The sequence below is a fragment of the Salvelinus fontinalis genome, chromosome 9 (genome assembly GCF_029448725.1).
Source record: "Salvelinus fontinalis isolate EN_2023a chromosome 9, ASM2944872v1, whole genome shotgun sequence".
NCBI classification, from domain to species: Eukaryota; Metazoa; Chordata; class Actinopteri; order Salmoniformes; family Salmonidae; genus Salvelinus; species Salvelinus fontinalis.
The window spans coordinates 31,159,529-31,231,617 of record NC_074673.1 but is presented as its reverse complement, the minus strand read 5'-3'; the positions used below and the strand labels follow the sequence as shown (position 1 = coordinate 31,231,617).

The following is a 72,089-nucleotide window of genomic DNA, read 5'->3' as shown; positions in this document are numbered from 1 at the left end:
CTTCACTGTGTACCGAGGCGCTGTCCATTAAGCGGTGCTGAATTACGGGTGAGGCCTTATTGTGTAGACTGTTCTTCTTTCCTTGGTCGAGTTTGTTTGTCTTGATGTGTTCTTGTTGATTGTAAGCCTAATTAATGACTATGCAGTATGCCTTTATTTCAATGCATGTGTAGGATTTATCTGGTATGGTTTGCATTCGCAGTCAGCTGTTTTATGCTCTGGTTGCCCTACATGCACTGTTCCACAAGTAGGCTAAATAAGTCAATGTAGCCTATGTATGAGGTTGAGCAGTACATTGTACACACCATTCTACAGACCTATAAACCTAATAAACCTAATATTGGGGTGATAATGTCTGGGGGACATTTTGTTTGTTGGTTCTGTTCTCCAAATAGCAGTTTAGAGTTTTAAAATACACAAAATTAGCTTCTACTGGTGGGGGTATTTCTACACACCCCGCTTTACCATACCCTAGGTTTAGCTGAACTGACGACCCCCCATCGGGGGAAAGAAATGTAGCACCCCCACCCCCTAACTACGGTCATGCACCATAAGACATCATCTCTGTCCAAGTAACTTATTGAACTGTACCGTTATATATTCTTTTTTTTTCATCCATGTCACGAACCGGCTCAAAGCCCGTAACAAAAGGGAGACACGTGGAGATAAGAAGTAACAAAATATATATTTATTAAATAAAGAAACTATGTATAATATACAATGGTGTGTGTGTTCAGTAATCAGTAGTGTAAGTGAATGTTTTGCATGGATGAATGTGATAATGCAAGGTGTTGAAAGATGCTAAAACAAACAACCAAAAAGCACAACCAAACGCAACAAAATCTATCAAAGTGTCTGTATGGAGAGAGTCTCCTTGATGAATGGGGAAGTGGTGATTTTATCCTGGGAGAGTGGGCCCAGGTGTTCCCCATGTAGCTGACGACCCTCCCAACTCCACCCACCGGCATCCTAATAGGGAAACAAGAGCAAGGAGAGAGAGAAAACGGTAGACAGAATGGGAGGGTCGTCACATTCCCCCCCATAAAACCGGGGACCAACAAGGACCCCGGAACAACATACCGCCCTCTGCGTCCCAAACTGACACAGCACTTGCGTCCCAAATTTATGAGGGGTACGTGTTCCCTCTTCCAAATTTGCCCCAGCCAATCTCCTCTCCAGACCTCAGCAACCTTTGTGCACGGGAAGCAACCTTTAAGAGGAAAGAAGACTCCCCAGACCTCAGCAACCTTAATACATAGGAAGCAACATTTAAGAGAAAAGACACCCCAGACCTCAGCAACATTAGTGCATAGGAAGCAACTTTTAAGAGGAAAGAAGGCTCCCCAGACCAGGACGGAATAGACAGGAAAGACAGAACCTGACCATACAAACATTCAGGAAGAGGGCGCACGAGACCACATCAGCTACAACCTCCAACGAAAAGAACAAAGTCCTTAATTTTTTTTAAACTCCCAAACGATTCATAGCCACTTCCCAACGTAACAGACTACTCATTTCACTCTACCTTTTTTTTTTGTACGAGGCCAAGGACCCACACAGTCAATGATCGAATACTCAAAAGGTTGGCTGAGTACAGGAGTAGGAAACCGTGGTACCGTCTTAATAGCTTGATTAGGTTTACCAGTTAATTGACAGGTGTGACAAGTTTTGATGAAATCAGAGACATCCCTCTTTAATCTAGGCCAAAAGAAATGTCGTAATATGCGATGGTATGTTTTCCTCACACCCATATGTCCAGCAACACCATTGTGAGAAGTTGTCAAAACCAACTCACGAAGCTTTACTGGTACCACAACCTGACTAATCGCCTCCCCCAGAAAACGACTACCATGAGACACCCACTTTCTCATCAGGACATCCTCTTTGAGAAAATAGCAATGGGTGACATCTCCCAACTGTTCCACAGGCACAATTTGGTCACGCAACTCTTCCAATGTGGGGTCAGTCCGCTGCGCACTGACTAGATCTGAGTGGGTAACAGACAACGAAATAACAGGGAAAGCAGTGGCATACTTCTTTGTGGTATTCTCATCAGTCGGCACAGTGACCAGTTCGCCACGACTCATAGAACTCATCACTGCACACGCACGGAACATCCCTGGGGAGCTCTGTACACTCATCTGGAATCTCAACAACTGACGGCTTTATGGGAACAACTCGAGATGGAAACACGACAGGCCATACACGATCACCAGCCAAGTTATTCCCAAGAACAACGTCAACACCCTCAATAGGCAACGAAGGACGCACCCCCACAACAACCTCACCTTTTACCAGCCCACAATCCAACATCATTTTATGTAATGGAACTGAAAGAGTGTTCAAACCTATCCCCCTAATTAGAACACTCTTCCCCGAATCAGTCTCAGCTGAAAAGGGTAACACAGACTCCAACACAAACGATTCGGAGGCACCTGTGTCTCTCAAGATCTTCACTGGCACCAATTCCTTACTCCCTAATATAGACACAAAACCTTCCGTAATGAAAGGTAAATAGCCTGAGTGAATATGGACTTTCACCTGCCCCTGAGACCATGTGTCATGAGTGAACTGATGTGAAACAGGCGCAGCTAACGCCGTAGGCTTAGATTTAACGTAATCACGCGTACTGAATTTGTCCTTTTCCCTGAGAACCGGACATTCGTTTTTCCAATGACCTGAATCATGACAGTAATGACACTCTTGCCCAAAGTCAGCTCTTCCACGGGATTCAGGCTCAACCCTAGTTGAATTGAACTCTGCCCGTGAACCAAAGTATCTCGGTGAGCGAAGCCCAAATCTATCCGAACGCCCCCACTCATTCCGAATACGGGGCTCTGCAAAGACTCTTTTGTGAGTTAACATATACTCATCCGCCAAAACCGCTGCTTCAACGACATTCTTTACTTTTCGTTCGTTAATATACGTGGCAATACGATCAGGAATTGTGTCCTTAAATTGCTCTAACATAATCAGATCACACAGCCCTTGGAAAGTCACAACTGCAGAGGCAGAACACCAGCGATTAAACTGTACAGATAATTGTCGCGCAAACTCCACATGAGTCTGTTGATCATCCCTTTTTAAAGTTCTAAATCGTTGGCGGTAAGCCTCAGGGACCAATTCATAAATCTGCAACACAGCCATTTTAACCTTATCATAACAGGTACTGTCGTGTACACTAAGAGCTGAATATGCTTCCTGCGCTTTACCAGTCAGCACACACTGCAACATTAAGGTGCGGTCAGAATCAGGCCAACTCCTAGCGTCAGCAACACGCTCAAACAACAAAAAGAATGTCTCAGGGTCCTTTTCATTAAACTGAGGCAATAACCGTAAGTTCCCAACAATATCAAATGTGTCCGGGGCACGACCAAAAGAGGAACGACCCCTAGGTAACTCTTGGTCACCTTCCCAGAACAAACTCTCCCCTGAAATCTTTCCTTCCCTAATCAACTCTATCCGTTCTTGTTGCAACTTGATTTTAGCCATCTCCATATCTTGTTTAAATGCTAATTCCTTTTCATACTTTACACGATCATGATTTAGCTTCTCACGATCATGCTCTAGCTTGTCACGATCATGCTGCAGCTGTAACAGAAGCAGTTCTTTCTGCTGTTCAAAAAGAAGACTACTAGGACTAACCGATGGAATGGCCATTGTAACGTTACGGGGAGATGACTCCTCAGCAGAGGCTGGCCCAGTGGTAACTTCAAGAACACCACTCTCCATCAGATTGGCCTTCAATATCAACCTAATAGAATTCTTTAAACGTTTATCACTAATTTCAACCTTGTAGTATTCGGCGATTTTCAACAGCTGTTCTTTAGTACCTAATTCTAACAATTCCTCTGATGGAAAGCGAATGAACTCATCTACAAAAGACGCCATAGTTACAAAAAAAAATTCTCACTCTTCCCCTCTGCTGAGCACACCAGACCACAACTCAAGAAATGACAATCACCCTGAGCACCACAGAAGAGAGAGGAGATAAGGAGCTTCCCCAAAACCTACTATAACTCAACCCTAGTCTTCGTGCGGATTTGCGGTGGGTATTTACGCACTGTAGCCCGCTGGCAAGGTAATAAACCCCCCAGCACGCTGGTAGATTCCACCAAGCCACGGATGTGCCCCCGAGACAACTGCTCAGTCCACAGACACCACACAAAAATAACAAACATTAACCATGCCCAACATATTTCAAAAATGAAACAGGTCGCTAAGCCTATCAGGGGTAAAAAGGCTATAGCTCCGGGTAGCAAGTTCCACTACCCAACCCAAATCTCCCACTGAGGTACACAGCCGATTACTCACCTCCTCAGACCGATGTCCCAACAGAAAGTAGAACAAGAGTTTCCAGGCTGGGCAGGGCCTGGAAACTAACCATTATACTCTCTCTCCAACGCAGCACACAAACCAAACAACAAAGGCAACCAATACTAGGCCTATCAAACTCAAACCAAATATGTAAACCAAACACGTACCTCCACGTTCTCCCAAACCAATACGTTCAATTATCCCGGACGAGCCCCCACTTGTCACGAACCGGCTCAAAGCCCGTAACAAAAGGGAGACACGTGGAGATAAGAAGTAACAAAATATATATTTATTAAATAAAGAAACTATGTATAATATACAATGGTGTGTGTGTTCAGTAATCAGTAGTGTAAGTGAATGTTTTGCATGGATGAATGTGATAATGCAAGGTGTTGAAAGATGCTAAAACAAACAACCAAAAAGCACAACCAAACGCAACAAAATCTATCAAAGTGTCTGTATGGAGAGAGTCTCCTTGATGAATGGGGAAGTGGTGATTTTATCCTGGGAGAGTGGGCCCAGGTGTTCCCCATGTAGCTGACGACCCTCCCAACTCCACCCACCGGCATCCTAATAGGGAAACAAGAGCAAGGAGAGAGAGAAAACGGTAGACAGAATGGGAGGGTCGTCACATCCACCACAGGACCAAGTTATCTTTGAATTACATGTTTTGTTTTTACATATACAGTACATTTTACACACATTTTACATACATGGTACTTTAATACACAGCATTCACAGACATGTTTTTTTTAAATACAGATTACATTTTGGATAGATAGTACTCAGACATCATCAGTATACATTATACACTGAGTGTACAAAACATTATGAACTTTCCAATACATAGACTGAGGAGGTGAATCCAAGTGAAAGCTATGATCCCTTATTGATGTCACTTGTTAAATCCACTTCAGTCAATGTAGATAAAGAGGAGGAGATAGGTTAAAGAAGGATTTTTAATCCTGGAGACAATTGAGACATGGATTGTGTATGTGTGACAATCAGAGGGTGAATGGGCAAGACAAAAGATTTAAGTGCCTTTGAACGGAGTATGGTAGTAGGTGCCAGACGCACCAGTTTGTGTCCAGAACTGCAACACTGCTGAGTTTTTCACACTCAACAGTTTCCGTGTGTATCAAGAATAGTCCACTATCCAAAGGACATCCAGCCAACTTGACACAACCGTGGGAACAATTGGAATCAACATGGGCCAGCATCCCTGTGGAATGCTTTCGACACCTTGTAGAGTCCATGCCCTGATAGCAAGGGGATAGCAAGATAAATAAATACAAAGAAATGAAGCTATAGGTAGGTATGTACATGTCGGCAGTGGTAAAGGGGGCACCAGGATAGATAATAATTTGAGTAAAAAACTAGGTAGCTGCAACATATAAGATGAGTGTATACAGTACCTTCAGAAAGTATTCACACACCTTGACTTTTTCCACATTATGTTGTGTTACAGCCTGCATTTAAAATGGATTAAATTGAGATTGTGTGTCACAATACCCCATAAGGTCAAAGTGTTTTTTAGAAATTAATAAAAAATGAAAAGCTGGCTTGACAAAAAATGTGGCACAGAAATCTACTTCATGTCCTGATTACAAAACGTTATGTTTGGGGAAAATCCAAAACGACACATCACTGAGTACCACTCTTCATATTTTCAAGAATGGTGGTGGCTGCATCATTACATTTACATTTTTACATTGAAGTAATTTACCAGACGCTCTTATCCAGAGCGACTTACAGTAGTGAGTGCATACATTTTCATACTGTTATGTGTATGCTTGTCATCAGCAGACTTGGGAGGTTTTTTAGGATACAAAGAAACATAATAGAGCTAAACACAGGCAAAATCCTAGAGGAAAACCTGGCTCCGTCTGCTTTCCAATAGACACTGGGAGACACATTCACCTTTCAGCAGGACAATAACCTAAAACACGGCCAAATATACACTGAAGTTCCTTACCAAAACAACATTGAATGTTTGTGAGTGGCCTAGTTACAGTTTTGACTTAAATTGTCTTGAAAATATATGGCAAGACTTGAAAATAGCTGCCAACTTGACAGAGCTTGAATATTATATTTTTAATCATGTGCAAATATTGTATTTCATTTTCAAAACAAAAAAAATGTCTAAAAACATGTTTTTACTTTGTCATTATGGGGTATTGTGTGTAGAAAAATATTTTGATTTTAAATTCAGGCTGTAACAAAACAAAATGTGGAATACATCAAGGTGTATGAATATTTTCTGAAGGCACTGTACATGTGTGAAAGTGTGTGTGTGTGTTTGTGTGAGTGTGTCAATGCCAAATAGAGTCAATGCAGGTCATCTAGGTAGCCATTTGATGAACTAGTATGCAGTCTCATGGCTTGGAGATGGAAGCTGTCTTGGAGCCTGTTGGTCCAAGACCCGATGCTCCGGTACCGCTTCCCGACTGTAGCAGAGAACAACACTTTTCAACACCGTATTTGTAACGGAAGATTTAACAGAACCCTGAGCTCAACTCACAGCAGTAGAGCCAAGGCAACTTGGCGCGACTGTGGTAAAAGGTAAATGTCTCTATCCCAGTTCGTGTCATCTCTGTGTGGATAGACATGCCGGTGCAACTCAGGAAGACTCACAGTGAAATATTAATGACGGATAATAAATTAATGTGGAGGTTGAGCAGGCTGAGAACAGTGAAGCAAGGCCCTTAGAGCTCTGCTGATCCTGCCAGTTATCCAAAGGAATTCCTAAAGACTACTCCCTTATGACAGGTAGGCTCACTGTATTTACTATAATTACCTCGAATATACTGGGCCATAGATCACCTTCACAATGTGCACCTATTAGTAAACATTACTGTGCACTAGTTTACTAGTCCTGCAGAGGGATTTAGTGGTAGGAATGCTAAACGTTTGTCAAGATGACTGGCAGCAGGTAATGTACACCCTAACAACGCTAATTTAGCGTAAACATCTGAAACCGGTTCATAAACAGCGTTTATGTGCTTTTACGCTCCACTACATCCCTGGCTGCATGGACATATAGGGTGGATAGGGTGGGGCTGCATGGATGTTGAGGACAGAACACTGTCCCCAGTCATTTATTCATAGCTCTGTGGTTTTCACTCTGTTTTCTGATACATTTTTCATTAAGAAACAGTAAATGACCAACAACGTGTGGTTTATTGTTTGATAAATACTGCATGGACTACTATGTGTATTTAACCATACTCTGTCTCTGTAACTACAAAATGTTTACTGAAACATTGTTCTGTTCTCATACTGTTGCGGCATATTTTCCGAGCACATCTCACCCATGAGGGTTTGAACTGTCTGGCATGTCTAAGGGACACATTTCATTTTAACTTTAGTCCTCAGAATTAGGCAATGAAGGGCCCTGCCTCAGTGTTTCCATTGTGGTAGACAGTTGCTGAGTATAAAATATTTCCATAGACTAACCAGTGGTAGAATAGGTTCCCTCACTCTAGCCAGTCCTGGTAGCTCCTTCAGTGATGAAAGACAGACCCTTCTCTCTCCCAGGTCAGAGCCCTAGCTGCCTAAACAGCTGGCTTCCATCACCGAAGGAAACATTTGTGTGTGTATGTGTGTGTTTGTGTGTGTCCATTCTGACCAGGATGCCAACGCATCTGTCTCATCGTCACAGGCAACTCAATATCCGTGGCATTGGGAGAGACTGTGTATCTATGTCATAGGTCTCTCCTCAGGTGTATGGCACACACACACACACACACACACACACACACACACACACACACACACACACACACACACACACACACACACACACACACACACACACACACACACACACACACACACACACACACACACACACACACACACACACACACACAACTCTTCTGTCATTCAGAGATATTTTTATTAATTCATGGGTCATTAATTCTGCTATAAGACAGACAGAAACAGACGTCTTTCACTGATAAATCACAGAAGAACCCACTAAATGCATTAACATCAGCCCAGCCACTGCATCATAATGGGCCGTAACAGTAAGACCAGTCATTTATTTCTGGGTACATTTCTTCAGCATTGGACCTGTTACAGTATCTATTCAGATGTTGAATGCATATTGTAAAGGGTATGTGGGTAAATGGAAAAGCATTGACTGTGTAGACAGTCTTATATTGACGGGGGTCGGTACGTGGTTAGGGAGATGTCTGTACGTCAGGGGTCGGCAACAGACGCAAGCCAAAACCGTCCCGCAAGGAATTCTGAAATTCTGCCCCCCAAAAATGTTAATATAGTAAATATTATCCCCAAGTATTCCCACAAATAAAAAATAATTGACATATGTGATCGTGTGACAATGTAATCTAGGTATGAAATTATTGTTATTTTCAAATATAATCTCTTTTTGGACTTAGTTGTACAAATTATTGTAATTAGCCCCCCCCCCCCCCGACCATTCACTCCGACAAAAATCGCCACGCAGCTGAATCTAGTTGCCTACCCATGTTGTACATGCATGCTTGTGGTTCATTTGCTGATTTCAGACTATGTTGTTAATTTACTTAGCCAAATCCTCTCATTTAGGGGATTATGCTCCCACCCCTGTGGAGTGGAAAGGAGAGAGAATCGATGGGAGGAGAGAGAGTGGAGGGGAGTGGAGTAAAGAGAAGAGACTGGAAGAGAGGGGAGAAAGGTTGAGGGTGTGTAAAGGGTGCAGGGCCATTTTGAGTCAGAGGTGGAAGTAGGGCTGGTCTGGATGGGGGTCTTGAGCAGGTTTAGGGTGGCGAGATCTGAGAGTTGGGGGGGGGGGTGGACAGGGGGTGCAGCGATGGGGGATGGTATTGTATGAGAGGGGCTGAGTGAGTTCTGATGGGGGATCCTGAATCCCAATGGGTATTAACAGAACCCCTCCACTAACCCCCAATCCATAACATACCACAACCACTCTACTGCCTGATAAACTCAACCCCTTCCCCCTCTCACCCCAGAAACATCTGAGTTTAAAGCTCTTCAGTCCTTTGAGGTGAGACCACTTGAGGTCCTCTCAGTTGAGTTTAGACTCTGCCTCCTTGAAACACAGAAACTCTCTTTGAGCTCTGTATATCCACGGACCTACTGGATACTGTCTGAATAATAAAGGACATATCTGTTAAACTAGACTAACGTAATTGTGTGTGTTTCTGAACTGTAACTGAGCTGAAAGGAAAGGCAGAGGAGACCAATATTCAGAGGTTTACAAGGTTGTAAAGATGAAATCAGACACTGTGACCGAGGAAAGGAGAGTGAGAAGGAGAGAGAGGAGAGAGAGTGAGAGTTTGTGTCAGGTTCAGGAGATTTGATAGCACAAGAGAGAGGAGTGAAGAAAGGAGGAGAGGAAAGGAGAGAGAGGAAAGGAGAGGGGTAATGGAAGAGGATAGAGATAGGAAGAGAAGTGGGGGGTGATAGGGGGTGATAAGTGGAGCGAGGTGGAAAGAAGAGAGGAGGAAAGAGGAGTTAAGACATGAGGAGGAAAGGTGGAGAAAGGGACTGAAATAAGTACAGATCGTTGGAGAAGTGGAGGAGAACAGTTGAAGGGGTGACGAGAGGAGGAGAGCCAGCAGTGGAGGACTCTTGAGTTGTCCTGAATCCATTCCCTGAAAGGAATGGATGGGTACTCACCACTCTCTGTCTAGGAGTCTGAGCACAGGAGGTTGGTTCCACTCTTCTAACAAACTGATAACCTTCCATGAGATTGAATTATAATTCAATCCCAGTTGTCAACAGATGGGAAAGAAGACAAAGTGTGTTTTATCAATCTCAAGTGGGCCATTCACCAGTCATCCATCTCAACAATAGTTCTGTCTGGGCTCAGCGTAGCAGATAGGGTTACATCCTCAGAATAATGAACTAGTGTCGCAACGCTGCCAGTCCCCAGTTTCAGATAAAAGCTCCTGTCTGTTCCACCTCTTAATCCAGCCTGTTTAGGAAGTACTATGTGTGACACTCGTTCTGTGTGTGTGTGGGGGTGTGTGTGTGTGTGTGTGTGTGTGTGTGTGTGTGTGTGTGTGTGTGTGGGCATGTGTGTGTGTGGCTACATTACCATAACCATGAGTCCATCCGTTTCAGTAGAGGGATTAGTTCTGCTGTTCTCTGTGTGTCTGAAGGGTCTTTATACACTCTGCTACGGCCTATTAGTGGTCCCTGCCATCAGCTGTAAGCCTAGACCAGATACATAGACCTAGAATAACTAGAACACACATCCCCATTCAAAGTTAGGTTTTGTGATGGGTAGAGCACTGATGACCAGATGTGCCATTTGAAATGTTGAATTACTTAAATTCTGAATTCGGTAAACAACATAATTCAGTGTCTTGCTCAGTGTTAAAAACATTCAACAATGACACATTTTATTCTGCTCATTCTGATATTGGGTGGGAAATTATGTGGATTTCAGGGTTATGTCGGTTCTATCAGTCCTGAGTCTATGATCAGAGCATCCTCACTATAACTCATTATCATTCACTATGGTAGGGAGACAGCTTGCTAACTGTCAGACGTTTGTTAAGGAGTGACGTCCCACTTTACCCGCTTTAAGAGGAAAGACAACCGTCCTCTTGTTTAGTCTATGATTGATGACTCTCTGATTATGGCTTTGTGTGTTGATTGATGGTGTTTATTGACATTTTCCAGTTTTCACCTTACTTGTTTGTGAAAACTGGGCGATATCTGTTGATTGTGGAAATATCAAAACAGTATGTGATAGTAAATTGAAAACTGTACGCTTTTATCTTTTAATTGCAAAAATATCTAATTGGTTGTATCTGGTAGTTTGTGTATGAAATAGGTATGTATATCTCATGTAACTGTTTAAACAGTGTACATGGACCAAACAGTGGTTCTGTCCTGTCCTGAATTCAAAGCAGCATGTGATCATCTTAGTGAGCTCCTATAACAACAACAGTTTTCCAGTTCGCTTCTTGGAACTTCCTTGTGTGACTGTATGAGTGTGGGATTACTATATATATCAGACAGAGAGAGATATGGAGAGCATGGTTTATGTCTCTATGTGATCGGGCGCCAAGTGTCTGTGTACTATACCCTTGTGGGAACTTCCCCAGAAATCCATGTCCTACGTACTCTACTGTCTAGGATGTTTTGTATTGTGATAGAGCCAGTCACTTACGCAGCATGGCGTGTGTCTGTCTGTAGGATGAACCATGTTGAATCCCTTTCATCATGTTGTTTAGACCTTGGATGTTTGAGAATCTGATGTATATCAAGGGCACAGTTGAGGAGTGGGACATTGTGCATTGATGACCTCAGAAACCGGGAGAGGACAATCCTTCAACACTGCACAGTTTTCTCAGAAATACACAGTGTGTACGTTGTGCCGTAACACCGTGAGCTGACCGCTTTGGGCACCGATAAGATTGGGTAACTCTGTCGCCACTGAGTCTTACTTAAAGATAGGTTGTTAGACATCCATGTCCCCTTGAATGGCTGAGGTTCCGCTACACAGTGCAGCTTCTGTATTTGCAAGAGCAACTGAGAAATGTACCAAGAAGTGATGTAATAACAGTAGACTTTCTGGTACTTCAAAGCAGTCAACAATACACATAATCATTTCCTAGTAGGCTTACTTAAAGGACTTTAACCCTCAAACTACTGACTGCATTTTGATCATAGCTCAAAGGTGGTTTATTCAAATCATAAACATTTTTCATTACTTTGTTAATCAACTTGCTCTTAACAATTCTTTGTTTCTGTATCAATATGGACTTTTTAAGTTTGGGTTCATTTTGACAGCAGCCCAAAACAACTACTTCCAAACAGTGTCGATTTTAGTATGTACAGTACCTGTCAAAAGTTTGGATACACTTACTCATTCAAGGGTTTTATTTTATTTATACTTTTTTCTACATTGTAGAATAACAGTGAAGACATCAAAACTATGAAATAACACTTATGGAATCATATAGTCACCCCAAAAATATTTTCTATTTTAGATTCTTTAAAGTAGCCAACCTTTGCCTTGATGACAGCTTTGCACACTCTTGGCATTCATTCCAGCTTCACCTGGAATGCTTTTCCTACAGTCTTGAAGGAGTTCCCATATATGCTGAGCACTTGTTGGCTGCTTTTCCTTCACTCTGCGCTCCAACTCATCCCAAACCATCTCAATTGGGTTGAGGTCGGGTGATTGTGAAGGCCAGGTCATCTGATGCAGCACTCCATCACTCTTCTTCTTTGTCAAATAGCCCTTACACAGCCTGGAGGTGTATTGGGTCATTGTCCTGTTGAACAACAAATGTCAGTACCACGAAGAGCAAACCAGATGGAATTGCGTCACCACCAAAGCACCAGCACACCATCACACCTCATTCTCCATGCTTCACGGTGGGAACCACACATGCGGAGATCATCTGTTCACCTACTCTGCATCTCACAAAGACACGGCGGTTGGAACCAAAAATCTCCAATTTGGACTCATCAGACCAAAGGACAGATTTCCACCGGTCTAATGTCCATTGCTTGTGTTTCTTGGCCCAAGCAAATCTCTTATTATTATTGATGTAAAGGTTTCTTTGCAGCAATTTGACCATGAAGGCCTGATTCATGCAGTCTCCTCTGAACAGTTGTTGAGATGTGTCTGTTACTTGAACTCTGTGAAGCATTTATTTGGCCTGCAATTTCTGGGACTGGTAACTCAAATGAACTTGTCCTCTGCAGCAAAGGTAACTCTGGGTCTTCCTTTCCCGTCCACGACAGTCCATCATTACTTTAAGACATGAAGGTCAGTCAAGACGGAACATTTCAAGAGCTTGTAAGTTTCTTCAAGTGCAGTAGCAAAAACCATCAAGTGCTTGGAAAAAAGCTGTCCTTGAAACAGTTTTGAAATGTTTGTCAAAAGAGAGATCAGGGTCCAGAGTATTGCCGAGGTCCTTCACAGTGTTATTTGAGACAACTGTACAACCATCAAGATGAATTGTCTGATCCTACAGAAGATCTCTTAGTTTCTTGGGACCTAGAACTAGCATCTATGTTTTGTCCAAATTTAAAAATAAAACATTTGCCACCATCCACTTCCTTATGTCTGAAACACAGGCTTCCAGGGAGGGCAATTTTGGGGCTTCACCATGTTTCATTGAAATGTACAGCTGATCTCTCTTTTGACAAAAATATCAAGACTGTTTCATGGACAGCTTTTTACCATCTACGTAAAATTACAAAAATCTGAAACGTTCTGTCCAAAAATGATGCAGAAAAATGTATCCTTGCTTTTGTCACTTCTAGATTAGACTACTGCAATGCTCTACTTTTTTAGTGCTATACCCGGCTGCTAGAATAGCGGTGAAAGTTGACATTATGTTTCCGAATGACGTTACCAAGAGGTAGAATATATAGTGAAAACAATAGTGGTCCTAAAACGGAACCTTGAGGAACACAGACATGTACAGTTGATTTGTCAGAGGACAAACCATCCACAGAGATAAACTGATAACTTTCCAACAGATAAGATCTAAACCAGGCCAGAACTTGTCCGTGTAGACCAATTTGGGTTTCCAATCTCTCCAAAAGCATGTGGTGATCGATGGTATCAAAAGCAGCACTAAGGACTAGGAGCACGAGGATAGATGCAGAGCCTTGGTCTGACGCCATTAAAAGGTAATTTACCACAGTTTCAGTGCTATGATGGGGTCTAAAACCAGACTGAAGCATTTTATATACATTGTTAGTCTTCAGGAAGGCAGTGAGTTGCTGCTCAACAGATTTTTCCCAATTTTTTGAGAGGAATGCGAGATTCGATATAGGCCGATAGTTTTTTGTATTTTCTGGGTCAAGGTTTGGCTTTTTCAAGAGAGGCTTTATTACTGCCACTCTTAGTGAGTTTGGTCCACATCCGGTGGATAGGGAGGCATTTATTATGTTCAATATAGGAGGGCCAAGCACAGGAAGCAGCTCTATCAGTGGTTTAGTTGGAATAGGGTCCAGTATGCAGCTTGAAGGTTTAGAGGCCATGACTATTTTCATCAACGTGTCAAGAGATATAGTATACAAAAACTTGAGTGTCTCCCTTGAGGCTAGGTCCTGGCAGAGTTGTGCAGACTCAGGACAACTGAGCTTAGGAGAAATAAGCAGATTTAAGAACTAGTGTATCTTTAATTTGCTGTCCAACCTGTATTTTTTAGTCAAGTTTATGATTAGTTATTGATTAGATTAGGTGCCTCTCCAAGATTTCTCCCGACATTTTGTTTGCAGTTTGGCTACTATTCACATTGTTCAACCACGATTTGTGCCGCTAAATATGCACAATTTCGAACAAACCATATATCTGAAACATGTTATAAATGATCAATGTTTGACAAAAGCCAGATATGGCCTGAGCTTTACTGTAATGGTAGTGTTTTCACAGGGCAGTAATCTAAAACTTAGTCCGTTCTCAGAGCTACTAGTCTGTAGCCCACTTCAACTACGGTAGCAAGTTGTTATTACAATACCATTAGCTATCCCTCTCTCTTTCTTTCCTGCTGTCTCTCTCTCCCACACTCCTCCCTCTCTCTATCTTTATTTGTTCTTTCTCAGTCTCTACCCCCTCTCCTCCTCTCTCTCTCTCTCTAACCCCCTCTCCTCCTCTCTGTCTAACCCCCACTCCTCAATCTCTATCTCTCTCCCTCTCTCTGTTTCAAGGACAGTGAAGTCCTTGGGCCTGTTTTGCGAGGCTGACCAGTAAATTGTGTGTTTGGCTGAGAAGCAGTAACAGTGGGGTGTACAGCCAGCCAGGCCTGTAGAGGCTGTATGAGACTATTATTATGGAGCATTTAGATTGTTGAGTGACTTGGATCGAACCTGTCTAATACCCATTAGACCAATTACCTAATGTCCTGGCAGTGGTACTGATAGAGTCCTGCTGTCAAAGATACAGTATATCAGGATAAGGTAAACTGGACATTGGGAGAAGGACAATAGAGGAGGTCAAGGGTAGAGGAATAGGGAATTTTGAGGTAGAACAGTAGAGCTCAGTGTAGAAAAAAAACAGTCACAACCTCTCTGTTACAGGATTCACTTACAGTACAACATTCACTTACCGCACTTATCTCTACTACTCTCTCTGCCTTCCTTCTCTCACTCACTCACTCTCTATCTCTCTCTCTCTCTTTCTCTCTCTCCCTCCTCCTCACTTTTTCACTCTCACAGCTCTCTCACACGTCCCTGTGCTCTTTCTCTTACCCGTCTCCACTCCCTCCACCCCCTTCTCTCTGGCTGTGCTGGCTCCCTCAGCTGTTCTCAGTTGCTCTGTGTGCAGTGGGTAGTGTGGACAGGGCTAGGCTGAGCTGGGCTATGTTGAGGACATAGAGTGTCTCAGTGAAGACTGTTTCCCAAGCTAACTGGATTAGGAGCTGGAACATACTGGACCTGTTTGTCTTTACTAACTAAAGACAGAGTTTTAATTGAGGGCATGCTGGAAGAGAGAAAATAGAGAAACAAATAGAGAGTCAACACTAGAGAATTGCTGGAGCAGAGACCCACGTAGACTGGTCTCTAGCCCAGCTCCCCTCACTCTCCCCGGGATCGGTATGGTGGGACTCCCCTTGCCTCTGACCTCCAACATTGAGGTGATATGAGTCTGCTGTGTGGGTCCGGTTCAGCTCGGTTCAGTTCCACTTAGTTCGGTTTGTCTCGGTTCCGTTTGGCTTGCGTAGACTGGCTGTTTATAGCACTGACCCATACCCCTACTCCATTTTCAGGTTCTGTGTCTCTGGAAACCCTGACCCATAACCCCTGAACGTAGGACAGGTTCTGGTCCAGTTTTGCTAAATTAATGGACTGAACAGACTTCTGTTTGACAGTATTTCAATACTTTTTTATTTTCTGGAAACTCTACCCCTGATCTGGGACTGATCCTGGTTCTGCTGACATCTATTCTGTGTTCCGGAGGACTAGTTCTTCAGCGACCTGTCTGGCCTCTCTCTCCCCAGGATCATGGCCTCTTTCTGGGGCATGGTGGTGTTGCTGTGTGGGATGGTGGTTATTTCTGGAGCACAGAAGACGAAGAGCAATATGCCCCGTCTAAAACTCTCTTATAAAGGTGAGTCTTATTCATTTACCTTGACACTTACTGTACCATATTTCTTCCCTCTTTATACTATTACTCTAATGCTATCTTAAAAGAAGAATCATCTATGCTTACTCTGTTCTTACCAGCTGCTCTATATTCATACTTGTCTGTATGCATATCTAGCAGGGATAGAGGTTTCTGCTGGTGCCTGTGTCTGTTTGTGTTGAGAAAGAACTGATTCACTTAACTACTAAAGATTGACTGTGATATGGCATTTCTGCGAAAGTGTGTGTCAACATAAAGTGCAACCCATATTTCCATGATGTTGTTTGGTTGCTTTTAAAAGGTTTTATGTATTTGGCTTTATACAGCACATTTTCAGCATTAATTAAATGTTTTACTGAGAATGGAAGATATGTGTCTGCCATATGCATGGGATTGAAAAGAAATCACATTGATAGCCTATGTACTCTGCATCTGAGATATGTTTGATGTACATAGGTACACACTTTCTTCCTCAGAATTCCATGTACCATATGGCTGATCAAAGACATGAACGTAGTAGGATCTGTTACAAAATATAATTACTGAGTCCTTCAGATCAGAGTAGATATGTATCAGAGTGAATATGTAAGAATCTGTTAGATCACGCTAGATCGAATCTGTTAGATATTTACTGAACATACACTGTGACCAGCTCTGTGAGATACATAGATCTGTTCTGATATCCATCTCTAGAAAACTATACACTGGAATGGATTTTATACTATTTCCACTGTGTTGTCATGGGTCAGGTGGAAACGAAAGTTCTCTAATTTCATAGAAAGTTCTAGAAAGCTCTAGAATTATATATTTTTTATTTAACCTTTATTTTATCAGAGAGTCATACTGAGACCAAGGTCTCTTTTACAGATAATACATGACTTATATAAATTACAGAAAGTACTAAACGCAAGCAGAAAGAAAAACACAATCATAAAAAAACGAACACATTCATCGGTAATAAGGTCCTCAATCAGGTTTCTGAATTGCCCTAGAGGCGCTGATCTTCAACAGGGGTGCGTACTTAGTGTACTCCCTGTTTACCCACGACCGAGTGACCAAGCACGACTCCAACACCATCATTACGTTTCCTGACGACACAACAGTGGTAGGCCTGATCACCGACAACGATGAAACAGTCTATAGGGAGGAGGTCAGAGACCTGGTAGTGTGGTGCCAGGACAACAACCTCACATTTAATATGAGCAAGACCAAGGAGATGATTGTGGACTATAGGAAAAGGAGGGCCGAATATGCCCCCATTAACATCGACGGGGCTGTAGTGGAGCAGGTTGAGAGTTTCAAGTTCCTTGGTGTCCACATCACGAACAAGCTATCATGGTCCAAACACACCAAGACAGTTGTGAAGAGGGCACGACAACACCTTATCCCCCTCAGGAGACTGAAAAGATTTGGCATAGGTCCGCAGATCTTCAAAAAATTGTAATTGCAGTGTGCTATGATAAACTGCATCTAACGGCTTTAATGAAGCGGCAGCTGAGTTCGTATAGATGATGTCGCAATAGTCTAGGACCGATAGGAACGTCAACTGAATAATCTGCATTCTACTATTTAGCGAGAGGCAGGACCTATTTCTATAGAAGAAACCCATTTTTATTCTCAGCTTGTTAACTAACTCATTAATATACTTTTTAAAAGACAGCTTTTCATCTATCCAGATGCACAGATATTTGTAAGCAGGGACACGATTTACATGAACACCATCCAAAGTACATATGCTTAAATCATCAGACTTATTTTTATGCTCTCTAGAGAACAACATATACTTAGTTCTACCCAAATTCAGTACTAATTCCAGGTCAATAAAGTTTTGCTGTATTACAATGAAGGCAGACTGTAGTTCAGATAGAGCCTAGTCAACAGTGGGGGCAATAGCATACACAACAGTATCATTGTCATACAAGAGGAGGTTTTTTACAGACAAGTCGATATTGTTAATCGACCCCTGCGGGTTCTAGTAATTCTAGTAATATCCAGGAAACCTGATTTAACACCATTTATAACTAGGGATGCAGTAGAGATATTGCTATGACCTGTTCTAAAACCAGACTGATGTACATTTAGAATACATTTCAAAGACAAAAAAGATCTTAGCAGAGATTTAATCAAGGACTCTAATATTTTAGCTAGGCAAGATAGTTTAGAAATAGGCCAATAATTATTTAGGTCACAAGGGTTACCACCTTTGTAAAAGGGGAATACATGGGCCGCCTTCCAAACCTTGAGGATAGTACCTGTTAAGGCTGTCCTCGCTGACAGAAGGTGTGGACCAAAACGCAGAGTGGTTAGTGTTCATTCTTTTAATGAAAGTCAACAAAACAATACAAAATACAAAAACAACCAACGTGACAAAACCAAAACCGTCCTGTGTGGCAACAAAACCTCCATAGGAACAAACACCCACAAAACACCAGTGAAACCCTGGCTGCCTTAGTATGACTCTCAATCAGGGACAAACGATACACACCTGTCTCTGATTGAGAATCATACCAGGCCAAACACAAAAATCCCAACATAGAAAAACAAACCTAGACCAACCCACCCAACTCACGCCCTGACCAACTAAAACAAATACATAACAAAGGAAAACAGGTCAGGAACGTGACAGAACCCCCCCCCCCTTAAGGTGCGAACTCCGGGCGCACCAGCACAAAGTCTAGGGGAGGGTCTGGGTGGGCGTCTGTCCACGGTGGCGGCTCTGGCGCTGGGCGAGGTCCCCAACCCACCATAGTCACTCCCCGCTTCCGTATCCCCCTCCGAATGACCACCCTCCAACTAAACCCACCTAAATGAAGGGGCAGCACCGGGATAAGGGGCGGCAGCTCCGGGCCGAGGGACTCTGGCAGGTCCCGGCCGAGGGACTCTGGCAGGTCCCGGCCGAGGGACTGCAGCTCCGGGCCGAGGGACTCTGGCAGGTCCCGGCCGAGGGACTCTGGCAGGTCCCGGCCGAGGGACTCTGGCAGGTCCCGGCCGAGGGACTCTGGCAGGTCCCGGCCGAGGGACTCTGGCAGGTCCCGGCCGAGGGACTCTGGCAGGTCCCGGCCGAGGGACTGCAGCTCCGGGCCGAGGGTCTCTGGCAGGTCCCGGCCGAGGGACTCTGGCAGGTCCCGGCCGAGGGACTCTGGCAGGTCCCGGCCGAGGGACTCTGGCAGGTCCCGGCCGAGGGACTCTGGCAGGTCCCGGCCGAGGGACTCTGGCAGGTCCCGGCCGAGGGACTCTGGCAGGTCCCGGCCGAGGGACTGCAGCTCCGGGCCGAGAGACTCTGGCAGGTCCTGGCCGAGGGACTCTGGCAGGTCCTGGCCGAGGGACTCTGGCAGGTCCTGGCCGAGGGACTCTGGCAGGTCCTGGCCGAGGGACTCTGGCAGGTCCTGGCCGAGGGACTCTGGCAGGTCCTGGCCGAGGGACTCTGGCAGGTCCTGGCCGAGGGACTCTGGCAGGTCCTGGCCGAGGGACTCTGGCAGGTCCTGGCCGAGGGACTCTGGCTGGTCCTGGCCGAGGGACTCTGGCTGGTCCTGGCTGGACGGCTCTGGCTGGTCCTGGCTGGACGACTCTGGCTGGTCCTGGCTGGACGACTCTGGCTGGTCCTGGCTGGACGACTCTGGCTGGTCCTGGCTGGACGACTCTGGCTGGTCCTGGCTGGACGACTCTAGCTGGTCCTGGCTGGACGGCTCTGGCTGGTCCTGGCTGGACGGCTCTGGCTGGTCCTGGCTGGACGGCTCTGGCTGGTCCTGGCTGGACGGCTCTGGCTGGTCCTCGCTGGACGGCTCTGGCTGGTCCTGGCTGGACGGCTCTGAAGGCTCGGGACAGACGGGCAGCGCTGGGCAGGCAGACAGTTCAGACCATGCTGGGCAGACGGGCAGTTCAGGCGCCGCTGGGCAGACGGGCAGTTCAGGCACCGCTGGGCAGACGGCAGACTCTGGCCGGCTGAGACGCACTATAGGCCTGATGCGTGGTGCCGGAACTGGAGGTACCGGGCTGAGGGCACGTACCTCAGGGCGAGTGCGGGGAGGAGGAACAGGGCTCTGGCGATGCACTGGAAGCCTGGTGCGTGGTGTAGGCACTGGTGGTACTGGGCTGGGGCGGGAAGGTGGCGCCGGATATACCGGACCGTGAAGGAGGACACGCGCTCTTGAGCACCGAGCCTCTCCAACCTTACCAGGTTGAATGGTCCCCGTAGCCCTGCCAGTGCGGCGAGGTGGAATAGCCCGCACTGGGCTTTGCAGGCGAACCGGGGACACCACCTGTAAGGCTGGTGCCATGTACGCCGGCCCGAGGAGACGTACTGGAGGCCAGATACGTTGGGCCGGCTTCATGACATCCGGCTCGATGCCCAACCTAGCCCTCCCAGTGCGGCAAGGTGGAATAGCCCGCACTGGGCTAAGCACGCGTACTGGGGACACCGTGCGCTTTACCGCATAACACGGTGTCTGACCAGTACGACGCCCTCTCACTCCACGGTAAGCCCGGGGAGTTGGCTCAGGTATCCAACCCGGCTTCGCCACACTCCCCTTTAGCCCCCCCCCCCAAGAAATGTTTGGGTGAGCCTCTCGGGCTTCCGTGCTAGCCGCGTACCCTCATACCTTCAGTTCCTCTCTCCGGTTGCCTCTGCTCTCCTCACTGCCTCCAGCTGTTCCCATGGGAGGCGATCCTTTCCAGCCAGGATCTCCTCCCATGTGTAGCAACCCTTGCCGTTCAAGACGTCTTCCCATGTCCATTCCTCTGTGTGTCTCTGCTGCTGTCGCTGCCCTTCTCCACTCCGCTTGGTCCTCTTGTGGTGGGTGTTTCTGTTAAGGCTGTCCTCGCTGACAGAAGGTGTGGACCAAAACGCAGAGTGGTTAGTGTTCATTCTTTTAATGAAAGTCAACAAAACAATACAAAATACAAAAACAACCAACGTGACAAAACCAAAACCGTCCTGTGTGGCAACAAAACCTCCACAGGAACAAACACCCACAAAACACCAGTGAAACCCTGGCTGCCTTAGTATGACTCTCAGTCAGGGACAAACGATACACACCTGTCTCTGATTGAGAATCATACCAGGCCAAACACAAAAATCCCAACATAGAAAAACAAACCTAGACCAACCCACCCAACTCACGCCCTGACCAACTAAAACAAATACATAACAAAGGAAAACAGGTCAGGAACGTGACAGTACCAGATATAATGGTCAGGATAAAAATATGGGTTAATGATTCAGCAAGCAGGTGAGCAGAGAGCTGCAGCAAAAATGGATCAAGCATATCAGCCCCAGTGGATTTCTTACATCAATCTTAATCAAGGCATCTAGCACCACAGATAGTAAATTGTTCAAATTAAAACAAAGATTCACTAGAAGTTGATGGGTTAACCTTTCACGAGCCTCTACCCCGGGTCCGGGAGCACCCCCCCTCCACACTGATTAGCATCGCTAGCATAGCGTCACAATTAAATAGTAGCATCTAAATATCATTCAATCACAAGTCCAAGAAACCTAATGAAAGATACAGATCTTGTGAATAAAGCCACCATTTCAGATTTTTAAAATGTTTTACAGGGAAGACACAATATGTAAATCTATTAGCTAAACACGTTAGCAAAAGACACCATTTTTCTTTGTCCACCATTTTTTCTCAACACCAGTAGCTATCACCAATTTGGCTAAACTAAGATATTGATAGCCACTAACCAAGAAAAAACCTCATCAGATGACAGTCTGATAACATATTAATGGTATAGGATAGGGTTTGTTAGAAAAATGTGCATATTTCAGGTATAAATCATAGTTTGTCATTGCAGCCACCATCACAAATCTCACCAAAGCGACTAGAATTACTACAGAGAGCAACTTATATTACCAATTTACTCATCATAAAACATTTCTTAAAAATACACAGCACATAGCAATGGAAAGACACAGATCTTGTGAATTCAGACAACATTTCAGATTTTCTAAGTGTTTTACGGCGAAAACACAATAAATCGTTATATTAGCATACCACATATGCAAACGTTACCCGAGCACTGATTCAAGCCAAAGAGAGCGATATCGTTATCATTGCCAAACTATATTAATTTTTTCACTAACCTTCTCAGAATTCTTCAGATGACACTCCTGTAACATCATATTACAACATACATATAGAGTTTGTTCGAAAATGTGCATATTTAGCCACCAAAATCATGGTTAGACAATGACAAAAGTAGCCCAGCTGGTCAGAAAATGTCGTGCACCATATTAGACAGTGATCTAGTCTTATACATAAATACTCATAAACTTGACTAAAAAATATAGGGTGGACAGCGATTGATAGACAATTTAATTCTTAATACAATCGCGGAATTAAATTTTTTAAATTATCCTTACTTTTCAATACAGGTTGCGCCAAGCAAAGCTATACCTAACAAAATGGCGGAACGTGCGTATAACATTTTTCTACAGAACAACGATTTATCATATTAAATATTTCTTACTATGAGGCGATCTTCCATCAGAATCTTGGGCAATGAATCCTTTCTTGGGTCTAATCTTCTTTTGGTCGAAAGATGTCCTCTTGTCTGTCGAAATGCCCACTAACGTTCGACCCGGACCCCGAAACGTGCCCGGCTCTTCAAAGAGCATCACATAGAAATGCCTCAAAATCGCACTAAACGGATATAAATTGCTATAAAACGGTTCAAATTAACTACCTTATGATGCTGTTAACACCTATAACGAGTAAAAATATGACCGGAGAAATATTACTGGCTAAACTAACGCTTGGAAGGAGGCGAGTCGGATGTCCTTAGCGCGCCACGCGCAGGCAGCCAAAGGAAGTTACTTCCGGTATTTAGTGTTTTATTCAGCCCCTGATTGCGCAATCGACTCCATTCAAAGCGTCATCACGCACTGACACCCAGGGGAAGACGTAAGCAGTGTCTGTTTCTCCATAGCATTTACAGTGAGCTTTAAACTGACTCCAGATCAGTGGCCAAAATGTTTGAAATCTGACTCCCTATCATGAAAAGTGCTGTAGAAGGAGTTCTGTTTCACTCAGAGACAAAATTCCAACGGCTATAGAAACTAGAGAGTGTTTTCTATCCAATAATAATAATACAATGCATATTGTACGAGCAAGAATTGAGTACTAGGCACTTTAATCTGTAGAGCAAATTATGCTAATGCGAAACAGCACCCCCTATAGTTGCAAGAAGTTAACCATTGAGTCAGCTAGAGGCTGGCGCAGAGAAGAGCTGACCAGGGTCAACTACACCACCGTTTCTCTCAAGTAAAAAGCCTGCAGAGATAACATGATGATTGAAAGCATCACTTATCCCATTCTACTCAGTTATGATGCCAGTCAGACAGAACTTGCTTGGGAAGAAGAGCAATTTGTACTCTTCAGTGCATTTACTGTTTCCAAAACTCAGAAGGATCACCAGCGGAGTAAGGGATAGAGCTTAAAAAGTAGCTTGATTTAGCTTTCCTAATCAAGATAGTACATCTGTTTCTCGTCTGAAAGATTGCTAGTCCACTACAGAGTCAGTTTTCCTTGCTTTGGCCTAGGCCTGATTTCTCATCTGAATGAGCTCAGATAACTCAGAAGAAAACCAAGGATTCAATCTGTCATTGGAATCACAAAGTATCTTTGACTCAGCAATATGTATGAGTGTACAATATTTTCTGCTGTCTACTGTTTTCAGTTTGTTAATGAAGAGACATACCAGAGTGACTTGCCAGTGATTAAGTGAAGTATCGTTAATCTGTCTATCCTTCTCTCCCTCTCATATTCCTGGTTGCCGTTTTTCCGCTCTGTCGTTCCCTGCATGGTAATTACGTTGAGGATGAATGGTGTGAGTCTGTCTCAACAGATGGCTCTCTCAAACAGAGACATTTCTTTCTCAGCACCACCACAATCATAATTATACACGCGCATACGAACACACTCACACAGACACACACATACACATGCACTCTCTCTTTCACACACACACACACACACACACACACACACACACTCTCACACACGTTGGCCATCAGTAGATAATGATACCTGTGTGTGTGTATCAGTCATCTCTATATCACGCCCTCTGTGATTTCTCTATTAGACCACAGCACTACACATACACAACACAGCCGAACTACTGTACTTGGATGGAACAACACACATACAGCAGACCTGCACAAAGATCAGGGTAGAGAGAGTCTCTGTTAATGATATTCATTCTGAGTTTTCAATTATGAATATAGGCTTACATACAGCTGTGGATATAAGGTAAATTAATGTTTGACATTGCTAAACATTTGTGGAGTGAGATGTGAGGTGTGTGTGTCTGTGGCTTCTGTGTGTGGGGTTGGTTGTTGCCAAGGTCTGTTCTCTGTGACCGACAGGTCCGGCAAGTGTAGGGACCCTGATCCCTACAGGTGGCACTCAGCACACGTACACACACGCATACACATAACCCCCCCCCCCCCACACACACACACACAAGCAAACAAACACACACACACACAAACATTACCACAGCAGGGCAGACACATGGGGGGGGGGATCCACTGTTAACCCCCAACTACCTCCCTCACATCCTAACCCCAACTGCAGAGGGCCGTAGGACAGGGCGACAGGGAAGGGGATGGGGAGCGTGGTGGGATGTTAACAATAGCCTGCTTACCAAAGCATTATCCCTCCAGGTCCAACTGTAACAACAACATGACTATAGGACTACAGCACGAAAGGGTAACAGAGGAACAGGATAGAGAAAGATGTGATTCTGCTCATCTGAGGTGTGGTTTTGATGGGTTCTGTACACTGCCAGGGACATAGGAACTTGAATTTAGCTGTACAGTATGTCATGCATGTGTCCTAGCCAGGAGAAGTGTGGGGGGGGGGGGGGGGGGGGGGGTATTGTTAAGTGTCCGGGAACTAGAGGAAGAGAAAACGAAAGAGTTTGAAGGAGAAGAAATGAGAGGGAAGGAGAGTGAAAGAAAGGGTACTTTAGTTTAATGGCCGGTGAGGGAACTTCCAGGAGCTCTGTCTCTGTCAGACCTGTCCACTCTTTTGATACCCGCATCCAAGAGCCCCCCCCCCCCCCCCCCCCCCCACACACACACACATACACACACACACACACACACACACACAAGTACACTCACGTAACATAACCACTCACGCACACACATATTCACAACACATATACTCTCATACAGCAGGCACCAGCCAAGGTCTAACCCCACAAAAACAAAAGCCGATGTTTAAAACAATAAACCACTGAACAACACCAGCCAAGGTCTAACCCCACAAAAACAAAAGCCACTGAATTGCAAAAAGAAAAAAAATCTCTCCCTCTTTCTCTCTATCCATCTCTCTACTCTCCTGAGGTCATGCAAATCCTATTGTTGTCATGTTATCCTCTGGGTTTGCCTGGGTGTGAATAGACTTTTAATTAGGGCATGGAATGAGGAAGGTTCTTTTAAAATGTTTAGTCCATAAGTATGTAGAGAATCTAGAGACCAGGGTTTGGTTTCTCTCTGTGTGTGTGAGACAGAGAGGTTCTCCATAGGTCAGTATCACACAAACACTGGAGTGGGGGTGGAACTGTATTACATGGGCATGCTTCTCTACACATCCCAACCATGCAGACAAGAATTTGTTGTGATTGTGTGAAATCTCCAGTTGTGTTAATGGGAACTTCTCTCATCACCTTCATAGTTTTTTATTTTATTATTATTTTTATTTACATATTCAGACAATTATGTAGTTATTTATCTAAGCTTTACCCATCAGCATCCCACAGAGACAGATGACATGCTGAAATATGTCTGTGTGTGGTGTTGTGGAGAGTGACTAATGTGATATTGACTATACTCCCCCCCTCCCAAAAAACAGCAAGACAACCTGAAGGGTATACTACGAAGGAAACCATATCTACTCAGGGTTTTCTGAAACCAGCCAGCATCAGTTCGCTACACATTCGAGCTCAGGCTTCATGACAACTTGATGACAACAGATGACATGATCAGTCCAATCAAAGCCACTGTAGATATAACGTAATTGTGGCCAATGACCTTGAGTCTTCTTGGAAGGGCACTTCCAATCTAAGTCTATGGCAGAACCCAAAGGGCTCACATTCTTGATGTCTACCCTTACTAAAGGTGTGTGATGTAGTGTCCCCATGAGTGACAGAACACTGAGCCAATCACGGTGCAATGCTGAGCCTATCATGGTGCAATGCTCCTATTTTCTGCTGGCCTGCCCCACCGCAACAGAAAGCACTGAGTTAGGCTGAAACACCTGCATTTTGAAACTGGCTGTTTGTATGCGGCTTTATTAACTCAATGATATATATATTATTTTTTTCAAACTGATATGTGACACATATAAATGCAAAAATAACTTGCACAACAGGCAATTATCGATTATTGTTCCCATGGCCGTTGGTTGTGTGAGTACCTATGCGTTGGCTCAGCCTGTGCTGCGTGTTTTGAAGCATTATATATTACGGGTCTCGTCCCGTGTCGTTCTATGAGGTTTACCCTCGTTCTTTTGTTAGGGTACATCCCAGTGTTTTGTATATGTTTATTTTGGGTGTATTAAAAACCCAGATGTATTCCTGTGCCTGACTCCAAATCCTTTACACCAGTGTGACATTCCTATTCATTTTGCAACTCATTTCATGTATGTTTTCATGGAAAACAAGGACATTTCTAAGTGACCCCAAACTTTTGAACGTGTGTGTTGCAAAGAAATTGGGGCTCAAAACAGGTTCTACCCTGAATGACAGGTCACCACTGGTAATGTGATAGCTGTTTTAACATTTTAATGTTTTTACAAAAAGCAGGTTAGTTCTGAAGGATTAGTTGACATAGAAATGTACCTAGCTAAAAGGGGAGCCACTTTTGTAGTACCGGTTGTCCCGTGTTGAACTCAAGAGTTGACCAAAGTTACCTCAGCAACTCCTCAAAACTGATGCATAGAGTATGGCTCTGGAGTCTGTATGTTGAAATGATCAGGATATGCTTTATCTGTTGTCACCGAGCGGACTGTCAGCCATGCGGATATAAACGGACCTATAGGAACAAAGCCTTGAGATATAGAACTCCATACACTACTGGCTCATGTTTTGTTTAGATGTGTTTCTGACATTTTCTATGGCAACACTAAGTAACACTCCCTATGCCCTCCAGCCCAGAAAGAGTGAGTGTGAAAGAGAAAGAATGTAGGGTAAAATAGTTCATCAGTCTCACATAAGACTGTTGGTTTTTAGCCTCCATTTGCCCTCGCCCTTGCTCTCTGCTTTCGACTCTCACTCCCTCCACCTAAGATCCATTGTAATAAAATACAGCCGTATCCTAACAGGGTGAGAGAGAAAGAGGGAGAAAGGAGTAACCCATATGCATATAGGGGGTGAATAGTAGGGCTAGGAGTCTCTAACATGGCTGATTTCACTTATTTGATTATTAAAATAGTGGTTTTTGTGTGCACAAAGTTTTTGTGTGCATCCACATGAGCTTGACCATGTGAGTGTGTCAATGTATCCGTTTATTTGTATAATCTCACAATATTCCGGTGAATGGATGGTTTCTATGGACGCTATTCCCACACAAACACACACTCACCTGAGCTGTGTGTGGTGTTGACTAGAGCTGTGTTCGAATACCCATACTAATGTACTGTATTCTACATACTTAATGGGTATATACTATTAGTTCATTTTAGTATACTGTAAACGAACGGTATCCTTTCAGTTGAGCATACTAATGCTTCGCCTGTCTCCCAGAAGTTGATGCTGTTGCTATGCAAACTATTGCTAGCTTGTTAGCATGACAAATTAGTAGCTAGACATTTTACAACTTTGGGTGTGTTATTAAATTCAATCTGGAGTGCGTTCAGAGCATGTTCTGGTCGTTTGTAAATTCAGAGCGTTGTCAGATTGTCCTTTTGTAAATTCAGAGCGCACACTGCCAGGCAGTATCACTGGACATTCTGGCCGAGGAGTAGGGTTGATCCAAGTGTTCCGACTTCAAAACGGCAGTCAAGCACACAAGTTAACTGTCTAGCTACTTCCAGACACAAATGAGAGAACACCTCAAACTGACCATTTTACTTGCCCTAGCAGAGCTGGTTAGGCTGTTTTCAAGTTATCCAGAGCGTTAGTGACTGTGCTGCTGACCACAATTTAATTACGCTTTAATGCTGACGTTTACTAACACTGGTGTTGAGTGTTCATAAATTGCTCAGTTATTCTGAGCTCTGGTACACTCAGACAAGTGTGCTCTGAAATTGGAGCAGAGAGCCAGAGGGAATTTACGAACGCACCCGAATGTCCATTGAGAATGCACAACAACTATACTAGTTAGCTAAACTAAGAATGACAGGAAAAATCTAGTCAATAAACATTGGGTAGTTAGTTAGCATATAGTTAATATACTGGCAAGTTCGATGTATTAGTAGCCAACTAACATTAGGTAGCTAGCTAACATACTGGTACATACTGCTGTAACGACATGCTATGTGGTTCGTAAGGATAGCATAGCTAACAAATTGTCAGCCAACATAACGTGTAAGGTACCTTATTTGAAAAGTCATTACTTTGTTACATTTCTCAACATTATCTTAACATTTGTCATTAGTTAAAGCAATTGATTTGTATGGGCTCTCGTGCATATTTTCCTCAATTTTATTCAAATCTTAAAAGGTTGTGAAGCCACCCAGATTTTCTGAAGGATTGCATTATGGGCCCTAAAAGCAGAGAAATAGTGTCTAATGCTTGTATACTTCGTATTTTGGCGAATGTAGTATGACATCCGGGAACTTTGGCATACTAACTATGATGAATAAGCATGATATATACTCAATTTACTCACAAATAGTACGGTTAGTATGAGTATTAGAACACAGCTATGGTGATTTCCAGACTGGCTTCCTATATGTCTGACACACGACTGTTTATACGACAAGCAAACTGGGCTCTCGGCAATTTAACTGTTTCCTTTTCACATGGTGGATAGCATATACAGTAGATTTACAGTAACACACACCTGTCTCGTTGTTTGTTCAGGTGACTGCGTGTGTGTGTGTGCGCCTGAGGGGAATAGTGCTGGGCTGTGTGTGTGGGAGGGTGTGTGGGAGCTCTGGTGTTTGTGTTTGTGAGAATTGAGGGCACTTGAGGGAAATTGTTTCTAGCTACAAGCAGGAGGTCTCTCTCTCCCTCTTTTTCTTTCTCCCCCTCCCTCCCTATCTTACTCTGTCACTCATCTTTTTCTTTCTCCCCCTCCCTCCCTCTCTTACTCTGTCACTCATCTTTTTCTTTCTCCCCCTCCCTCCCTCTATTACTATGTCACTAATCTTTTTCTTTCTCCCCCTCCCTCCCTCTCTTACTCTGTCACTCATCTTCTTCTTTCTCCCCCTTCCTCCTCTTACTCTGTCACTCATCTTTTTCTTTCATTCACACATTTTCCCTTCCATTGCCTTTTTTTGTAATCCATGTCCATCTCTCCCTTCTCTTATTTTCCCCACTTCTCTCCCTTTTTCCTCCCTTGTCTCACTTCCATTCTCCTCCCTCTTCCCTCCCTCTCAGGGCTTCAGACATAAAAACTCACTTCAGAGATTGGGGCATTTTCCCTGATGAAACATTAATGATGTACACAGTTATTTTTTACAAGAAAGAAAGAAAGATAAAAAACTCAGCAAAAAGAAGCGTCCCTTTTTCAGGACCCTGTCTTTCAAAGATAATTTGTAAAAATCCAATTAACTTCCCAGATCTTCATTGTAAAGGGTTTAAACACTGTTTCCCATGCTTGTTCAATGTACCATAAATAATTTATGAACATGCACCCGTGGAACTGTCGTTAAGACACAAACAGCTTACAGACGGTAGGCAATTAAGGTCACAGTTATGAAAACTTAGGACACTAAAGAGGCCTTTCTACTGACTCTGAAAAACACCAAAAGAAAGATGCCCAGGGTCCCTGCTCATCTGCGTCAACGTGCTTTAAGCATGCTGCATTGAGGCATGAGGACTACAGATATGGCCAGGGCAATAAATTGCAATGTCTGTACTGTGTGATGCCTAAGACAGCGCTAAAGGGACACAGGACGGACAGCTGATCATCCTCGCAGTGGACAACACCTGCACAGGATTGGTACATCCGAAAATCACACCTGTGGGACAGGTACAGGATGGCAACAACAACTTCCCGAGTTACACCAGGAATGCACAATCCCTCCATCAGTGCTCTGACTGTCCGCAATAGGCTGAGAGAGGCTGGACTGAGGGCATGTAGGCCTTTTGTAAGGCAGGTCCTCACCAGACATCACCGGCAACAACGGGCACAAACCCACTATGGGCACAAATACACCTTTGCTGGACCAGACAGGACTGGCAAAAAGTGCTCTTCACTGACAAGTCACGGTTTTGTCTCACCAGGGGTGATGGTCGGATTCGCGTTTCTCGTCAAAGGAATGAGCATTACACCGAGGCCTATACTCTGGAGCGGGATTGATTTGGAGGTGGAGGGTCCGTCATTGTCTGGGGCGGTGTGTCACAGCATCATCGGACTGAGCTTGTTGTCATTTCAGGCAATCTCAACGCTGTGCGTTACATGGAAGACATCCTCTTCCCTCATGTGGTACCCTTCCTGCTGGCTCATCATGACGTCATCCTCCAGCATGACAATGCCACAAGCCATTCTGCTCATTCTGTGCGTGATTCCCTGCAAGACAGGAATGTCAGCGTTCGGCTATGGCCAGCGAAGAGCCCGGATCTCAATCCCATTGAGCACGTCTAGGACCTGTTGGATCAGAGGGTGAGGGCTAGGGCCATTCCCCCCAGAAATGTCCGGGAACTTGCAGGTGGAAGAGTGGGGTAACATCTCACAGCCAGAACTGGCAAATCTGGTGCAGTCCATGAGGAGGAGATGCACTGCAGTACTTAATGCAGCTGGTGGCCACACCAGACACTGACTGTTACTTTTGATTTTGATCCCCCCTTGTTATGTTCATACAAATATTTACACGTGAAGTTTGCATGAAAATAAACGCAGTTGACAGTGATAGGACGTTTCTTTTTTTGCTGAGTTTACATACTACATACAGTTGAAGTCAGAAGTTTACATCTACTTAGGTTGGATTCATTAAAACTTATTTTTCAACCACTCCACAAATTTCTTGTTAATAAACTATCGTTTTGGCAAGTCGGTTAGGACATATACTTTGTGCATGATACAAGTAATTTTTCCAACAATTGTTTACAGACAGATTATTTCAATTATAATTCACTGTATCACAATTCCAGTGGGTCAGAAGTTTACATACACTAAGCTGACTGTGCCTTAAACAGCTTGGCAAATTCCAGAAAATTATGTCATGGCTTTAGAAGCTTCTGATAGGCTAATTGACATCATTTGAGTCAATTGGAGATGTGCCTGTGGATGTATTTCAAGGCATACCTTCATACTCAGTGCCTCTTTGCTTGACATCATGGGAAAATCAAAAGAAATCAGTCAAGACCTCAGAATAAAAATTGTAAACCTCCACAAGCCTGGTTCATCCTTGGGAGCAATTTCCAAATGCCTGAAGGTACCACGTTTATCTGTACAAACAATAGTACGCAAGTACAAACACCATGGAACCACGCAGCCATCATACCGCTTAGGAAGGAGACTCATTCCGTCGCCTAGAGATGAACGTACTTTGGTGAGAAAAGTGCAAATCAATCCCAGAACAACAGCAAAGGACCTTGTGAAGATGCTGGAGGAAACAGGTACAAAAGTATCTATATCCACAGTAAAACGAGTCCTATATCGACAATACCTGAAAGGCCGCTCAGCAAGGAAGAAGCCACTGCTCCAAAACCGCCATAAAAAAGCCAGACTATGGTTTGCAACTGCACATGGGAACAAAGATCGTTCTTTTTCGAGAAATGTCCTCTGGTCTGATGAAACAAAAATAGAACCGTTTGGCCATAATGACCGTCATGTTAAGAGGAAAAAGAGGGAGGCTTGCAAGCCGAAGAACACCATCCCAACTGTGAAGCACGGGGGTGGCAGCATCATGTTGTGGGGGTGCTTTGCTGCAGGAGGGACTGGTGCACTTAATAAAATAGATGACATCATGAGGGAGGAAAATCATGTGGATATATTGAAGCAACATCTCAAGACATCAATCAGGAAGTTAAAGCTTGGTCGCAAATGGGTCTTCCAAATGGACAATGACCCCAAGCATACTTCCAAAGTTGAGGCAAAATGGCTTAAGTACAACAAGGTCAAGGTATTGGAGTGGCCATCACAAAGCCCTGACCTCAATTCTATAGAAGATGTGTAGACAGAACTGAAAAAGCTTGTGCAAGCAAGGAGGCCTACAAACCTGACTCAGTTACACCAGCTCTGTCAGGAGGAATGGGCCAAAATCTACCCAACTTTTTTTGTGGGAAGCTTGTGGAAGGCTACCCAAAACGTTTGACCCAAGTTAAACAATTTAAAGGCAATGCTACCAAATACTAATTAAGTGTATGTAAACTTCTGACCCACTGGGAATGTGATGAAATAAATAAAAGCTAAAATACAGTTTTTTTACAGTAACTTTGGCCAAAATTTCAGAACCTTGTGGTCATTCTTCAAAACTCTAGACACAAAACTCAAAACGGTCATCATTTGTAACACAGGCTGTCCAATGTTCAATACATTGCATTGTGCATTCATATCTTTAAAGAAACCTTGCACTTGCAGATTCATTGGTTCAAATAACTTATTTATCATGAAATACCATAGAACCATTCATTTAGATCACCCACACACAAGATAGCGATAGTTTCACTGTGTAGTTGTTCGTATAATCGTTAAATATTGTAGTACAAAAGCTACAAAAAAAGAAGAAAACTACAGTAAAACGTCAACTGCAGTGTTCCTCACCTGGCTTACTGTAAAAAGCAAAACAAAGGATTGATTACTGTACTTCTATATTTCCCTCAAACCTGTCTTGTGGATTTGGCCATAGGTTCTCATCCTTCATCACAATGGATGTTTTCATTAGCCAAACATCTTGGGAAGAATCTTCGGGCATGGCAAATCCAGTCCTGACACTGGTCTGCCGTGATGTCATTGCATGCGTCATCCATGGTCTGGAGAAGAGCGGCTTGTTCGTGAGGGCACCTATCATATACATTCCACCTCCATGTGCAAAAAAAAGGAAAGGAGAGTATGGGGTTAAGTACAGGGTGGTAAATTGTGGTTGGGCCTGAAACCATGCTTGCACCATTTGAGCATGGTGGAACCTGACATTCTCCCACACAATGACAGAGGTCATGCCATCAGCTCTACAGACCTGATTTAGCTCATCAAGGAAGGTTACATTCGAACAGCGAATCATGTGGCTGCCTGCAACTCAATATATAGAGTATATAAAGTAGAGAGGTTTAGATGTTGTTCAACCAAACATTAGAACAGGCAAGATGAGTAATCTAAGCAACTTTGAACGTGGTATGATTGTTGATGCCACACATGTGTCACTTCCTGACCTTAGTTCCTTTTTTATGTCTCTATTTTAGTTTGGTCAGGGCGTGAGTTGGGGTGGGCATTCTATGTTTTGTGTTCTATGTTTTCTATTTCTGTGTGTTTGGCTGGGTGTGGTTCTCAATCAGAGGCAGCTGTCTATCGTTGTCTCTGATTGAGAACCATACTTAGGTACCCTTTTCCCACCTGTGTTTTGTGGGTAGTTGTTTTCTGTCTTTGTGTCTGTACCAGACAGGACTGTTTTGTTTCGTTTCGTTTCGTTCTCGTTGTTATTTTTGTTAGTGTTCTGTTTTTAATAAATGAACATGAACACTTACCACGCTGCGCTTTGGTCCGACTACTCTTCATCTGACGACGAAAATCGTTACAACATAGTGATTCCAGCATCTCAGAAACAGCTGCCCTCCTGGGATTTTTACACACTACAGTTTTAGAGTTTACAGAGAATGGTGCGATAAACAAAACACATTCAGTGAGCGGCATTTCTGTGGGCAAAAACACCTTGTTAATGAGAGAGGTCAGAGGAGAATGTCCAGACTCATTCAAGCTAACAGAAAGGCCACACATGCTCAAATAACACCTGTTTAAAACAGTGGTGTGCAGAATGGCATCTCTTAACGTACAACGCCATGAATAATTCAGGCTGTTGTGGAGGCAAAGGGGGGTCCTACCCAGTACTAGATAGGTGTACCTAATAAAGTGGCCGGTGAGTGTACAGTAATGTCAAATCTGAAAACATGGTCTGAAAAAGTGGTACGTTGGACCATGGAAACTGTGTCTGATAAAGAATGATGATGAAATATTACATCCATAGATAATGTAGTCTAATTGGTTCATATTCCACGGTAATTGGTGTCAATGGATCTCGTTATCCTGAAACTTTCATGATCTAAACATGGAATATTGTTTGTCAGTTTCCATAAAACTATGCATTAAGAGTAACGCAACAGTTACATATCGTTTTGAGCAGTTGTATCAATTGATAGTTAGATTATTGTAATGAAATTAATAGACAGTCATCTCAGATGTAATGTGTGAATTGCATTTTGAAATGGTAATACTTTGATGTTAATTTGTGTTATTTTGAACAGGGGATTTTAGTTCAATGATCTTAGGTTCATGTGTATTGTATCCAAGCAATTGGAAAAAGTGTTAGAATTTTGAAAAATTTGCATTTTGATCATTGGTTGTGAGTTTTGTGTCTAGAGTTTGGAAAAATGAAATCAAGTTTCCGAAATTAGTCCCAAAGTGATTGTAAAAAACGGTTAATCATTCTCTCTACTATTATTCTGACATTTCACATTCTTAAAATAAAGTGGTGATCCTAACTGACCTAAAACAGGGAATTCTTACTAGGATTAAATATCAAGAATTATGGAAAACTGAGTTTAAATGTATTTGGCTAAGGTGTATGTAAACTTCCGACTTCAACTGTACGTGTGGCATTCAGGGCCCAGTCACGAATGAAAGTTTCAATTTATTACTAACCATTATAAAACGGGTTGTTTGGATTCTGTTTGTGTGTTTGTGTGTGTGTGTGTGTGTGTGTGTGTGTGTGTGTGTGTGTGTGTGTGTGTGTGTGTGTGTGTGTGTGTGTGTGTGTGTGTGTGTGTGTGTGTGTGTGTGCATGTGTGTGTGCGGCTGAGGATATTGTGCTGGGCTGTGTGGGAGAGGGTGTGTGGTGGAGGGTGTGTGGGAGAGGGTGTGTGGGAGAGGGTGTGTGGGAGAGGGTGTGTGGGAGAGGGTGTGTGGGAGCTCTGGTGTGTTTGTCACAGAGCAGAATTGAGGGCACTTGAGGGAATCTGTTTCTAACTACAAGCAGGAGGTCTCTCTCTCTCTCTTTCTTTCTCCCCCTTCCTCCTTCTCTTACTCTGTCACTCATCTTTTTCTTTAATTTGCACATTTTCCCTTCCATTGCCTTTTTTTGTAACCCATGTCCATCTCTTCCTTCTCTTTATTTCCCCACTTCTCTCCCTTTTTCCTCCCTTGTCTCACTTCCATTCTCCTCCCTCTCCCCTCCCTCTCAGGGCTTCTGACAAATAAACTCACTTCAGATAGTGGGGCATTTTCCATGATGAAACATTAATGATGTACACAGTTATTTTTTCCAAGAAAGATTGAGAAATAGATAATACATACTACATACATCATGTGGCAATCAGGACCCAGTCAGTAATGAAAGTTTCAATTTATTACAAAGCATTACGAAACGGGTTGTTTGGATTCTGTTTGTGTTTGTGTTTGTGCGTTTGTTTGTGCGTGCATGCATGTGTGTTTATATGTTTGCGTGTGTGTGTGTGTGTGTGTGTTTGTGTGTGTGCATGCATGTGTGTGTCTGTGCGGCTGAGGGGAATAGTGCTGGGCTGTGTGTGGGAGAGGGTGTGTGGGAGAGGGTGTGTGGGAGCGGTGGTGTGTTTGTGACAGAGCAGAATTGAGGGCACTTGAGGGAATCTGTTTCTAACTACAAGCAGCAGGTCTCTCTCCCTCTCTCTTTCATTATTCCCCTCTCTCTTTCTTTCTCCCCCTCCCTCACTATCTTACTCTGTCACTCCCATCTTTCTCTTCTGTTCACACATTTTCCCTTCCATTGCCTTTGTTTGTACTGCATGTCCATTTACTCTTATTTCCCCTCTTCTCTCCCTTTTTCCTCCCCTGACAAACAAACAAAAGACACTTCAGATAGTGGGGCTTTTTCCCTGATGAAACATTAATGATGTACACAGTTATTTATTCCAAGAAAGAAAGACAGATAATCCATTCTACAAACATCATGTGGCAATCAGGACCCAGTCACTAATGAACGTTTCAATTTATTACAAAGCATTATAAAATGGCATGTTTGGATTCTGGATGATGATTGGTTGAAAGCAGGGAGTTATAGCACCACAATCCCCGCATTCCACGGGTAGTGCCTGTTAACAGTTCCATTAGATTTATCAATGCGCATCCACTGTCCCACAGCCCAGCCAATCAATTTATAAAATGAATTCATTATATATATTATAATGGATATAAAAGACATGTAACGTTTGCCTAGCTATCCTCAATAGCTATCAAATAAAATAAAATACTTACTTACAAGCCCTAAATCAACAATGTTGTTTTAAGAAAAAAAATAGTTAATAAAAAATAAAAATAAATAAATCAAAGAACAACATTAAAATTAAAATAACGAGACTATATACGGGGTACTGGTGCCGAGTCAATGTACGGGGGTACAGGTTAATCAAGGTTATTGTAGGTAAGGGTAAAGTGACTATGCACAGATAATAAACAGATTAGCTGTTTGATTAGATGTTCAGCAGTCTTATGGCTTGGGGGTAAAAACTATTAAGAAGCCTTTTCGACTTAGACAACGCGCTCCAGTACCGCTTGCTGTACCGTAGCAGAGAGAACAGTCAATGAATAGGGTGGCTGGAGTCTTTGGCCATTTCTAGGGCCTTCCTCTGACACTGCCTGGTATAGAGGTCCTGGATGGCAGGAAGCTTGGCCCCAGTGATGTACTGGGCAGTACGCACTACCCTCTGTAGTGCCTTGCGGTCGGAACCTGTGAAGTTGCCATACCAGGCGTTGATGCAACCAGTCAGCATATTCTCGATGGTGTAGTTGTAGAAGCTTTTGAGGATCTGAGGACACATGCCAAGTCTTTTCAGTCTCCTGAGGGGAAATAGGCGTTGTTGTGCCCTCTTCACGACTGTCTGGGTGTGTTTGGACCATGATAGTTTGTTGGTGATGTGGACACCAAGGAACTTGAAGCTCTCAACGTAATCCACTACAGCCTCGTCAATGAGAATGGGGGTGTGCTCGGCACTCCTTTTCCTGTAGTCCACAATCTTCTCCTTTGTCTTGATCACGTTGAGGGAGAGGTTGTTGTCCTGGCACCATACTGTCGGGTCTCTGACCTCCTCCCTATAGGCTGTCTCATCGTTGTTGGTGATCAGGCCTATCACCGTTGTGTCGTCGGCAAACTTTTCTTTTTTTTTTTTTTTTTAGCAGACGCTCTTATCCAGAGCGACTTATAGTAGAGTGCATACATTTTATTACATTTTTTTACATTTCATTACATTTTACATACTGAGACAAGGATATCCCTACCGGCCAAACCCTCCCTAACCCGGACGACGCTATGCCAATTGTGCGTCGCCCCACGGATTAATGATGGTATTGGAGTCGTGCTTGGCCACACAGTCATGGATGAACAGGGAGCAAAGCAGGGGACTAAGCATTCACCCCTGAGGGGCCCCCGTGTTAAGGACGGGGGTGTTGTTATGTGTTGTTGTGTTGTTACCTACCCTTACCACCTGGGGGCGGCCGGTCAGGAAGTTCAGGATCCAGTTGCAGAGGGAGGTGTTAAGTTCCAGGATCCTTAGCTTAGTGAGGAGCTTTGAGTACACTATGGTGTTGAACACTGAGCTGTTGTCAATGAAGAGCATTCTCACGTAGGTGTTCCTTTTGTCCAGGTGGGAAAGAGCAGTGTGGAGTGCAATAGAGATTGCGTCATCTGTAGATCTGTTTGGGCGCTATGCAAATTTGGGTAGGTCTAGGGTTTCTGGGATAATGGTGTTGATATGAGCCATGACCAGACTTTCAAAGCACTTCATGGCTACAGACGCGAGTGCTACGGATTAGTAGTCATTTAGGCAGGTTACCTTGGAGTTCTTGGGCACAGGGTCTATGGTGGTCTGCTTGAAACATGTAGGTATTGCAGACTTGTTCAGGGACAGGTTGAAAATGTCAGTGAAGACACGTGGTAGTTGGTCAGGGCCAGTGGTGTAAAGTACTTAAGTCAAAATACTTTAAAGTACTTTTTAACTAGTGTAATGGGGTATCTGTACTTTGCTATTTATATTTTTGACTACTTTTACTTTTACTTCACTACATTCCTAAAGAAAATATTGTATTTTTACTCAATACATCTTCCCTGACAACCCAAAGTACTTGTTACATTTTGGGTGCTGAGCAGGACAGGAAAATTGTTACATTTATGAAGAGAACAAGTGGTCGCCCCTACTGCCTATGATCTGGCGGACTCACTAAACACAAAATGCATATTTTGTAAGTAATGTCTGAGTGTTGAAGTGTGTCCCTGGCTATCCATACATTTTAAATACAAGGAATTTGAAATGATTAATTATTTTACTTTTGATTATTAAGTATATTTACAACCAAATACTTTTAGACTTTTTCGCAAGCAGTATTTTACTGGGTGACTTTCACTTTTCCTCAAATAACTTTCTGGATGAGTATGTTCTTTTTTGGTTATGGCCTTATACCGCTCGTTAAGTGCAGTCTTTAGTGCCAGCATCAGTTTGTGGTGGTAGAAGACAGCTATGAAAAATATAGATGGAAACTCTTTGTAAATAGTTTTGTCTACAGCCTTTAATGAGATACTCTACCTCAGGCAAGCAAAACCTGGAGACTTCCTCAATACTAGATAAATGGAAAACCCAATTATATATTATCCATGTCGTCATTCAGCCACGACTAGGTGAAATGTCCCATTTTTTACGTCCCATTGGGAGGATAGTCATGAACGGAGCTCATCCAGTTTATTCTCCAATGATTCCACGTTGGCCAATAGGACGGATGGTAGATGCGGGTTACACACTTGCCAAAAAATTCTCACAAGGCAACCGGACAGGCATCCCCTGTATCGGCGTGTCTTCTTCATGCGAATGACGGGAACTTGGGCCTGTTCCGGGAGCAGCAGTAAATCCTTGGCGTCCGACTCGTTGAAGAAAAAATCTCCGTCCAGTTGCAAGTTTGAATCCACTGTTGCCCCTAGTGGAAGAGTGGTGCCAAGGAGAAGCACCAGATCTCCAGTGCTCCCCCACAGCCCGGTTCATCCTGTGCCTGCTCCACGGGTCAATCCGGGGCCTCCAGCGACGGTCCCCAGTCCAGAGCCTCCAGCAACGATCCCCAGTCCGTAGCCTCCAGCAACGGTCCCCAGTCCGGGGACTGCAACGAGGGTCCCCAGTCCGGGGACTGCAACGAGGGTCCCCAGTCCGGGGACTGCAACGAGGCTCCCCAGTCCGGGGACTGCAACGAGGGTCCCCAGTCCGTAGCCTCCAGCGACGGTCCCCAGTCCGGAGCCTCCAGCGACGGTCCCCAGTTCCGAGCCTCCAGCGACGGTCCCCAGTCCGGAATCTCCAGCGACGGTCCCCAGTCCGGGGCCTCCAGCGACGGTCCCCAGTACGGGGACTGCAACGAGGGTCCCCAGTCCGGGGCCTGCAAAGAGAGTCCCCAGTCCATGCCTGCAACAAGGGTACCCAGTCCGGGGCCTGCAACGAGGGTCCCCGCTCCGGAGCCTGCAGCGAGGGTCACCAGTCCGGGGCCTGTGGCGAGGGTCCCCGCACCAGAGGCGCCACCTAAGTGGGGGGAGCCAGAGTTGGAGCGAGGGCTACGTCCCGAGCCGGAGCCGCCACCGAGGGTAGATGCCCGCCCGGACCCTCCCCTATAGGTTCAGGTTTGCTGCCGGGAGTCCGCACCTTTGGGGGGGGGTACTGTCACGCCCTGACCTTAGAGAGCCGTTTTATTTCTCTATTTGGTTAGGTCAGGGTGTGATTTGGGGTGGGCATTCTATGTTGTGTGTTTCTATGTTTTGGCCGGGTATGGTTCTCAATCAGGGACAGCTGTCTATCGTTGTCTCTGATTGGGAATCATACTTAGTCAGCCTTTTTTCCTTTGTTTTTGTGGGTAGTTGTAAAGGCAGTCAATGTTGTTCTCCTCCTCAAACGAGGCGAGGTCCCCACCCCACCATAATCAATCCCCGCCTCTTTACCCCCCTCCCAATGACCACCCTCCCACTAACACCACCTAAATGAAGGGGCAGCACCGGGATAAGGGGCAACACCGGGATAAGGGGCAGCACCGGGATAAGGGGCAGCACCGGGATAAGGGGCAGCACCGGGATAAGGGGCGGCAGGTCCTGGCTGAGGGACTCCGGCAGGTCCTGGCTGAGGGACTCCGGCAGGTCCGGGCGTAGGGACTCCGGCAGGTCCGGGCGTAGGGACTCCGGCAGGTCCGGGCGTAGGGACTCCGGCAGGTCCGGGCTGAGGGACTCCGGCAGGTCCGGGCTGAGGGACTCCGGCAGGTCCGGGCTGAGGGACTCCGGCAGGTCCGGGCGTAGGGACTCCGGCAGGTCCGGGCGTAGGGACTCCGGCAGGTCCGGGCGTAGGGACTCCGGCAGGTCCGGGCGTAGGGACTCCGACCGGTCCGGGCGTAGGGACTCCGGCAGGTCCTGGCTGAGGGACTCCGGCAGGTCCTGGCTGGACGGCTCTGGCAGATCCTGGCTGGACGGCTCTGGCAGGTCCTGGCTGGACGGCTCTGGCAGGTCCTGGCTGGACGGCTCTGGCAGGTCCTGGCTGGACGGCTCTGGCAGGTCCTGGCTGGACGGCTCTGGCAGGTCCTGGCTGGACGGCTCTGGCAGGTCATGGCAGGACGGCTCTGGCAGGTCAAGAGGAACAGGGCTCTGGAGATGCACTGGAAGCCTGGTGCGTGGTGTAGGCACTGGTGGTACTGAGCTGGGGTGGGAAGGTGGCGCCGGATATACCGGACCGTGAAGGAGGACACGTGCTCTTGAGCACCGAGGCTCCCCAACCTTACCAGGTCGAATGGTCCCCGTAGCCCTGCCAGTGCGGCGAGGTGGAATAGCCCGCACTGGGCTATGCAGGCGAACCGGGGACACCACCTGTAAGGCTGGTGCCATGTACGCCGGCCCGAGGAGACGTACTGAAGACCAGATACGTTGGGCCGGCTTCATGGCACTCGGCTCGATGCCCAACCTAGCCCTCCCAGTGCGGCAAGGTGGAATAGCCCGCACTGGGCTAAGCACGCGTACTGGGGACACCGTGCGCTTTACCGCATAACACGGTGTCTGACCAGTACGACGCCCTCTTACTCCACGGCAAGCCCGGGGAGTTGGCTCAGGTATCCAACCCGGCTTCGCCACACTCCCCTTTAGCCCCCCCCCAAGAAATTTTTGGGTGAGCCTCTCGGGCTTCCAGCCGCTCTGCCTTGCTTTTGCCTCATAAAACCTCCTCTCCGCTTTTGCTGCCTCCAGCTCCACTTTGGGGCGGCGACACTCCTCTGGCTCTGCCCAGGGTCCTTCTCCGTCCAGAATCTCCTCCCAAGTCCATTCCTCTTTTCCCCATTGCTGTAGTTCCTTTTCTCTCTCCTCAATCCGCTTGGTCCTGTTGTGGTGGGTGTTTCTGTAAAGGCAGTCAATGTTGTTCTCCTCCTCAAACGAGGAGGAGCATGGATAGGACCAAGATGCGGATTGAGGGAAATAAGCCATCTTTTAATGAAAACAGCAAAACAAGACACTACAAAACTACAAAACAACAAACGTGACTAACCTTCAACCGTCCTGTGAGGACACAGGAACAAACACCCACAAAACCCCAGTGAAACCCTGGCTGCCTTAGTATGACTCTCAATTAGAGACAAACGATACACACCTGTCTCTAATTGAGAATCATACCAGGCCGAACACAAAAACCCAACCTAGAAATACAAAACATAGACTGCCCACCCAAAATACACGCCCTGACCATAAACACATACAAAAACAACATAAAACAGGTCAGGACCGTTACAGTAGTTATCTTTGTTAGTGGCACTATAGCCCTAGTAAGCTTCACGGTCATTTCTTTGTTTCTTGTTTTGTTGGCGACATTTACATAATTAAAGGAAAATGTACCCTCACCACGCTGCACCTTGGTCCGGTCATTTCCACCCTTCAGACGAACGTGACAGCAACACTCTGTGTGACCCTGATTTTAACCACTGCAGTAAAATTAACGACCAGCCTGTTTGGTTAGCAACTTAAGAAGCTCAGAAATAACAAATAATGTTTCCCCGGACTCTATTGTCTGGTGGAAGGATGAAATAAAACAAATGTAATCGGTAAAATAACGTTTTTTAAGTAAAACGTGTCGTTCTTCTTTTTTAAATATGTTGGCAACCGTTTTATAAAAGCAATAAGCTCCTCGAACCTGTGAATTATTGTTTTATAAAATATATATAAGGCCCTAGAACCTGGGAATTACCCTTGGCTTTGCCTCGGACCTAAGAGCAGCCCTTGGTCGAGAGCTATCACATGACAATCCCTGAGTTCTCATGCCTTATTACTGTACTTAAATATACCTTTAGCTAACAACCAACTGCACACGAACAGGCTGACCACACCACTCACGTTACGCGTGCGAGCGTTGCAAAATAAATGTACACATACATGTTATTCAATCATTGCATCCACACCGCTCATGCGCGTGATGTGATGCATGATACGCTGAAAGTACCGCCTCTCCCGTCTCATCATTGGTTTTTAGGAGCATATACCCACGTGGGTGATTGAAAGATGAACTGAGGTCCACACTCCAGTCCAGTTGGTGGTGGTAATGCACCTTAAAGTTTGTTGCCAACCGCCATATAAAGTCCAAAAAACAAGAAGAAGCCTGAAGGAGGAGAGATTACTAGAAACTAACTCGGTTTACCCTTTTATCTGTGGATTAATTGTCGGAGTAGAGGACCTTGTGCATTTCAGGTAAAATAACAACCCAATGTTTATATCACAGGAAAATTAGCTAGCAACAGCAAGATAGCTAGCTAAATTGCCATAAATGTTTAGTGCTTTTCGACCTGTCCCCAAATTAATACAGTTGGCTCAGAGTTTGTTTTGATCATTCAACCTGCGTGTCCTGATCTCGTCTGGTGTGGGTGGACAAAGTCAACATACGCACGATGGCGCACGTGCACACACTGTGTAGTCAGCATGTAAGGTGTTGATATATCATAAAGCACTTTGAAACCTACCACCAGCTAATGTATTCATTTAGCACACATAGTAATACATCTACTATCAATCCCACATTGGGCTAAAGATTAGTTGTAGAGGCCTCGGTTTCAGATTGGTTGTACTGTATATTGGTTGTAAAGAGGTCTCAGGTTGGTTGTAGATGATTGGTTGGTATAACACAGATAGCTGTAGACAAATACAGTGTAATGTATGACTGTGGTGTGACCTGGACTACATCAACAGGACATTCCCATTAGTCTACTGAGCACTTTGAATACAGTGTTGATTGACATGACAACGAATGAAAAAGGCAGGGAGGCATTCATAGAATTAGGAATTAAAATACTAATAGGATCTCATTGGAGGTGTTATTGTGACAGGGTAGGAACCAAAGTGTTGGTCAGTGTTTCCCAGGCGAGTGGGACCCTATAATCTTTGGCTACATTAAATGTTTTCTCTTACTTCATGTAATAGCTAACATTTTCATGTTTCACCTATTCCTCTCTAATTTAGAAAGATACTGTTGCACAAACAACATGCTGATTTAGGCATACACCAGCCCTGGTATCAGGCTGTATTAGCTAGTTATGTTTGCTCTGACTCAGTAAGAAACACAAACTAATAGTGTAATTATAGAGCGCTTGTGGATTTATATTAAGAAGCAAAGTGGAAGCAACATCGTTGTCATCAACATATTGCTGAATCTTGACCATGACAATGGAGACTGAAGAGTGAACAGTCTGCAAATTATCTCGTGGTTGAGCAACAACAACTGCACTCCTTAAGTGCCAGAGGGCAGAGATTGTTGAGAGAAAGGGAGATATACGACTCCGGCAGCAGAGTAGACTATAAAAACGGAGTGACATCACATTTAACAAACCAAACATTTAAAAATTGTTATAGAAGGTAAAGTAAAAACCCAAACCGGTCCATGCATCAACACCGGTATATAGTAAAATGCGGTATACTGCCCAGCCCTAGAGTCTACTGAGCTATATCTCTACCCCCACATAGTCTACTGAGCAATATCTCTACCCCCTCATAGTCTAGTGAGCTATGTCTCCACCCCTACATAGTCTAGTGAGCTATGCCTCTACCCCTACATAGTCTAGTGAGCTATATCTCCACCCCCACATAGTCTAGTGAGCTGTATCTCTACCCCCACATAGTCAAGTGAGCTATACCTCTCCCCCACATAGTCTAGTGAGCTATGTCTCCACCCCTACATAGTCTAGTGAGCTATACCTCTACCCCTACATAGTCTAGTGAGCTATATCTCCACCCCCACATAGTCTAGTGAGCTGTATCTCTACCCCCACATAGTCTAGTGAGCTATATCTCCACCCCCACATAGTCTAGTGAGCTGTATCTCTACCCGCACATAGTCTAGTGAGCTGTATCTCTACCCCCACATAGTCTAGTGAGCTATATCTCTACCCCCACATAGTCTAGTGAGCTATTTCTCTACCCCCACATAGAGACTAGTGAGCTTTATCTATAGCCCCACATAGGGTCTATTGAGCTATATCTCTACCCCCACATAGAGTCTAGTAAGCTCTATCTATACCCCCACATAGGGTCTAGTGAGCTGTATCTCTACCCCCACATAGAGTCTAGTGAGCTATTTCTCTACCCCCTGTCATGACGTTGGCCTGTGGGTAAGATTTATGACCCCCCCATAAATACCTTTCTCCCTTCTCTCTCTCTTGACTCTACAGAGGGACTCTTGAATAGCCTTTGTTAATCCAACTATCGTGTCAGATTTTGAAAATATCCTTTACAGCGAAATTAATCCAAGTGTTTGTGAGTGTATCAATCAATTCTAGTACAGTTAGCCTTAAATTAGCTTGGTCACGAAAGTCAGAAAAGCAATCTTAAGCGATAAATCGCAAATGTATCGCTTACCTTTGATAATCTTCGGATGTTTGTACTCACGAGACTCCCAGTTACACAATAAATGTTATTTTTGTTCGATAAATATTAGTTTTATAACAAAAAACGCCATTTGGGTTGCGCGTTATGTTCAGAAAACTACAGCCTCGTTCCGTTCCTGAAAGGTAGACGAAAATTCCCAAAAGTATCCGTAATGTTCGTAGAAACATGTCAAACGTTTTTATAATCAGTCCTCAGGTTGTTTTTAACATACATAATCGATAATATTTCAACCGAACGGTAAACTATTCAATAAAAGAGATAAAGAAAATGTTGAGCTACCCCTCTCGCGCGCAGCAACTAATCAAAGGACACCTGACTCGTTTTGAAAAATCTCGCTAATTTTTCAAAATAAAAGCCTGAAACTATGTCTAAAGCCTGAGGAAGCCATTGGAAAAGGAATCTGGTTGATACCCCTTTAAATGGAAGAGGGGCAGGCAACGGAACAGGGATTTTTCTTTTTTAAATGCACTTCCGGGTTGGATTTCCTCAGGTTTTCGCCTGCAGAATCAGTTTTATTATACTCACAGACAATATTTTGACAGTTTTGGAAACTTTGGAGTGTTTTCTATCCTAATCTGTAAATTATATACATATTCTACAATCTGGGCCTGAGAAATAGTCTGTTTACCTTGGGAACATTATTTTAAAAAATATATATATTCTGGCCCCTAGTGTCAAGAAGTTAAACATAGATAGTCTGGGAACATCAAACAAGTGGAGGGAAAGGAACCATATTTCGGTAAAAGAACCAGTTGAAAAAATGCGTTGGTACTTAATGAATATGATGTCAGTTCGGTTGTCATCTGAGACATTATGACTGATGACAGGATGGCCTAAACTGTATCTGGGAAAGTCTACACATTATAGTTATTATATTATTATAGTCTCTACCCCCACATAGAGTCCAGTGAGCTGTATCTCTACCCCCACATAGAGTCTAGTGAACTATACCTCTACCCTACATAGTGTTAGTACACTCATGGCCACACTGACCATTACCAATGTCACCCCAGAGAACACTCACACATGTTGGCTATCACTATTTCAGGAAAAACCCTATTTGACAAAAACATTTAAGTGAAACATAGTCTTGCTCAGGAGTCCAACAATCTGGAGCCCTGTACTCCCATCTACTGTCTTTGTCATCCCTCCTGATAGACGAGACCAATGTTTGTACATAGTGGCTACGTTTTTCTAGTTCATCTGTGTGAATGTTTTTCTAGGACTAAGGTAAACATATATTCCATCCAGCTTTCCAGCCATAAGTGTGGAGGGAGTGTGTCAATACTGCCTCTGTCCAACCACATTGGTCTGTGGGGAGAGACAGAGACAGAGACAGAGAGGAAGACAGAGAGGAAGACAGAGAGAGAGACAGAGAGAGACAGAGAGAGACAGAGAGGGAGACCGAGAGACAGAGGAGGAAAAATACAATGAAAGAGTGTAGGGACTGAGGTGCCCAGAATTACAGAGTGTTACAGACACTCATCTCAACAGTTCCTTAGAGACTACTTCATTATTGGCTCTCCCTCACACACACTCTCCCTGTCCCCCTCTCTCTCACACACTCTCCCTGTCTCTCCCTCTCTCCCTCTCTCCCTCCCTCCACCTGACTGTCGCTTATTCACAAGTTTCACAATGCATTTCCCATAATTATGCATAATTACTTTTCCTTCTCTCTTTCACTCTCTTCCTCTCACACACACACACACACACACACACACACACACACACACACACACACACACACACACACACACACACACACACACACACACACACACACACACACACACACACACACACACACACACACACACACACACACACACACACACACACACACACACACGCGGGTGGGTGAGGAGAGATTGTGAGAAGGAATGGTGTGTGTGTGTGTGCATACATGGGTGGGTACATGTGTGTGTGTGTGTGTGTGTGTGTGTGTGTGTGTGTGTGTGTGTGTGTGTGTGTGTGTGTGTGTGTGTGTGTGTGTGTGTGTGTGTGTGTGTGTGTGTGTGTGTGTGTGTGTGTGTGTGTGTTAGAGATGATGTGTTAGAGATTAAAAGTAATCCAAGAAGTAATCATCTAGTTTTTCAAAAGTATTTGTAATCTGATTAAAATATGTTTTCTGGTAATGTAACTGATTACAGTTACCATTTCTTTGTAATCAGTTTACATGTAATTGATTACTCCCAACCCTGGCAGTCAAAATAACACCCCTCAGACAAAAATGTGGTAAATATTGCATTGCATAATACTGGGCTGTTAGTTGACAACAACCTAATGGTTGTTGTAGTGGTTTCAAGTTCTTCACCAAAGCCTACAGGAAACAGACATCCAGACAGTCATTATTGTGCTATTTTTACTCCAGTGTCATATTCATATTCCCTACAGTTTTCCATTGTGAGTTATATAGTCTAGCTCTGTTTGGCTAACCTGTTCAAGCACCCAGGCATTACACAGCAAAACCCCTGGGCTTGCTATTTATACAATAATTAAAATGACCTCATGGTTGTTGTGGTTTGCAGTAATTAACCAGTGTCTACACTGAGACTGGCTGTTCATAATAGTGAATGGAGAATAGTCTCTGTTTTCCACTGTGAGTTTGTTCTGTGATCTAGTTCTGCTTGACTGGCCCAGTCAAGGTCAGTTCCCCCAGCCAGACCATTTGGTCGTTGGCTCTTCAGCATAGGCACTGCCCGAGTGGCCACATAGTCTAAGCACGGTTGGCAGTGCTGATTAATAGAAAACATTTTGTTGGATGCAAGCTAGTGTGGGGAAGAGGGTGTGAGGGAGAATGTGTGATGGGCAAGAGAGAACACAATCGACAGAGAGATATTAAATCTGAGCCAAAGCACCTTCTCTCTCTCTCGCTCTCTCGCTCTCTCTCTCTCTCTGGTAGCTCCCTAGTCTTTTGGAGTTGAGATCTAGACCCACTGAGCACAGATGTCAATTCAACATCTTTTACACGTTGGTTCAATGTAATTTAATTGAAGTGACGTGGAAACAACATTGATTCAACCAGTGTGTACCCAGTGGGGACCCTGCTGCATGTCTCCGTGTGGGGATGGGATGTTTCCTCTCTGACATGGTGAATATGCTGAGGAGACACATCACGATGTCTGATATAAGATGCTATTAGATGCTGTGTATGCTAAGACTTCACTGTCTCCCTTATTCACTCTCTCTTTATTTCTCTTTAGTCTAATGCATTTATTTCCCTGGGTATATCAGATACCGTAGGAATTACTGCGCTCTTTTATTGTAAATGTTCAATCCTCTCTCTACCTCCGTTCTCTTTCCAGAAATGTTGGAGTCCAATAACTTGGTGACATTTGAGGGCCTGGCCAATAGCTCAGCTTACCACACATTCCTATTGGATGAGGAGAAGGGTCGTCTGGTGGTGGGAGCCAAGGACCACATATTCTCCTTCAACCTGCTCAACATCAGCAGAGACCTGGCACAGGTACTGTACGCCTTATAATACATCATAACCTGGTCAATTTAGCAGGATTTGGCACAGGTACTGTACTGAACATATAATACACATATAACCTATTTATGATGCATTATAACCTAGTTCACATCAGCAGATCCCTGGCACAGGTACTGTACACTTTATAATACATTAATAACGATCTATGATACATTACAACCAAGTCAACATCAGCAGATTCCTTGCAACGGTAACAGTTACATTTGGTCAATATCAACCCACTTTTACATACAATACAGTACGAACAAATATGAAAATGTATACACGAACGTGGTAAGTCGCTCTGGATAATAGCGTCTGCTAAATTACTAAAATGTTAAATGGCGCTGACGGAGAGGGCTGCCGTGTTTCTAGCTCTTAGGAAACCTTGCATTATTTTTGTATGTGTTATTTCTTACATTATTAGATCAGGAAATTTTTGGTGTTATTACGTACAGCCGGGAAGAACTTTTGGAAATAAAAGCGACGGTAACTCACCAGCATTATGACCAGGAATTTGACTTACCCAAATCGGAACCTTTGTTCGTACCCTTCAGGGCAATTGAACTGATTCCAAAGGCTGTTCCAAAACACCGCAGGTGGAAAAAAGGTACTTGGAGTGGAATTTTAGTCCGACTCAGGAGGCGCGCACACCACCCACCACTACCGATTATGTTACTCGTTCAGTCTCTGGATAACAAATTTGACGAGCTCAGGACGAGGATTTCCTTCCAGAGAGACATCAGGGATTGTAACATACTCTGTTTCTCGGAAGCATAGCTCTCTCAGGATATACTGTCTGAGTCCGTTCAGCCAGTTGGGTTCTCAGTTCATTGCGCATACAGGAATAAATATCTCTCTGGGAAGAAGAAGGGTGGTGGGTTATTTTTTATGATTACTACTTATGGTGTGATTGTGATAACATACAGGAAATCAAGTCCTTTTGTTCACCCAACCTAGAACACCTCACAATCAAATGCCGACTCAAATGCCGACTGAGAATTGTCTTTGGTTATAGTCACAGCCGTGGTTATTCCCCCTCAAGCCGATACCACGACGGACCTCAAAAAACTTCACAAACACTTTATGCACACTGGAAACCACATATCCTGAGGCCGCATTTATTGTAGCTGTGGAATTTAACAAAGCAAATTTGATGAAAACGTTACCGAAGTTCTATCAACACATTGACTGTAGTACGCTGCTAAAACACTCGACCACTGCTATTCTCTCCCGGGATGCCTACAAGGCCCTCCCCGCCCTCCCTTTGGAAAATCAGATCACGACTCCATTTTTCTCCTCCGTTCCTATAGGCATAATCTCAAACAGGAAGTATCTGTGCTAAGGTCTATTCAATGCTGGTCTGACCAATCGGAATCCATGCTTCAAGATTGTTTTGATCACACGGACTGGGATATGTTCCGGGTAGCCTCCGAGATCAACATAGACGAATACACTGATACGGTGACTGAGTTTATCAGGAAGTGTATAGGAGATGTTGTACCCACTGTGACTAGTAAAACCTACCCTAACCAGAAACCGTGGATAGATGGCAGCATGCGAACCATGCATTTAACCATGGCAAGGTGACTGGGAATATGGATGAATGCAAACAGTGTAGTTATTCCCCCCGTAAGAAAAACGTCAGTATAGAGACAAAGTGGAGTCGCAATTCAACGGCTCAGACAGGAGACGTATGTGGCAGGGTCAATGGGGTTCCTGTACCCAAGAAGGCAAAGACAACTGAACTAAATGGCTATCGCCCCACAGCACCCACTTCTGTCATCATGAAGTGCTTTGAGAGACTAGTCAAGGATTATATCACCTCTACCTTACCTGACATCCTAGACCCACTTCAATTTGCTTACCTCCCCAATAGATCCACAGATGATGCAATCACCATCGCAATGCACACTGCCCTATCCCACCTGGACAAGAGGAATACCTATGTAAGAATGCTGTTAATTGACTATAGCTTAGCATTCAACACCATAGTACCCTCCAAGCTCATCATTAAGCTCGAGGCCCTGGGTCTGAACCCCGCCCTGTGCAACTGGGTCCTGGACTTCCTGACAGGCTGCCCCCAGGTGGTGAAGGAAACAACACCGCCACTTCGCTGATCCTCAACACTGGTGCCCCACAAGGATGCATGTTCAGCCCCTTCCTGTACTCCCTGTTCACCCATGACTGCGTGGCCACGCACGCCTCCAACTCAATCACCAAGTTTGCAGACGACACAACAGTAGCAGGCCTGACTACCAACAATGACGAGACAGCCTACAGGGAGGAAGTGAAGGCCCTGGGAGTGTGGTTCCAGGAAAATAACCTCCCACCCAACATCAACAAACCTAAGGAGCTGATTGTGGACTTCAGGAAACAGCCGAGGGAGCGTCCCCCTATCCACATCGACGGGACCGCAGTGGAGAAGGTGGAAAGCTTCAAGTTCCTCGGCATACACATCACTGACAAACCAAAATGGTCCACCAACACAGACAATGTGATGTAGAAGGCGCAACAGAGCCTCAGCAGGCTGAAGAAATGTATCTTGTTATGTAAAACCCTCACAAACCTTTACAGATGCACAATTGAGAGCTTTCTGTCGGGCTGTATCACAGCCTAGTACGGCAACTGCACCGCCCGTGGCACCCGATGTCACAGGAAGGCCAAAGATCATTAAGGACAACAACCACCCAAGCCACTGACTGTTCACCCTGCTATCATCCGGACAGTGAGGTCAGTACAGGTGCATCAAAGCTGGGACTGAAAAACAGTTTCCATGTCAAGGCCATCAGACTGTTAAAAAGCCATCACTAACACATTAGAGGCTGCTGCCTAGAGGCTGCTGCCTACTGTACATTAACTTGAAATCACTGGCCACTTTAATAATGGAACATTAGTCACTTTAATAATGCTTACATATTTTGCATTACTCATCTCATATGTATATACTGTATTCTATCCTATTCTACTGTATCTTAGTCTATGCCGCTCTGACGTTGCTCGTCCAAATATTTATATATTCTGAATTCCATTCCTTTACGTTAGAATTGTGTGTATGGTTGTGGAATTGTTAGATATTGCTGCACTGTTGGAGCTAGAAACACAAGCATTTTGCTACACCCGCAATAACATCTGCTAAACACATGTATGTGACAAATACACTTTGATTTGATATAAAATGTAAACACTCTTATACATACAAGTCTGTTTGCAGTCTGTCTGTCTGCAAATCTCCCCCAAGCCCTGTCAGTCTAAGCCAGTCTCAGCCAGGTATCCAGGGACTCACTTTCTATAGAGAAATGACTTATGAATAATTCAGGCTTGAGCTGTCGCACAGGATCTCACGCTGCGCCAGGCATGTTAGCCGCTCCCTGCACACCTGGATGAATAATAGAGTAAACGGAAACAAAGTGGAGAACAAATCTCATTGTGACTCCTCTACCCCTACCACATACATATACACACGTGAAAGTACATGCTGTAGGTACACGCACACACACACACATATATCAACGCAATCTAAAAAATATGCCCCACCTCCGCCAAAAGTAAATTTTTAGCGACGCTCCTGGCAGAAGCACCTCAGCTAATGTAAGGAATGTTAGCTGACCAACTGCTTGGTCAAGATGTTAGGGTTAGAGACTGGTTAGTGTCTGATTTAATGTATCCATGTATATTGTGTAGTGAAGTATCCTTATCTCTCTGTGTCTGTGTAGATCCCGTGGCCTGCATCCACCTCCAGAAGAGATGAGTGTAAATGGGCAGGGAAGGACCTCATGGTGAGTAGCTACCTCATCTTACACATCACACTTCTCTCGCTCACATAGTAATGCCTTCTACACTGTCTCGCCCTCTTGGAGTACTGCCTTTTCCACTATCTCTTCCTCTTGGAATACTGCCTTTTACACTATCTCTCCCTCCCGGAGTATTGCCTTTTATACTATCTCTCCCTCTTGGAGTACTACCTTTTATACTATCTCTCCCTCCCGGAATACTGCCTTTTACACTATCTCTCCCTCCCAGAGTATTGCCTTTTATACTATCTCTCCCTCTTGGAATACTACCTTTTATACAATCTCTCCCTCTTGGAGTACTGACTTTTACACTATCTCTCCATCCCGGAATACTGCCTTTTACACTATCTCTCCCTCCCGGAGTACTCCCTTTTATACTATCTCTCCCTCCCGGAATACTGCCTTTTACACTATCTCTCCCTCCCGGAATACTGCCTTTTACACTATCTCTCCCTCCCAGTGTATGGCCTTTCACACTCTCTCTCCCTCTTGGAGTACTGCCTTTTACACTAATCTCTCCCTCCCGGAGTACTGCCTTTTACACTATCTCTCCCTCCCGGAATACTGCCTTTTATACTATCTCTCCCTCCCGGAATACTGCCTTTTACACTATCTCTCCCTCCCGGAATACTGCCTTTTACACTATCTGTCCCTCCCAGTGTATGGCCTTATACACTCTCTCTCCCTCTTGGAGTACTGCCTTTTACACTAATCTCTCCCTCCCGGAGTACTGCCTTATACACTATCTCTCCCTCCCGGAGTACTGCCTTTACACTATCTCTCCCTCCCGGCGTACTGCCTTTTACATTACAGTGTTGGTATAGTATGTGTGTTGTCACATGGACAGAAATCTCTGAATCTGATCATAATCCGCTGGCCAGGTTAGAGACATCACATGACCTTAGTCATCTAGAGTCCAACCATAGAGAAGTTGACCTAGCCACTGGGATACAGGGTTAAAAGTTGACAGCCAATGGGCTTACAGTCACTGCTTTCAACACAGGAGCAGAATCCTAACAAAAGCTATGGCTTTGTCGAGACATGGGTATTTGTTAGTTGCAAATGCAGCACAGTTTCTGTCCACACAGTCATATGGCATATCACAAGATTATTTATGTGTGTGTTTTCCTTAGTCTAAGAAGAGTCATGTCGATACCAGTGGCACTTCAATACTGTGTGTTTTGCTTGCATGACTAGCTCAGCCATGTACTGTATATTTGTCCTGTATATCTGTCTCAATACAAGCAGTACACTGTGTAAACACCCAAAGAGACACAGTTGCATCTCTCTCCTTCTGACTTTCCTCTCAGATACAGCCTGGGGCCATGTGCTGCCTGCAATATAAGCTCCGCTTAGCTCCGCTGTATCTGCCTCACTGAGATCACAGGCACAGGGTCAGCTTCTGCTGAGTTTCTATAGGGCTGATTTTGAAGGGCCATCAGGTCTTTTGTGTGTATGTGCGTGTGTTTTCTGTAAACATTCTGGCAGAGATGAGCGGGGAGCCCTGAAGGATGGTCTTTGTGTTTGAAGGGCATAGGAGACAAGGAGGAGAGGAAGAAAGACCACAGATGCTCTTTGATGAACTGCAACAAAGACACTTGTGAACATGCCATGGGGAAGACAGTGAAAGAGAGAAGGAGAGAGAGAAAATTGCTAATTTACTGTACATCTATGAAGAAGGGAGGGTGATACACAAGGCCAGGAAAAAATAATGTTGTGCCAAAAAGTTAGATTACGGGTCTTTACGTCCAAGCTTCGCTAACTGTTACGAAACTTCCATCATACAAACTCTGTTGGTTCAGTGCATGGTTTGGCCAATGGGTTCACACTGTTAAACTTGATCTCACAAGAAACTTTAACACCATCCAAATCACACCAGCGTGAGAAACGTTAACGTTATCTGATGATCAACCAGGTAAACCACCCTGAAATGACAGACACCTCTTCAGATGACAACAAAGGCATATACAATCAACAGAGCTGCTTTCTGTTGGTGACCTACTAAAGGCAGATAAACTTAGTCATGCATTATTTGTGGTTCTTTTTTCTCTTTTTCCATCAGTGTGATGACATTCATTTTCATATGAGGTCAGGCCTGCTGCCTGCTCAGGCAAGTGCTGACAGATCACGGGGGAAACTGTCTTCGCAGCATGGAGACACACACAAACACACACACACACACACACACACACACACACACACACACACACACACACACACACACACACACACACACACACACACACACACACACACACACACACACACACACACACACACTACACAGTAAGCTCAGACGAGGTTACAGTATGTGATACTCATAACATTTTGTTGTTGTGGGACGTTTGTTGGTTGGTTGCAGTGCAGTTATGCATTGAAAGTCTTACTGTTGATGTCCATCATAAAAATCCTGGCTGTTTTAATACTCAGATGTCTCTGAGCCTTTCTGATCAGGAGTCCGGATTGGAGAGATCATGAGTACACATGGGGAGAGGGAAAGGGAGAAAGAGGAGAAGGATGGAGAGAATAAAAGATAACTGAGAATTACAGATTACTGGTCTCAATCTGAACAGCGAGTTGTTGAGTTATTACACAAAACAACAGTCTGGATTATCTCCAAAACACCACAACCGTGACTCACTCAGCTGGCCTGGCCATGATGTCATTTGTACAGTAAAATCAATCAGGGCTGTTCCTTTTCCCAACACTGTTATTCATATATAGATCAGGTAATTCCTAAATATTCCTGGAAAATGACTTCTATATTATACAGACAGGACAAGCCTTTAATTCTGATTACAGATGCCCTTAATTCCCTCAATTTAAATGTTTGTTTTCACTGCATAGCTCTATGCGATGTTGTGTTACGTCCAGAGAGGGTTAACCCTTTTCTCTGTCCAGTGGATCAGCTCTATAGGAGGGCCTGCTTCTGATGAGCAAACTGGGTTTTGACCCAAATGGGCAGGACTGAGTTTTGACCCAAATGGAAATGACTGAGTTTTGACCCAAATGGAAAGGACTGGGTTTTGACCCAAATGGGCGGGACTGGGTTTTGACCCAAATTGAAAGGACTGGGTTTTGACCCAACAGCTTTAGACATCTCTATCCTCTATGTTAGTTGTTTACAGAAACTGTCTATCCCCTGGCAAACCCATGCTATATAAAATGTCTCTCTTTCTCCATCTCCAGAGGGAATGCGCTAACTTCATCAAGGTGCTGCAGCCGTTTAACCAGACCCATCTGTATGTATGTGGAACCGGAGCCTTCCACCCTGTCTGCGCCTACTTGGAGGTGGGGAAGAAACTAGAGGTATACCAACCGGTAATACCCTATTCAGCCATCTGTCAGCTTACTGCAGTCATAGCTCTAGTATTCTACTATTTACTGACCAATATGAACCGTGGTAGAAGAAAAGGGAAAGGGAAAGGGGGATACCGAGTCAGTTGTACAACTGAATGCATTCAACTGAAATGTGTCTTCGCATAGGGCATGTCATGGTTCTGACTGATTCAAGTCTTGTATGAGCTACAGCTAGACTATAGTATTAAGAAAAACTCTTCACTGAAATGTGAGATTATGGTTTTGGGTTTCGATTTAAAATCATAAACCGTGGAGTGTGAGGTAATCTCTCATAATGATTCGCTCCTGGCCTTAGGAAAAATGTTTTAATTCATTCAGTAAATGAGATGGAAAATTTAAAAAGAGTTTCATCGTTTAGAGGTTCCCAAATTCGCAGTGTGTGTGTGTGTGTGTGTGTGTGTGTGTGTGTGTGTGTGTGTGTGTGTGCGTGCGTGCGTGCGTGCGTGCGTGCGTGTGCGCGTGTGTGCGTGTTCTATGTCTCCTCTAACTGTTAGTGAGTCAGGCTTATAAATGTGTTTCCTATTCATTAGACTGCAGTCATTTTCAGAGAATTAGAGAGTCAAATAGCTCTGAGAATAGCAGTGTCCTCTCTTTACTGCCCTGGCTGGGTTCCCTGGTTAACGTGACTCTAGGAGAAAGTAAAACATCTCATTCTGAAAAAAGAGAGATTTTTTTTCCAGGACGCCAACATCATGCATTGATGTCAATAGGACAATACAATAAACTCTGGATTGTAAATGCTCTTTATTTTGACCTATTTTTCATGTAACAGGACAGTGTGTTCAGGCTGGAGCCCCTGATAGAGAACGGTCGAGGGAAGAGCCCTTATGACCCCAAGCTGCTCACAGCGTCCATGCTCATCGGTGAGTGACCCAAACAAACAAGCACACTCAAATTTTTTTTTAAGGAACTAATTTCCCCCAGAACTTTTCACCACATAAAGAGGGAGTTGTACCTCTTCTCTCATCTCCACTCATTCATTAAGCATATTTACAGCTGAGAGGAAGTGGGTGAATGACAGGGCTGGCTATATATAGTGTTCATCATTAGGAGTGCTCTACAGTGGACACCCACTCATTTCCAAGCCTATGTGTAGTGGACGCGCGTGTGTGTGTCAGCTTCATTTCTTCACCATGTTCATCACCAGGACCAGTCATACTTTATGACATCACATCGCTCCAACCAATAGATGGTCATTTTCCATCAACCTTTATCTCCTCCTGTCTCTCTCTCTCCTCTTATCCCATCTCCTTGCTTCTCTTTCTCACATCTCCGCTTTCTCCTCTTATCCATGTCTCCTCTCTCTCTCTCTCTCTATCTCTCTCTCTCTCTCTCTCTCTTACTCTCTCTGTCTCTTATCCCTCCTTCTCTTTCTCTCCTCTTTGTCTTTTCACCTTTATCCCTCCTCTCTCTCTCTCTCTCTCACTCTCTCGCTCTCTCTCTATCTCTCCTCTTACCCTGTCGCCCTCCTTCTCTTTCTCTCCTCTTCCTCCTGTCAGCCTTGTCTCCATACTCCTCTCTCTCCTCGATCTCCTCCCACCCAGGTCTCACCTTCTCTCTTTTTATTAATCCCCCTCCCTCCTTTAATGTTCTCTTAATGGAACCACCTGGCCCTCTGAGTCTCTTCCTGTTAAATCTGACTTTCACACTTACTTGTTCTGGTTCATTATCTTGTAGATGAAGGTGTTCCTTGTGAGAACACATTCTACCTGTACTGTTAAGCCTGCAGGCACCATGCTGTACCTGATAGACTAATACAGACACTTGACACCTGTACACGAAAGGTCATGAGACGCACACACACAGGATACACAAACACTCACATGCGCACGCACAAAAACATATATTGCAGCATGCACAAACACACGTTCACGCATACACCTGATATTGTCCTCCTCCCCTGTCCTTCAGATGGCGAGCTGTATTCTGGGACGTCAGCGGACTTCATGGGGAGGGATTTTGCCATCTTCCGTACGTTGGGACAGCATCACCCCATCAGAACTGAGCAACACGACTCCCGCTGGCTGAATGGTGAGATGGAAATAAAGAGCATTCTCAGTTCTGATATTCTCAGTTCAGTGAACTATGCTTGCATGATGAAAAACCGTGCTTGAGTCCTGAAGACTTGTGTTAGCTCCGCAAGTTGATACCCAGGTTATAGCTCAGCAAGCTAACAGTCTGTTGGCATGCAGACCAGTCTGATTTAATGCATTTCGTCTCAAATTGAGACAGAAAGTGTTTCAAAGACAGAAACTAAAAAGACAGATAGACAGAAACTGAGACAGCAAGTTTTTCACAGAGTAAGAGAACAAAGGAGACATACAGAGAAGACAGAGAAGCGTGAGAGAAGAGAAGCATGACAAAAGAAGGAGGGAAAGGGAATAACAAAAAGAGGCAGCATTAAGTTTAAATCCTCCATGATTGACATGGCTGTAGTGGGGGAGTGGGAGTGTAGTGGGGGAGTGGTAGCGGACACAGTGGCTCGATTGCAACACACAGGCAGAACTTAACACGCTCCTGAGCTTACTGCTGGATTTCTTAAAACGCTACGAACGGGAAATTACATGCACCTGCGGCCTAAACTAAGCTGCATTGCAACGAAAAGCCCACAAGGATAGACCAGCAGATCAATTGATCTCTCGTTGTTACCATGTCAAGTGATTATGCCAATGACTGTATGCGGACAGCTAGTCTAGATTCTTTACTCCTGCCCCCAATGAAATATTGACTCACTCTGTGTGCAATATATCACAACTCAGGATATGACCCAGATGCAGACACAGGAGGTGTATAGTTCGATACTATTTATTTTACAAAGGGGCATGTAAAGGGCAGGTCGAGGGCAGACAGAGTTCGTAATCCAAGATACAGTGAAACAGGGACATAACGGGAGGCAGGTTCAGGGTCAAGACAGGCAGATAGGTCAGATCTGGGAAGACTAGAAAAACAAACGTGAGAGCAGGAAAAACGGGAAACACGCTGGTAAGACCTGACAAGGCAAAACGAACTGGCACAGACAAACAGAAAACGCAAGTATAAATACACAGGAGATAATGGGGACAAATGGGAGACACCTGCTAGGGGGTGGAGACAAGACAGGTGAAACAGACCAGGGTGTGACACAATAATAGTGTTAAACATTCTTTTTTAATGACTACCTCATCTCTGTACCCCACACATACAACTATCTGTAAGGTCCCTCAGTTGAGCAGTGAATTTCAAAGACAGATTCAACCACAAAGACTAGTGAGGTTTTCCAATGCCTCTCAAAGAAGGGCACCTATTGGTAGATGAAGAAAAAGCCATTGAATATCCCTTTGAGCATGGTGAAGTTACAACAAAGACACAGGCGTCCTTCCTAATTCAGTTGCCAGAGAGGAAGGAAACTGTTCAGTGATTTCACCATGAGGCCAATGGTGACTTTTAAACAGTTACAGTTTAATGGCTGTGATAGGAGAAAACTGAGGATGGATCAACAACATTGTAGTTACTCCACAATACTAACCTAAGTGATTAGAGTGAAAAGAAGGAAGCCTGCACAGAATAAAAATATTCCAAAACATGCATCCTGTTTGTAATAAGGCACTAAAGTAAAACTGCAAAAAACGTGGCAAATAAATGTACTTTACGTCCTGAATACAAAGCCTTATTTTTGAGGCAAGTCCAACACAACGTATTACTGAGTACCACTCTTCATATTTTCAAGCATGGTGGTGGCTGCACCATGTTATGGGTATGCTATGGGTCAGCAACGACTCAGGAGTGTTTTAGGATAAATGGAATAGAGCTAAGCACAGGGAAAATCCTAGAGGAAAACCTGGTTCAGTCTGCTTGTCTGCAGACACTTAGAGACCAATTCACCATCGGAACTGGAAACGAATAAAATAATAAGAATTTACTACACTATCAACAGTAGTATTCCATTCATACAACATGTCGGATAAATTGCCACAATAGATTTTCCATGTCAAATAGATAAATCGTCCTTAGTCTGCTCATAAAGTAGGACTAAATTGTTCCGATGATACTGTAACACCAATCAGAGGGCGAAATGGTCTTGAAAAATATTGGCTGCAATCAAGACTAAAAGATAACCTTGACATCCACGTCAAGGAACGGTAAATTGCTGCCAAATGTTGGTTGCAATTGAGACCAGCTGTGCGGGTGATGTTAGCATGTATTGATGGTTTAATAACAGTAAATCAGCTGATGATAATCTGGTGGCTTTCGATGGTTGCAATTGGCCCACTATGTTTAGCGTTTTACTGGGGAAGAAGTTTATGATTCCCATTTCATAATTTCTTAAATATGATATATTTTTGTGTAGATCCCAGGTTTGTGAGTGTCCATCTGATCCCAGAGAGTGACAACCCCGAGGACGACAAGATCTACCTGTTCTTCAGAGAGAACGCTATGGATGGGGAACACGCAGGGAAGGCTACTCAAGCACGCATCGGACAGCTCTGCAAGGTACTGTACACATTCAGAACACAAACACATTCAGACACCTCAGACTTAAACAGCTCCCTCTATCTCAAACAGAGTTGATGAATAACAGTGATTTCCATAATGGATGCTTTCCTAACCAGTTATCTCTCTCCTCTCAGGTTATATTTAGGTTTGTCGTGCTTGGTGTCGTTCTCTTACTGAGGAAAACCTGAGAGAGAGAGAGGTGGTTTAAAAATATCACTTGAGCCAGAGAGAGAGAGAGAGAGAGAGTAAATAACAATGGTGGTACTGTACAAAAGGGTTATTCAGCTGTCCCCGTAGGAGAACCCTTATTGTTTCCAGGTGCAACCCTTTTGGGTTCCATGTAGAACCCTCTGTAGAAAAATGGTTATTCAAAGGGTTATCCTATGGGGACAGCCAACATCTTCTAGATTGCACCTTTTTTTCTGAGGGTAGGATGATGGCTGGTATTGGCAGAGACTGGTGTCTCCTCTGTCACCCTTTAACCTGCCCAACACACACAATTACACACACAGACACAGACACGCACACACCCTCCCAGCCTGATCTCTCTGTATGTGAGGTATATGCTTTTCTTTCAACACAATACGTTCATTATTTATAATGCCATATAAATGTAGGCTGAGCATATTTGGGGCGTCAGTCTTAATAGACCGTCAAAAATCACTGGGAGCCTGTATTCTGTCGATGTGTGCAGAAAAACTATTTTAAAAAACAATTGATAACGTATTATGAGAATCTGTAAGACAGCTGCATTAAGCCATTGTTGTCTTTTCAGGTGTCAATCAAAGTTAATATAACAAAATGCAGTTACTGTATTGCAGTACTGTTTTGTGGGGGATGTAGTAAATGTTTGGACTCTGGTGTGTTTCCTCTATCAGAATGACTTTGGAGGCCACAGGAGTTTGGTGAATAAGTGGACTACTTTCCTGAAGGCCAGACTGGTGTGTTCTGTACCTGGACTCAATGGCATAGACACACACTTTGACGAACTACGTGAGTGTTTACATCAGACTTTGTGTTGCATGTTATGTGTGTCTGTGTGGCTGGAAAAGGGGGCTGTACTGTGTGAGAGTGTGTTTTGGGCAAACAAATATCACATGTATACCAGTCTACTGTATTCGGTTTATTCCCGACACTAACTTTTCTTTTGGTTGTTTTTGTTCTCAGAGGATGTGTTTCTGATGAGCGCTAAGGATCCTAAGAACCCCACCATCTATGCAGTGTTCACTACATCCAGGTACTTACTTCGGACAGCCACCTGTCTACACTCCCATTGGAGAAGTATGGATCCTGCAGAAGATTTTTGTAGTAGATTTGTATCTCTAATTTATTAATCTCTCTCTCTCTCTCTCTCTCTCTCTCAGTAACATCTTCAAGGGCTCAGCGGTGTGTCTGTACAGCATGGCAGACATCAGAAGGGTGTTTCTAGGTCCCTATGCCCACAGGGACGGCCCTAACTACCAGTGGGTTCCCTTCCCCGGACGGGTACCATACCCACGACCTGGCACGGTGAGGGCATGATGGGGTCTTTGGGTGGGGTCTTTGGGTGGGGTGGGGGAGGGGAGGAACACACTTTATATAAAGGGGCTATACATAAGGCATCCATACCACCGTTATAACATTTTGTATTGTAAATTAGTGGAAGACATGAAGGTAAGGATCCACATAGTAATGGATGTTTTTTAATCCACAGTGCCCCAGCAAAACATTCGGAGGATTTGATTCAACAAAGGACTTGCCTGATGATGTCATAACATTTGCGAGAGGACACCCAGCGATGTTTAACCCCATCTATCCCATCAACAACCGACCAATCATAGTCAAGACGGACACAGACTACCAGTTCACACAGATAGTGGTGGACAAAGTGGAGGCTGAGGATGGACAGTATGATGTCATGTTCATAGGCACAGGTACACACACAAACACACACACAAACATGCACACACACGCACACATGTGCACACACACATTAAGAATGTGTGTATGTTGTTTCTGCGTTGTAGATATGGGTAAAGTGCTGAAGGTGGTGTCCATCCCCAGAGGGTCCTGGCATGACCTGGAAGAGGTTCTACTGGAGGAGATGACTGTGTTCAGGGTAGGTCACTCCTAATGCTATCAGATCATGTTTATGTTAAAGTCATACAGCTAAAACAACATCACAATTATTACTTTATCAAAATATGGGTTTGTAACATTTGGGACATTTCTCATGTATTTTGTCCTAGGAGCCAACTGCTATTACAGCGATGGAACTCTCCACAAAGCAGGTAATGTAACGGTGTTCCTCCCCCTCTTCATACGAAGAGGAGGAGTAGTGATTCGACCAACATGCAGCGGGTTGTGAATACATAATGATACTTTATTAACAAGACGAAACTAAACACACGAATAACACTTGATAATTTTACAAAACAACAAAACGAAGTAGACAGACCTGAACGAGAGTACTTACATAAAACACGAAGCACGTAGGAACAGGTACAGACTAAAACAAACGAACAAACGCTACAGTCCCGTGTGGTGCGCAGACACAGACACGGACGACAATCACCCACAAACAAACAGTGAGAACAACCTACCTTAATATGACTCTCAATCAGAGGAAATGAAAAACACCTGCCTCTAATTGAGAGCCATATTAGGTCACCCTTAAACAAACATAGAAACAGAAAACATAGACTGCCCACCCAAAACTCACGCCCTGACCATCAAACACATACAAAACAACAGAAAACAGGTCAGGAACGTGACAGGTAACCAACGCTGATCATATTCCTCATGACATGAAGAGAACAGGAAAAGGAATGGGTGTACTAGGCAGTCCTACATTATAGAATCATGGCCTTATTGAAGCTAGAGACACCTAACACAGCCCATGTAATACAGATCCACTCTCTAAACAGAGATACGTCATATTTCTGACAGGCAGAGTCAGCCACATTCCTATGTAATGAAGTAGTGGTGCTTCTAGGTGAGTGTATCCCACTAGTAGTCAGCTTTCATCAACACAAACAAGTGTTTAACACCCCCACTTACTGTACACACTGAGCTGCAGAAGAGAGGGACACTACTATAGAAGAAGAATTTAACTCAATTGTATCTATGCTTTTTATAAAAATGAATTGTATTCTTAGTACAGACTTGATGTGACCTGTCAACGTCGTGGGTAACACCCAGCCTGAGGACTGTATAAGGAAAAAATAAACACTTGTTAGAAGACGTTAAAATGATGCTGACTGTCTAAGACGGATGTCAACCAAAAGATCTCTGATAATACCAGGGGAGGAAGACAATGGTAGAACTACTGTGCTGCAGAAACCTTCACCTGTAATAATATGAGGCCTTCTTTTACTGTACTGTACCAGGCACTGGTACATAATGCATATTGCAAAACATATGGTATCACGTATTTAGAATGTTTCCTGTTCTGTTTCCACAGCAACAGTTGTACCTAGGCTCAGAGCTGGGCATATCCCAGATGCCTTTGCATCGCTGTGAGGTGTACGGGAAGGCGTGTGCTGAGTGCTGTCTAGCTAGAGACCCTTACTGTGCCTGGGATGGGACCGAGTGCTCACGATACTTTCCCATGGCCAAGAGGTACACACACACACACACACACACACACACACACACACACACACACACACACACACACACAAATACTTTTGAAAAACTAGATGATTACTTCTTGGATTACTTTTAATCTCTAACACATCATCTCTAACACACACACACACACACACACACACACACACACACACACACACACACACACACACCCACACACACACACACACACACACACACACACACACACACACACACACACACACACACACACACACACACACACATACACACACACTCAGCGCATAGTGAGCATTCAAGCACTATTTATCCCATTCAAAGACTTTAAATAATGAGTACATTGTGTACAGAAAATCAGATCTGTTAGCCCTGAAGGTAGCCAGGTCACATTTCTCCCTGAGATACAGAAACATACCCTGAGCTGTGTTTACTGGCAATGAGAACTAATGTTAATCATATCTGCAGGGCAGACTGTCTGGGTGAATGCAGGGTGAAATAAAGTGTTAGAAGTTCTAGCTGTTCATGGGAGGAGGGTGCGGTGTGTGTGTGTGTGTGTGTGTGTGTGTGTGTGTGTGTGTGTGTGTGTGTGTGTGTGTGTGTGTGTGTGTGTGTGTGTGTGTGTGTGTGTGTGTGTGTGTGTGTGTGTGTGTGTGTGTAGCCTCCCACCCACGCAAAAGTCTCCATTGGGTTATTGATTTGAGCTTTAGCCTGAAGGTCTCATATTTCTACATATTTTAGACTGAATTCTCTGATACTCTCAGAGAGAACAGCCCTGTGGGGAAGGCAAGATATGTGAGAGAAGACACTTGTTCTTTCTCAATGAAAAAATCTCTGTTCTGTTTCTCACTCTGGATATTCCATTGTTTATTCAGTCATTGTGTACAATACATGTGTGTGTTTCGAATCCATCCCCTCTGTATCCTTGGCTGAGAGTAACTGTGTTAGTCAGGCTGTGTAAAATAGCTATGAGTGACTGATTGATTGGATTCCTCAGCCACCCTGTAATTAGAACTAGGCCGGTCTACAGTGGTATGAAGCTCACTGGTGTTATCTGCCTGGCTGGCTCACAACCACAAGTACAGCACATCCAAAACCACACACATGCACGTGCATAATCGCAAACTGACTGTTGACGTGTGTTTTTGCAGGAGGACAAGGAGACAGGACATCAGGAATGGAGACCCTTTAACCCAGTGTTCAGACCTGCAGCATCATGGTATGTATTCACAAATAAACCTCCTCATGGAAGATTCCTCTCTTCCCTTCACATTATAATGGTGCTGAGTTCCCGTTGTGTTCACAGTATGATCTGTGTGTGTGTCCCTGTAGATAACCTGAATGGGCAGCCCACGGTGCTGGATAAGACAGTGTATGCAGTGGAGAACAGCAGTACGTTTCTGGAGTGTAGCCCCAAGTCCCAGAGAGCACTCACCTACTGGCAGTACCAACAAATCAACGACGACAGGAGACAAGACGTATGAAACGACCGTACACTAGTCCTTACACATAACACAGCATTTCAATCATGATGTCCATCAAATGACCGGTACACTGTTCAGTACATTACATAAATGACTGCATACTGTATTAAAGATACTAGGTACTGTGTCTGAGCTGCAGATCTACAAAGAATATTGAACATATGGATCTCAAATGTGGTGGTGTTTATCTTAGTATGTCAGATAAAGTTAAGTCAAGTGAAGCAAACATTCTATTACTCCTCTCATCGCAGGTCAAAGCAGAGGATCGTTTTGTCCGTACGGAGCAGGGCCTGCTGATCCGCACATTGAACAAAAAGGATTCTGGGACTTATGTGTGCCAGGCTGTAGAACACGGCTTCATGCAGACGCTCCTAAAGGTCACCCTGGAAGTCATCGACACTGAACGCCTCGACGATCTCATTCACCGTGATGACGAAACCGCCACACACACCGCTGCCACACACACAACCTCCTTGGACACGCCCCCAGCCCGGGAATCGCCCAATCAGAAGCTATGGTACCGTGACTTCCTGTCATTAGTGAACCACCCGACCCTGAACAGCGTGGATGAGTTCTGTGAGCAGGTGTGGAAGAGGGAAAAGAAGCAGAGGAGGCAGAAAGCACACCTATCCCAACAGGTCCAGCTACACCAGCAGCAGCAGCAGCAGCAGCAGCAGGGCCTCGTGCACGCTCACACCCACGTGAATGCCCATGGGCTTGCGGCCAAGTGGAAACACCTGCAAGAGAGGCAGAAGGGCCGCAACCGTCGGACCCACGAACTGGAGAGAGCCCCCCGCAGCGTCTGACCTCGCACCTAAATCCCATGACCCCCCTGACCCCCAACCCCTAATCCATGTACACTGTCCTCATTCTCAGATCCCCCCTGAACCTCCTCCCCTGCCTCATCTCTCCTTACAGAGATAAAGACTTGTTCCACACTGACTTTGTACAGAGAATCTCAACTGGAAACAAAGGCAATATCTAGCCCTGGTCTGTGTGTGTAGGCTGTGTGGCCACCCATGATTACAGTGACACGGCACAGAGACAAAGGATGATACAGGACACCAGATGATACAGTACTATTCTATAATCTCAGCTGGCCTCTGTAGCCCCAGCACCATGGAGGGACAGTTTTAACCAACATGTGGACTGGACTCCACGTACTGCAGAATAACTTATTGAAAACATGGCTCTGTCTCCACTGTAGTGTAGCTTTGTTTGTTAGTCGTGTCTCGCCATTGTTGTCCACCCAGATATAGTAGGTAGCTTCTCCTATCAACCACTAACTTGGAACAAGGGATGATAGTGTTTGATGAAATGATGGAGCAATGATGGACCTCGTGTGTATCACAAGGACATAACTACACACAGGTCATGTAAAGCACAACAGTTTGATGTTGATTGGATTCTATGAGAAATGAAGAGTCCTAAGGAGAGAGGAGGATGACTGAGCACTGCAAGATACATCAGAGTAGCCATGGATTTATAACTAATTATGTTATTCTAACTTAAATCAGACATGTAAATATGCTTTGACACATCCTCGTACTAAAGGGAATGGTTTGCGGTTATCTTGTTACATGATGTTGTTTCCCCATAAACAAATGTATTTAACAGAAGGTGATTTTGTTTTTCCGAAAGCAGTAGGTAAATAAAGTATCCAACATGATTCTGAAAGTTACTGTGTTAAGTGTATAGATAAGCTCTTCCAAGACACAAATGTTTTAATGTTTTATTTAAACGTGTATCTTTTTGATTTGCTCAGAGCCCTGTATAAGTATTTGTTGCATAGTTGAAGTTGACTTTATTTTCTTTATTTTATGTTTCAGTCCAACCACTGCATCCCATTTGAACTAAAACTTTAACATGTCTCTGCATCAACTATGTCACGTTGTTTGATTGAATCAATTTGCATACAAAACTTGTTTTCACCACATACAGTGCCTTCAGTATTCATCCTCCTTGACATACTCCACATTTTGTTGTGTTATAGCCTTATTTGAAAATGGATTAAATAAATATTTTTTCACCCATCTGCACACAATACCCCGTAATGACAAAGTGAAAACATGTATTTTTAATTTCTTGTTATTTTATTGAAAATTATATACATAAATACCCTTGAGTCAATACATATTAGAATTACCTTTATCAGCGATTACCACTGTAAGTCTTTCTGGGTAAGTCTCTAAGAGCTTTGCACACCTGGATTGTACAATATTTGCACATTATTTTTGTATTTATTATTCAAGCTCTGTCAAGATGGTTGTTGATCATTGCTAGACAGCCATTGTCAAGAACAGACTCAATTAATTGGGGTATGGACTCTACATGCCCCAACGTTCCACAGGAATACTGGCCCATGTTGACTACAATGCTTCCCATGGTTGTGTCAAGTTGGCCGGATGTCCGTTGGGAAGTGGATCATTCTTGAATCACACGGGAAACTGTTGAGCGTGAAAAACCAAGCAGCATTGCAGTTCTTTACACAAACCGGTGCACCTAGCACCTACTACCATACCCTGTTGAAAGACACTTACATTTTTTATCTTGCCCATTCACCCTCTGAATGGCACACCTATACAATCCATGACTAAATTGTCTCAAGGCTTAAATATCCTTCTTTAACCTGTCTCTTCTCCTTCATCTATGCTGATTGAAGTGAGTTTAACAAGTGACATCAATAAGGGATCATAGCTTTCACCTGGATTCACCTGGTCAGTCTATGGAAAGAGCAGGTGTTCTTAATATGTTGACACTCAGTGTATGTGTGTTTTAGGTTATTGTCCTACTGAAAGGTGAATTTGTTTCTAAGTGTCTGTTGGAAAGCGGACTGAATCAGGTTTTCATCTAGGATTTTGCCTGTGCCTAGCTCTATTCCTTTTCTTTAATCCTAAAAAAAATCCCTAGTCTTTGCCGATGACAAGCATACACATAACATGATGCAGCCACCACCATGCTTGAAAATATCAAGAGTGGTACTCAGTGATGTGTTGTTGGATTTGCCACAAACATAATGCTTGGTATTCAGGACATAAAGTTAATTTCTTTGCCACATTTTTTGCAGTTTTACTTTAGTGTCTTGTTGCAAACAGGATGCATGTTTTGGAATATTTTCATTCTGTGCAGGCTTCCTGCTTTTCTATTTAAAAATCACAATTAGCCTCATGGTGAAATCATTGAGCAGTTTCCTTCCTCTCTGGCAACTGAGTTAGGAAGGATTCCTATATCTTCTCAGTGGCTGGGTGTATTGATACACCATCCAAAGTGTAATTAATAACTTCACCATGCTCAAAGGGACATTCAATGTCTGTTTTTTTATCCTTCTACCAATAGAAAACCTCCCTAGTCTTTGTGGTTGAATCCGTGTTTGAAATTCACTGCTCGGCTGAGGGACCTTACAATTATCTGTATGTGTGGGGTACAGAGATGAGGTAGTCATTCAAAAATAATTTGTAAAAATGTCTAAAAACATAATTTCACTTTGATATTATGTGGTACTGTGTGTAGTTCACTGACACACAATCTAAATTGTAATCTATTTTAAATTCAGGATGTAACACAACAAAATGTGGAAAAAGTCAAAGGGTATGAATACTTTCTGAAGGTACTGTACATATATATTGATATACAGTATATGTACACTGTGAAAAATTATATGATATACGTTTATCTATTTGAGAAAACATTGTGTAACATGTCATTATATGCCTCTAACTGTTACTTTATGATAACACCTACATGTAACATGTACATGCTGGCAAACAGGACCAACTAACAGAGCAAATACTTTCCACTCTTAAAAAAAACACCACTGGTGTTGTATGGAACATGCAGGGTTCTATTACAATATTTAACATACCACTACTGTACCATCTGTCTATGTCTGTTTGCCCATGTCAGCCTGCAAATTTACTTTCAAGCATATCTTACTCTTCCAGCAATACACACATGTATTTTGTTATTGTCCAGGACTATATATGTTCTTCTATGTATCTTTCCTTGAATCACTACATTACTCTGAGAGTATGTACATCAGGAGATGTTTTTTTCTGACATATGTTTTTTTATGTACGTCAGGAGATGTTTCCTTTTGTAATATCTCAACACAGAGAGACATACAGAGACAGACAGAGAACCTGGAATGTACACACCTGTGAACACAACATAAACATTGAAGAGTAAATCCCATGGTCCAACAGTATGACAATGTATACTAATTGCATGTGAATGCCATTCTAGTGTACTTTTGTTTCTATAACGATGCATTGTTTAATGTTGTTTGTGATGGTCTGCTCTTAGCTTAGAGGCAACACACATTTACCTGTTACTGAGGTGTAAAGACGCACAGAACGAGTTACTGGAAGTACGGCATAAATTAAGTACTCTGGTGTATTCCACTGGCACTCAGAGATACTCTTGTTTATCTGGACTGGAAATCACTTTGGATGCAAACATCTATACAGATCTGTCAATCACACATAGCTACAGTAAATATAAAGTATATTACAATGTCATTCTTATCAAACACAACAATGCAACGTGGATCAGTACACATGGTCAGGTAGCAAGATTATACATGATCTCCCCATTATCTGTATCCGTGTGGATGTAGAGATCCAGGTGGAACAGCCTAAGCAGGGTTTGAACCAGTGACATACTGCCTACAGAGTCCAGACCTCTTACAACAGGTGCTAGTGGGCTCACATAGTGAAGCAGTACAGTTGGTCTGTCTCTGTATAGGAGTCAGTTCTTAAAGTGCCATATCAGGTCCTATTCTAGAGCCGGTATTCTACAGTATAAAAGGTGCTGATTCTCTGTACCATTCATCTCCATCCCACTTCAACCACTGGCAGGGCTGCTGAGTGTAAATGAGGGTGTAAACTGCTGCTGCTGTATAGACTGTGTTTGGTATGATGATGATGATGATGATGATGACGACGATAATGATGATGATGTATTCTACTGTTCTAATAAAAACATCTTCCTAAAGCCTGTTCTTATTGTCATGTGTTATTTGTGATATCTGAGATTGTTACTCTACACTGCCACAATGTTACTATGTCATATGACTGAAGCCCATGGTGGACTTGGGCACATGAATCTATATAAAATATCAACTCCATGAGATGAGAGATCTGGTTGTCAAGGGTGATACAATAGTTGTAATACAATTGCAGTATTGTAAATTGTAAATAAACCGTATTTATAGAGTTATGCATTTAATTCAAACACAATGATCTTCCATGCACTAAAGCTATAGACCTCTTGGTGCCCAAATGTAGTTGTTTTTATACATTTAGTTAAGAGCACACAGCCCATAACCATCAGGATTAGATAAGTATTATAAATTACAAGGACTGAAAAGTATAATTGATGCTTGATGATTAATCATCTCGTCCTATCTGAAATTCAACAAACAGAAATCTCTGCAGGTTGGTGATATGGTTGTTTGACATAGCTGACATGCCTTTGCATTGGAACATCACTGTCTGTCTTGTGGTACGTGACTGCCCCCCTCTGGCAGAGCAGACCTTTGTCATCATGAATCAGTTGACTAACGTCATCAGTCTGATTGGATAGACCTGTCCTCCCATCCCTCACCTCCAGGGGACACCACAACACTCACAAAGAACTGATAGGAGGGACAGAATGAGAGACAGACACATGGAGAAATACACTTCCCCTTTACTGTAACTTCATTAAGAAATCACTAAATCAATGACCAATTGGCAATATGAATAAGAGCAGAAATGTAAAATAATCATGTCACTTTGGTAACCGCACCACTGATTCAACACTCCTCTCTTTGACGGGAACTGGGGGATGGAGGGATCAGTCTCTCTCTCTTATTGCCTGGTTTAGTGGAGGTGAAGTGGTGGAAAGCTACAGTCGTTTTCACATTCTGCCATGGGGAGACGCTGGGTTAGCTCTCACTGGGAGAATAGCGCTTTACTGAAGAGAATAAACACACACACACACACCACTGGTGGTTCTCAGCTGGTTAGTTTTGGGTCGCGGCTTGTGACATGGGTGATGTTTATACAGTGGGTCAATGGAAAATTCCAAAAGCAAAAAGAGAAGATTCCATTCTCTGTGATATATACTCCCATGTGTGTTGATTGACAACCTATTGACCCAGAGGTCTTCATCTATATTCATATAGCCATTGGTGGGTACTACACATGTAGATGCCAGTTACAGTTGACTTCAGATTCCATGCATAGACCATATGCATAGTGACAAGGGTCACTTGAAGGCAAAGTTTAGTAAAGTTAGAGGGGCCTACTGCCCACTCTCACACCC

The 72,089-nt window shown here is 44.0% G+C and overlaps 1 protein-coding gene across 1 annotated transcript; it reads left to right on the top strand.

Moving 5' to 3' along the window:
• Positions 1-15,543: 15,543 nt before the first annotated feature.
• On the top strand, positions 15,544-70,782 carry LOC129862419 (semaphorin-3ab-like). Its single transcript, XM_055934083.1, has 17 exons — positions 15,544-16,372; positions 48,915-49,075; positions 52,801-52,863; positions 56,068-56,187; positions 57,011-57,101; positions 58,150-58,269; positions 60,566-60,708; positions 61,590-61,704; positions 61,879-61,948; positions 62,076-62,220; positions 62,405-62,624; positions 62,718-62,809; positions 62,940-62,981; positions 64,154-64,311; positions 65,451-65,518; positions 65,632-65,777; positions 66,035-70,782. The coding sequence occupies exons 1-17, from the start codon at positions 16,267-16,269 to the stop codon at positions 66,587-66,589; spliced, it is 2,415 nt and encodes an 804-aa protein (XP_055790058.1). The 5' UTR covers positions 15,544-16,266; the 3' UTR covers positions 66,590-70,782.
• Positions 70,783-72,089: the final 1,307 nt, after the last annotated feature.

Coding starts and splice junctions, on each gene's coding strand:
- LOC129862419 (XM_055934083.1), top strand. CDS start 16,267: ATGGCCTCTTTCTGGGGCATGGTGGTGTTGCTGTGTGGGATGGTGGTT. Junction 49,076..52,800: donor TCAGCAGAGACCTGGCACAG/GTACTGTACGCC, acceptor GTGTCTGTGTAG/ATCCCGTGGCCTGCATCCAC. Junction 62,982..64,153: donor TGGAACTCTCCACAAAGCAG/GTAATGTAACGG, acceptor CTGTTTCCACAG/CAACAGTTGTACCTAGGCTC.